The sequence below is a fragment of the Aegilops tauschii genome, chromosome 1 (assembly GCF_002575655.3).
Source record: "Aegilops tauschii subsp. strangulata cultivar AL8/78 chromosome 1, Aet v6.0, whole genome shotgun sequence".
Classification (NCBI taxonomy): Eukaryota; Viridiplantae; Streptophyta; class Magnoliopsida; order Poales; family Poaceae; genus Aegilops; species Aegilops tauschii.
The window spans coordinates 30,789,656-30,850,603 of record NC_053035.3 but is presented as its reverse complement, the minus strand read 5'-3'; the positions used below and the strand labels follow the sequence as shown (position 1 = coordinate 30,850,603).

Genomic DNA, 60,948 nt, shown 5'->3' with positions numbered 1-60,948 from the left:
AGACCTTTGGGATGGCTTACGGTGATAGTTGATTTGATCTTGCTGAAAAACAGAAACTTTTGCACCCAGTCCCACAATTTTTAAAAATTACAGAAGCGGGATAAAATTCTGATTTTTTTACACACGGTTGATATACAAATTGTCTCTGTTGTCCTAATTTAAGAATTTTTGGAGTTACAGAAGTATTTGAAGTATCTAGATTACTACAAACTGTTCTATTTTTAACAGATTCTGTTTTCTATGTGTTGGTTGCTTATTTGGATGAATCTATGGGTAGTATCTGGGGGGGTATGAACCATGAAATAGTTGGAATACAGTAGATATTACACCAATATAAATAAAGAATGATTTCACAACAGTACCAAAAGTGGTGATTTATTTTCTTATACTAACGGAGCTTATGAGATTTTCTGTTGAGTTTTGTGTTGTGAACTTTTCAAGTTTTGGGTAAGGATTTGATGGACTGTGGAATAAGGAGTGGCAAGAGCCTAAGCTTGGGGATGCCCAAGGCACAACAAGGTAATATTCAAGGACAGCCAAGAGCCTAATCTTGGGGATGCCCCGGAAGGCATCCCCTCTTTCATCTTCGTCTATCGGTAACTTTACTTGAGGCTATATTTTTATTCACCACATGATATGTGTTTTGCTTGGAGCGTCTTGTATGATATGAGTCTTTACTTTTTTGTTTGCCACAATCCTCGTTGGTACACACCTTTTGAGAGGGACACGCATGAATCGTGATTTATTAGAATACTCTATGTGCTTCACTTATATCTTTTGAGCTAGGAAATTTGCTCTAGTGCTTCACTTATATCTTTTTAGAGCACGGCGGTGGCTTTATTTTGTAGAAATTAATGAACTCTCAGGCTTCACTTATATTACTTTGAGAGTCTGTAAACAGCATGGTAATTTGCTTTGGTTATGAATTTAGTCCTAATATGATAGGCATCCAGGAGGGACATAATAAAAACTTTCATATAAAGTGCACTGAATACTATGAGATGTTTGATTCCTTATGATTGTTTTGGGATATAGAGATGGTGATATTAGAGTCGTGCTAGTGAGTAATTGTGAATTGGAGAAATACTTGTGTTAAGGTTTGTGATTCCCGTAGCATGCATGTATGGTAAACCGTTATGTAACGAAGTTGGAGCATGAGGTATTTTTTGATTGTCTTCCTTATGAGTGGCGGTCGGAGACGAGATTTTCCTACCAATCTATCCCCTAGGAGCATGCGCGTAGTACTTTGTTTCGATGACAAATAGATTTTTGCAATAAGTATGTGAGTTCTTTATGACTAAGTTGAGTCCATGGATTATACGCACTCTCACCCTTCCACCATTACTAGCCTCTCTAGTGTCGTGCAACTTTCGCCGATACCATACACCCACCATATACCTTCCTCAAAACAGCCACCATACCTACCTATTATCGCATTTCCATAGCCATTCCGAGATATATTGCCATGCAACTTTCCACCGTTCCATTTTATTATGACACGTTCCATCATTGTCATATTGCTTTGCATGATCATGTAGTTGACATCGTATTTGTGGCAAAGCCACCTTTCATAATTATTTCAAACATGTCACTCTTGAGACATTGCACATACACCGCCGGATGCATTCATATAGAGTCATATTTTGTTCTAAGTATCGAGTTGTAATTTTTGAGTTGTAAGCAAATAAAAGTGTGATGATCTTCATTATTACAGCATTGTCCCATGTGAGGAAAAAAATAAAAGGGAGGCCAAAGAAGCCAAACCAAAAAAATGAGAGAGAAAGAGAGAAGGGGAAATGTTACTATCGTTTTTTCCACAGTTGTGCTTCAAAGTAGCACCATGGTCTTCATGATAGAGAGTCTCCTATGTTGTCACTTTCATATACTAGTGGGAATTTTTCATTATAGAACTTGGCTTGTATATTCCAACGATGGGCTTCCTCAAATTACCCTAGGTCTTCATGAGCAAGCAAGTTGGATGCACACCCACTTAGTTTTCTTTTGAGATTTCATAAACTTATAGCTCTAGTGCATCCGTTGCATTGAAATCCATACTCACTCACATTGATATCTGATTCGGCTTGAAGCTACATCGGTATTTCCCCAAAGAGGAAGGGATGATGCAGCATAACTACGGTAGGTATTTCCCTCAGTGATGAGACCAAGGTTATCGAACCAGTAGGAGAACCAAGCAACACTACGTAAACAACACCTGCACACAAATAACAAATACTGGCAACCCGACTTGTTAAAGGGGTTGTCAATCCCTTTCGGGCAATGGCGCCAGAAATTGGCAAACGGACGTGAGATAGTTGTAAATATTGATAGATTGAATGCCAAATAAAATAAATTACAGCAAGGTATTTATGTATTTTTGGTTTAATAGATCTGAAAATAAAAGCAGATAAAAATGTATCGCCAAGGCAAATATAATAAAGATGAGACCTGGGGGCCGTAGATTTCACTAGTGGCTTCTCTCGAGAAAAATAGCAAACGGTGGGTGAACAAATTACTGTTGGGCAATTGATAGAACTTCAAATAGTCATGCCGATATCCAGGCAATGATCATTATATAGGCATCACGTCCAAGATTAGTAGACCGACTCCTGCCTGCATCTACTACTATTACTCCACACATCGACCGCTATCCAACATGCATCTAGTGTATTAAGTTCATGGTGAAACGGAGTAATGCAATAAGAACGATGACATGATGTAGACAAGGTCAATTTATGTAGAAATAGACCCCATCGTTTTATCCTTAGTAGCAACGATACATACGTGTCGGTTCCCCTTCTGTCACTGGAATCAAGCAGCGTAAGATCGAACCCACTACAAAGCGCCTCTTCCCATTGCAAGATAAATAGATCAAGTTGGCCAAACAAAACCCAAATATCGGAGAAGACATACGAGGCTATAAGCAATCATGCATATAAGAGATCAAAGAAGACTCCAATAACTTTCATGGATAAAAAGATAGATCTAATCATAAACTCAAAGTTCATCGGATCCCAACAAACACACCGCAAAAAGAGTTACATCATATGGATCTCCAAGAGACCACTGTATTGAGAATCAAACGAGAGAGAGGAAGCCATCTAGCTACTAACTACGTACCCGTAGGTCTACAAAGAACTACTCAGGCATCATCGAAGAGGCACCAATGGGCATGATGAACCCCTCTGTGATGGTGTCTAGATCAAATCTGGTGGTTCTGGAACTTGCGGCGGCTGGAATTGATTTTCGTCGAATCCCCTAGGGTTTCTGGAATATTGGGGTATTTATATAGCAAAGAGGCAATTCAGGGGGTACCTGAGGTTGGCACAACCCACCTGGGCACGCCTGGGCCTCCAGGCGCGCCCTGGTGGGTTGTGCTCCCCTCGGTGCACCCCCAGGTACTGCTATGGCCCACTAGATGTCTTCTGGTCCAAACCAACCCTAAAAAAGTTTCGCTGCGTTTGGACTCCGTTTGGTATTGTTTTCCTGCGATGTAAAAAACATGCAGAAAACAGCAACTGACACTTGGCACTATGTCAATAGGTTAGTACCAAAAAATGATATAAAAGGACTATAAAATGATTATAAAACATCCAAGAATGATAATATAACAGCATGGAACAATCAAAATTTATAGATACGTTGGAGACGTATTAATATCTATTGATGGGCATCACCATAGCCCGTTAATACGCCTAGTTGATGTGAGACTATCTCCCTCTTTTTTGTCTTCTCCACAACCACCATATTCTATTCCACCTGCAGTGCTATGTCCATGGCTCATGCTCATGTATTGCGTGAAAGTTGAAAAGGTTTGAGAACCCAAAAGTATCAAACAATTGCTTGGCTTGTCATCGAGGTTGTGGATGATTTGAATATTTTGTGTGATTAAGATGGAGCACAGCCAGACTATATGATTTTGTAGGGATAAACTTTCTTTGGCCATGTTATTTTGAGAAGACATAATTGCCTTGTTAGTATCCTTGAAGTATCATTGTTTATGTCAATATTAAAGTTTTGTGTTGAATCTTATGGATCTGAACATTCATGCCACAATAAAGAAAATTGCAGGGATAAATATGTTAGGTAGCATTCCACATCAAAAACTCTGTTTTTATCATTTACCTACTCGAGGACGAGCAGGAATTAAGCTTGGGGATGCTTGATAAGTCTCCAACGTATCTATAATTTTTTATTGTTCCATGCTATTATATTATCTATTTTGGATGTTTTATATGCATTAATATGCTATTTTATGTTATTGTTGGGACTAACTTATTAATCTAGAGCCCGGTGCCAGTTTCTATTTTTTTTCCTTGTTTTTGAGCTTCGTAGAAAAGGAATACCAAACGGAGTCCAAACGGAATAAAACCTTCGCGATGATTTTTCTTCGACTAGAAGACACCCAGGAGACTTGGATTGCAAGTCAGAAGAGCCACAAGGCAGCCACAAGGGTGGACGGCGCGCCCAGGTGGTAGGGCGCACCCCCGTACCTTGTGGGCCCCTCGGTGGCCTCCTGACCTAGATCTTCCTCCTATATATTCACATATATTCCCAAAGCACCAGAAGTATCGACGAAAACACTTTTTTACCACCGCAACCTTCTGTTCTCGTGAGATCCCGTCTTGGGGCCTTTTCCGGCATCCTGCCGGAGGGGGATTTGATCACGGAGGACTTCTACATCAACTCTATTTCCCTTCCGATGAAGCGTGAGTAGTTTACCATAGACCTACGGGTCCATAGCTAGTAGCTAGATGGCTTCTTCTCTCTCTTTGATTCTCAATACCATGTTCTCCTCGATGTTCTTGGAGATCTATCCGATGTAATCTTCTTTTGTGGTGTATTTGTCGAGATCCAATGAATTGTGGATTTATGATAAGCTTATCTATGAATATTATTTGAATCTTCTCTGAATTCTTTTTTCCATGATTTGATATATTTGTAATTTTCTTCGAACTATCGGTTCAGTTTGGCCAACTAGATTGGTTTTTCTTGCAATGGGAAGTGCTTAGCTTTGGGTTCAATCTTTTGGTGTCCTCTCCCAGTGACAGTAGGGGAGCAAGGCACGTATTATATTCTTGTCATCGAGGATAAAAAGATGGGGTTTACATCATATTGCTTGAGGTTATTCCTCTACATCATGTCATCTTACTTAAAGCGTTACTCTGTTCTTCATGAACTTAATACTCTAGATGCAGGAAGGAGTCGATCAATGTGTGGAGTAATAGTAGAAGATGCAGGTAGGGGTCGGTTGACACGGACGTGATGCCTATATTTCATAATCATTGCCTTAGATATCGTCATAACTTTGTGCTTTTCTATCAATTGCTCGACAGTAATTTGTTCACCCACCATATTATTTGCTATCTTGAGAGAAGTCTCTAGTGAAACCTATGGCCCCCGGGTCTATTTTCCATCATATAAGTTTCCGATCTACTATTTTATAATCTTTTACTTTCCGGTCTATAAACCAAAAACCCAAAAATATTTACTTTATCTTTTGTTCAGTTTTATCTATCTCTATCAGATCTCATTTTTTGCAAGTGCGTGAAGGGATTGACAACCCCTTTATCGCGTTGGGTGCAAGAGTTTGATTGTTTGTGCAGGTATTGGTGATTTGTGTGTTGTCTCCTACTGGATTGATACCTTGGTTCTCTAACTGAGGGAAATACTTATCTCTACTTTGCTGCATCACCCTTTCCTCTTCAAGGGAAAAAACCAACGCAAGCTCAAGAAGTAGCACTCATCTGATGCCTCTTCTTCAGCTTCTTCCCGCATTGTTGGCTCAGCTTCTTCCCCCATTGTTGTACCATCATATTCAGGCAACCCATGGCCAAGATAGCTATCGTCATCCTCTTCCTCTTAATTCTCTTCCATTAGGACCCCTCTTTCTCCGTACTTGGTCCAACAATTATAGCCGGACATGAAACCGGACTGAAACAAGTGGATGTGAATGGTTCTTGAGTTAGAGTAATTTCGATCATTCTTACAGACAGCACATGGACAACACATAAAACCATCCGCCCGCTTGTTTGCCTCAGCCGCAATCAGAAAAGTATGCACGCCTTTAATGAACTGGGGAGAGCATCGGTCATTGTACATCCATTGTCGGCTCATCTTCATTACACAGCACCGAAAAGACCAAATTAATACAAGTTCATACACACTTATTCTCATAAAACAACATACAAACTCTCTAGCTAAAGCGTTAAATTCAACAACAAATGCAATCAAGATCGCAACTAAGGTAACAATTGATCCAAAAGCATAATGATACCAAGCCTCACTATCAATGGCATATTTTCTAATCTTTCTAATCTTCAAGCGCATTGCATCCATCTTGATCTTGTGATCATGGACGACATCTGCAACATGCAACTCCAATTCCATCTTCTCCTACTCAATTCTTTTCAATTTTTTCTTCATGTAATTGTTTTCTTTTTCAACTAAATTTAACCTCTCCAAAAGAGGGTTGGTTGGAATTTCCGGTTCACACACCTCCTAGATAAAAAATAGCTATGTCAACTTGATGGGCATAATTTATCATAAACACGAAATGCAACAAATACTTATAAAAGAGAATATACCACATCCGAATCATAAACTGGACGAGGGCCGACGGGGACGGATATCAAAACCATGCCACTATGTATAACAAACAAAGTATGGGTAAGAAAATTATACAAGTAACTATCTATCACACAAACATGATTTTTTTATAAAAAGGCTAAGAACAAGAGGCTCACCAAGGTGGTGCCGGCGATGGGACGGTGCGGGCAATCGATGGTCGTTAGGACAGGGACGGGAAGGCAGTAAGTAAACCACACCTACACATGCAAACTAAGAAATTAATTTGAGCTCAAATTGCATATAAATCAAATAAACTACCACATATAAATACTCCCAAACTAAAACCCACAAATCACTATACTTATAGGGCATTGCAAGAGCTAATCTAGAAATGAGAGATGAAAGGACAAAGTTGCTAACCTTTGTGAACACTTGGATGGGTGGGGTGCCTTCAAATCTTGACATTTTTTTCCAAAAATGGAGGATGAGCTCGAGCAAGAGGGGAAGAACATAGAGGAGACGAAAGGGGAAGAACAGAGAGCTCGGGCTCGACGAAGGGTTTATATAGGAGCATCTTTAGTCCCGGTTAGTTCCACAAACCAGGACTAAAGGTGCATCTCTAGTCTCGGTTTGTGACACAAACCGGGACTAAATGTGCCAGTGGGCCCCCAGCCTGACACAAGCTTGCCACCACACCTTTAGTCCCGGTCATGTCACGAACCGGTACTAGAGGTTCAACACGAACCGGGACTAATGATTCCCGCCCCCTAACCGTTGGAACCGGCACTATTGGTCACATTAGTACCGGTCCATTTAAAAACCAGGACTAATGTGGCTCACGTAAAGTAGTTTTTCTACTAGTGTAAGTGCATACAATTCTGAGTAAGGGATGGCCTTCTAGCATAGGCCTCTCCCACACATAATCTACAATAACGATGATCGGTTTAGTAATTTAGTTGATTACCTGGGGGCAATTCCGCACACCATATCACCACAATTCCACACTCGCTATTTGCATTATTTGTAATATGTTGTATCTTTGCTTAGGCAGCACCTATCTTTTATGTTTATGTTCTTTGTTATCTTGAAAAGCTACCTCTTTATACTTTCAACGTATTTTTTTTCTTGTTTCTAGATAAAGAAAGTAGTCGATATACGTAGGGTTGTATCAGTGGCAGATAGAACCTGAGAGAATAGTAATCTTACCTTTAGCTCCTTGTGGGTTTGACACCCCATACTTACCACCTCCATCATTGGAAAGTGCTACGACAATTCCTCACACATGAGGATTATCACTTGGGTAGGCTGAGGTGCCACCAGCTAGAATACCGTTTTAGGGTATACTGATGGTTTCCCAGCTAAGGAACCTCTGATCATGTCGATTCTCGATTTGGTGGGTCTGGTTGTTAACCCCGTTGTCGGTTATGTCCTGGGCCGTAGTGGGCAGCCCATGATGACTACATGGAAGAGTCTTGAATAGTTGTTGTACAAGACAAGACACCGCATTTGTGGAGGAATCTAGCTTCTCGTACGTAGCCGACTAGGATCCATGTATCCTAGGGTCCTTGGTACACTATATAAACTGGGGTCCAGGCTCGTTGACAGACAATCAATCATAGATAAGATACAATCTCTCGGTACTTTATACTCTCGATACACTCCAATTCAATAAAGCACAAATCATTACATCGGGTTTATCTCCTCGGGAGAATATGAACTTGGATAAACTCTGTGTTCCTTCTACCATCGTTCCAAGACACGTAGCTTAGGATACCCTACCAAGGGATCAGTCGGATTTAGCTCCAACACTCACACGTTCACCTGTCTCTTTTTGTGGGCCTGCTATTGGCACATTATATGTAGGAACTAGCAGAGGCACATAGACACAACACTCCCCTAGCTACATTCAAGTCTAGGAAGCCACTGAATGATCAACACCCGAATCAAAAGTCTGGCAGAATGTTCAAATCGGACCCAAACGTTTACCCCAATTTTTAAGCTTGTTAATGCCCAAATCCTGGGTCAACCCCTAGTAGCTCCATGATTTTTGACCACCTGGGGGATCCCCCACCCCCAATGGACCAACCTGTGACCCCTAGAAAAGTCTTTAGTTTAGGAAAGCATCGCGGAGGGCCCCACATCTGGTTAGCGCGCTCACTCCTGAATGAAGTGCCGAGGAGCTCGAGTCCTAGGTTGGCTCGAGTGTAATAAAACACCGATGCACACACTATGTAGGTCCTCCCATTGTTACCATCCTATTTACTACCACATTGCACAACAATACAACATAGCGTAACCATGATCGCTAGATGCCTAAACATGGTTAGCGGTGAACCCAACAAAAGCATGGTGCAATAAGGTAACATCGTATAAGCAAGAACACGAGCATGCTTACTAAGCAGGGCGGGCTGAAGAAAGCTTCTTAGGACAAACAAGCAGGTCATGCTAGGACAGGTATAACCATGGCAATATACTAGAGTATCAAAATCAGGCTATGCATAAGCATTGGTATCACAACACAACTACAACATCATAATACTACCTCGCTAATTTTCAAAAGATGAAGAGGGAGAGTTATAAGTCTTGCCTGTAATTCCGCTTGGTACATCACAGATTTGGCTCGAATCTCAGGTCATCTCTGAATCCTATCTACAAAGAATCAAAGCAACACTAATAACAATGGATGCAATCTTACTACTACAAAGAAGATTCAGCATGTTCACGAAATGCGAAGATATGGCATGACAACGATGATCCAATGCAACTAGTTAGTAAGTTAAGTGAAGCTTGATTTGCATCTAATTTGCATATCCACTAAACTCCACATTTAGAAATGGTTCAATCTTGTTTATGTACACGATAAGTTTAAATGTTGCTTAACATGGCATGGGATGGTGCGGAAGTAAACTATACTATCTACTGACGTATGTAGTGACTTTGTCAATCTCAAGACCCGCTAGCTCGATCTCTCGTAGATGCTTATATAGAAGTACGGTATAGGGTATGCATGTGTGTTCATAAGGGATAAATGCATGTACATGTATATAAGCGTCTACATTTGTACTGTATTTCCGAAAAACTCAAACACTCTGAAATGCCACTCCAATCTATTTCCAGTACTCATGACGGACGGCTTCTAGGGCAGAACAACAGCTTTGAATGCACGCCGCAGCTAGGGCTCCACCGTCGAGCCTACCTAAGAGCATCTCCACTTGTTCGGCCCCCCAGCACCCCGCCCGGCGCTATTTTGGACCTTCGCCCGACGCTTATTAGGCCCTGGGGCAACCTAGGTCCCAGCCACACGCCCCCGGGGGCCGGCCCCAAGACGTTTATATTCAAACTTGACATTCCCCGCTACCCAAAAAAAAAATCACAAGTCAGGCGATCAGCGCCACAAGTTCGGTTATCACCATGCCACAGTTCGGCGATCAATAACTTGAAAGTTCGGCATTCAAAAGGAGCGTAGGCAATTCATCAAACGGCGGCGCCATCCTCCGGCGTCGGACTAGCGGGAGTCGGCGTGCGCGGGCTGGTCGGCGTCGGTGCGGCTTCTGTGTTGGGCGTCGTGGAGGCATCGCTCGGGCTTGGCAGCGGTGTTGGGGTCGGCGTGGGAGTTGGCGCCGCCGTCGCCGGCATCTGGTTTAGGATGAGGCCACGCTCCGCCAGGTACCATGCCTTGACCGGCTCATCCATCGTCAACATGTCCGCCCCCCATCAGGAAAGCCAGGTCGGTGTTCCTCTTCTTCGCGGCGACGTTGGTCCGGAGCAGGTCGAGCTTGACGGCGCTGTTCGTCATCAACGCCGACCATCGCGCCTCAGTTTTCTCTTTCCTTTTGGTGGCGCTGGTCTTGCCGTCGGCGATGCAATGCTCGATGGACTCTTGCAGACGCGCGGTAGCCGGCGCAGCGTCCTTCGCCGACTTGGCTCATTTGTTGCCGTCAGGGCGCCCATCAGCCGCGCCCGGCGTCGGTGCGCCCGGCGTCGGTGCGTCCGGCTTGTACGTCTCCTTCGCAATGGCGAGGGTGCGCCGGACGTCCACCCACTTCTCGCACTTCTCGATCTGCGAGAACACGTGGAGGTACATGAAATCTTGGTCGGCGCTGCTGTCCTGGCGATACATGGCGAACATCCGGACCATCTACGCTGAGGAACAAGTTTCGGCGCCAGACACGGCGAATAAAGAGTGAGAGACCGGCGTATGTGCATACCTGACCCTCGATGTTGGCGCCTCTCTCCGGGCAAGCGGCGACCTCCTCGACAATCCTATGCCATTTGTTTTACGCCGTCTGGATGAGCGCCCAATGGTTCACCATCACCTTCGAGCCGCGCTACATGTGGACGCCGGCGAAGTAGGGGTCAACCAGTTTGTGCTCATCGAACTCCGACTTGATGCGCTCCCAGTACGTGTCGGCGTTCTGATTCGTTCCGGTGATCGGGTTGAGGCAAACGATCTTCCACGCTTCGGCGAGGCACTCGTCTTCTTTGGATGCCCACTTGACGTGCGGCTCGCCGGTCCTGGCCGCCCGCTTCTTCTTTTTCCCTTTCCTCGCTGGAGCAGGCGCCGGATCCTCCTCCTCTGGCTCCTCCTCGCCGTAGTCGAGCTCGTCGTCCATGTCGCCGTTGAGGTCCATTGTATCTTCTTGGGCATTGAAGACCCGGGGGAGGCGGCGGCGGCGGCCAAGCCGCTCGTGATGATGTCATCCATGTCGGCTTCCGCCGGGTCGGGGTTGCCGACATGCGACGACGAGGCTTGCAAGAAGAGCAGTGCGCCATGGCGCAGAGGCGGCGTCGGGGAGGCTGCGTAAGCCGGCGGCGAGTAGGTGTACGGGGGGTACTGGACGCCGGCGAACGTGGGTGAGGGCGTGCGCTGGGCGGGGTGGCCTTGCGGAAAGGTGATGTTGGGGTTGAACCCGCCGTGCACGTCGCCATCTACGTAGCCAGGCGAGGGCACGCACCCCCAGGGATGTGGCGACGGCGAGAAGCCGTCCGGCGACCCGACGCTCTGCTGGCTCTAGGGAGCGTATGGGTCGTGGCCGCCAGACGGATTCATCATCCCCGCGTGAAACGCCTCTGCTTGTTCCGGCGCGCGATCTACTTGCTCCGCCACGGCCGCAGCCGCAGCCGCCGCCGCCCTGTCCCGGGCCTTCTTGGCGTTGAGCTTGTTCCACCGGTCGCCGATGACAGCCTCCCGGCACTGAACCTCCGCCTTCCATTCGGCGTTTGACATGCCCAGGGGTTTGGACGGCGGCGCCCTCTGCTTCCTCTGCTTCGGTTGGGTGGCGTCGGCATCGGTAGCGGCGCGAGGGGCCGTATACTTCTTCGGCGGCATGGTGGCCGGATGGAGGGGAAAGGGAGGAGAATGGCGGGAGAAGGGAGGAATGGAGGGAAGCAGGGGGTGGGGGGAAGCAGGGGGATCAGCGGGAAAAGGGCTTTCTCTCGCCGGCAGAGCGGACCCACGCGCCTTTTCGCTTCGGCCAGCGCTCCCAGGCGACCCCCGGGGGCTTGGGTTCGGCTCGGGCTCGCCGGTGCTATTTCGGCCGGAACCGACGATAAACAAGATCATGGAGATGTGACTGGGCTAATTTTTGGACGCCGGCGCTAAAAAATGGCCTGGGGGCGTGTTGGGGACGCGGCTGGAGATGTCTAAGGTCCTCAATGTAGACGCCGTCTCGGTGTACAAGTTGATCTTAACCTCCGGATTTGCTGGATAATGTTAGAAGGGAGAAAGGGATTTGGTGAAATATGATGGATGTATTATTGAGCCTCCAGGGCGAGTATATATTGAGTACAAGACATGGAGGGCAAGACACCTCCTAGAGATAAGATGGAAATAACTCTATCTAATCCCGGGCAATCTTTACTATCAAATATATCTCTAACATCCCCCCGCAGTCGTAGCGGTAGCATTGCGAATAACAGGAGCGTCGCGGACGGTCAGACTGGAGAGAATAGCAGCCGACGGGCTGACATCCCCCGCAGTCATAGCGGGAGCGTCGCGGACGGTGTCGCGTTGCGGACGGCGACGCTAGCGATGGGCTGTTGCTGGACGAAGACGAAGGGGGTGGACGGGGGGTAGCGTGTTGCCGCTACCTCCTCACGCAGCGCCGCTTCTTCTTCTACCTCGAGCTGCCTCGCACAACTCTCCTGAGGTTTCTCTCTTCTTCTCTCAAGAACACAAGAACACACACCATGAAAACTCACACGCACACACACTTCACCAACTTGTCTCCTGATGAAAATCACAGTGGCTACATGTTTTCAATGCTCAACCCTCACGGGCTCCTATCTCATTCATCTGGTCACTTAAATAATACTAGATACAATACTCATGCACGCCGGCCATCACACCCGGCCACCACGTCTCCACACTAGTTGCTCCACTAACCAACTAACTACATGCACTAACCCAGGATCTTATCTTCTCCTAGAATCTCTCTAGGGTCAAAAGACTAGTAGGTGCATGCAGCTAACTACTAGATAACTACTCCACGCATGCAGCTAATACCCTCACAAACACACCAATTCTCTTGGCTCCAATGTACTGATCCATCCAGCCGGTCTTGCTTCAACCCGTCCACGCGCTTGCCGTATCACACGACCTTGCCGTGTCATCCGACTCAACCTGAACCAACCCAGCATGCCCCAGCCTCGTCGCGTCTTGCCGACTCTCATGGCATCGCCGTATCACACAGCACAGTCGGCATCTCGTCGCGCTCGCCGCATCGCACGGCACCCGACATCTCGCCTCCTCTGCGCATCTTCGCTGAAACTTTGTCGACTAGCTACTCCCTAATCTATGCTACATGCATTACGAAAACTAACTATGCAGATACACGAATCAAGATTAAGTGTAACATTTTTCTCTCTAATCTTGATTCTCCAATCATCACAATCTTCAACGTGGGTCACCCGCTGCCACTTGACAACGCCATCCTAACGCCGCAGCCACTTGCTGTTGTCGACACTGTCGCAACGCCGGTCACCATGGACCATCTTATCGTGCGGCATCGCACCACAACATTGGCTTCACACCAATTCTCCATGATGACGATGGCATCGCACCACCGTCGTCGGCATCGCACCGATTCGAGTGACGGCATCGCGCCGCCGTACATCTTCTTAGCGGTGGCACACCGCGTCTCCTTGTGACGGCATCGCACCATCGCCGTGGCAGCATCGCAGCGCTGTCTCCTCCTAGCGGCATCACACCGCAACCGGCCACCAGCGGCGTCTCACCGCCGACAGCCTCCACCTCATGCCGACGTCCTCCACCTCACATGGAGTCCGCCGCGTGGCCGTCGCGGTTGCCGCAGTCGTCGCCTCCGCCACCACCACGCCGGCCACCATAGCCGGCGGCACCGCCTTTGCCGCCACGGATCAACAAGGCTCTGATACCAATTGTTGACGCTGCCTCCTCACGCAGCGCCACTTCTTCTTCTACCTCGAACTGCCTCGCACAACTCTCCTGAGGTTTCTCTCTTCTTCTCTCAAGAACACAAGAACACACACCATGGAAACTCACACGCACACATACTTCACCAAGGAGAAAGCTTGCTTTGCCTTGTCTCCCGGTGAAAATCACAGTGGCTACATGTTTTCAATGCTCAGCCCTCACGGCCTCCTATCTCATTATCTGGTCACTTAAATAATACTAGATACAAGACTCATGCACACCGGCCATCACACCCGGCCACCATGTCTCCACACTAGTTGCTCCACTAACCAACTAACTACATGCACTAACCCATCATCTTATCCTCTCCTAGAATCTCTCTAGGGTCAAAAGACTAGTACGTGCATGCAGCTAACTACTAGATAACTACTCCACGCATGCAGCTAAAACCCCAACACAAACACACCAATTCTCTTGGCTCCAACGTACTGATCGATCCAGCCGGTCTTGCTTCAACCCGTCCACGCGCTTGCCGTATCACACGACCTTGCCGTGTCATCCGACTCAACCTGAACCAACCCATCATGCTCCAGCCTCGTCGCGTCTTGCCGACTCTCATGGCATCGCCGTATCACACAGCACAGTCGGCATCTCGTCGCGCTCGCCGCATCGCACGGCACTCGACATCTCGCCTCCTCTGCGCATCTTCGCTGAAACTTTGTCGAGTAGCTACTCCCTAATCTATGCTACATGCATTACGAAAACTAACTATGCAGATACACGAATCAAGATTAAGTCTAACATAGCGGCGGCGGCGGACGAAGAACAGCGGCGGCGGCGGTTAGGTTAGGAGCGCGGCGGCGATGCTCAAAGTAGGCGAAGAACCCTAATAGCGTGACGAAGATCGGCGCGGACAGTGGCGTTCCGGCGCCATGGGAGGCGGCGCGGCGCATACCACGGGAGGTCGGGCGCGGAGACGGCAGGGGACCGCGGGCCGCGGCGCTACGGCCCGAAGGGACGACGCGGCGGCGGCGGGCAGGTCGGGGCGACGGCGGAAGACCTCGGGGCAGTTGCGGGGACCGCGGGCCGCGGCGCGACGACACAAAGGGACGGCGCAGCGGCGGAGGGCGGGTCGGTGCAACTGCGGGGACGGCCTCGGGCGGCGTGGATCATGTGCCACGCTCGCTACGGCCAGACGGGGCGACTTATTGGCGACGCGAGGGTCGGCGCAGCCACGGGGACGGCCTAGAGCGGACGCCTCGAGGTGGCGGTGGACCGCATGCCGCGGCACTACGGCCCGAAGAGGTGACGCAGCGGTGATGCGGGTCGGTGCAGCTGGGAGAAGAACCACGGGGCGGCGGCGCTGCGGCCCGACGTGACGACACAGCGGCAGCCCATTGCTCGATCGGTGTAGATGCGTGCGTGCTCGTATGATGACCTTCACTGGATCCATGCGGAGGCACAAGCAATGTTGATCAGACCAGTCGCGCGTTGATGAAGATGCACAGGATCCCGCGAGAGCGCGACGCGTGATGCAGATCGGTACTGCTTCCGCGTCCAAGCATCCGCGTCCAGGACGGTGCATGTGGCGTGCAGTAAACTGCAGTTGCACATGTGCATGCACGTGAGCAAAGCAAGCCTGGATGGAAACCAGGGACGTGCTTGAGGACGCAACCGGCCGCCACACTTGCAGTGTTGTCGCGCTGCGTGATGTTCGGGACGACGAAGCGGCCGATAGGAGTCGACGCCGATGATGAAGTAGAGGCACGATGTAGATGACGAATCGACGCAAACCAATCTTACATCGGAAAACCAAAAAGAAACACCAATCAAAATGACTGGCGTGAGAGAAAAACCCAGATCAAGGGACTGAGAAAAAGACTCTCTAGGGCAGCCGATCAACACGACCGGCGAACGAACCCTAGGTACGGGCGGCGCGGCCCCCGGCGGCGGTCATGAAGGCCGACCGCTCCGGGGGCGGCGCGCGGGTGCGGAAGCGGCGGCGGCGGCTAAGGTTTAGGATTAAGGTAAGGCTGATACCATGTTAAAAGGAAGAAAGGGATTTGGTCGAATATGATGGATGTATTATTGAGCCTCGAGAGCGAGACACCTTCTACAGATAAGATGGAAATAACTCTATCTAATCCCGGACAATCTCTACTACCAAATATATCTCTAATAGATAATACCACCTCATTTTATATATACCTCTTTTTACAATTTGTTGAAGGGAGCGTGCCTTAATTTGGCGTTATCTATATGTTACTCTGTATCAAATTTACCTTGCGCCTCGTATGCACATGGCTTCACGTTGCCCTCGCAATTTGTCCAACCCCTGTGTTGTGGTAAGAAAATAAGATAAGATATACTAGTACATCAGTTCAGAAATCCTGTCGCGGGCATAAACTTTAGGTCATATCTGCAGATCTCCCCACGAAAAAAGAAATAGTTATATCTGCAGATCAAGATTAAAGTAAAATAGAAAGTAAGAGACAACCTGATGAAGCTTACTAGGTTGCTCAAGTCGTATAACAGGACAAGAGGGTTTATATTGTACGGAAAGTTGGTCTGCCCCAGAATTTAAAATATATGGCAAGTTGCATACCTTAAGGCTTAAGCAATCCGCAGCTCAGTAGTCGAAAGTCTTCGCTATGGTCCTAGCGAGAAATACCAATAATATAATGTATACGTACGGTCGAGTGTGATAAGCTTGCTAAGCAGTTTGCGAAAAAAAACAAAAACAAAAACCAGCTAAGATATATGTTGTTCATTTCCACATGGTCTGTGTTATTAACTTGCTCTGTGTTATTATTAGGTAGCGCAGACAGGCACAGTACACTCGAAATAGCTCATTAGACTCATCTCTATGAGCGTACGCATGCACACCCGGCATAGCATTTTTAGATTTTAAAAAGTCACCACATGCGCCTCGCAGTCGACGGAATATCTCCGTCCACTGAACGAACATCGTCGGAAGGTTGAAATAAATCTAGAAATAATACGAACACCAATGTGAAGTACAGGACTTGAACTTTGGTGGACCGGGGATACCATTGTCATCCTAAACATTCAGACACAAACTGGTTCACTCAAAATGATCTTTTTGGACAGGAGGAAGAGCATCTCCAAGCAAACATACCAAATTGGGTCGCATCTGGACGCCGTCAATCGTCTTTCTTATATCCAAATCCCTAAATCTGTACAACCCCATCCACGGTAGATATCCCAAACGTAGAAAATTTAATACACAACATTCATCTGATAGCAAGTTCAACATAGAACCAGACATATGAAGTTCAATACATAGATAGTTCGATAGTTTGATAAGGTCCATGATTAGATAGGAGTAGAGTTGATAGGCATAAATTTCAGAGTGCACAGTTCCTGAGGATGGGTGCATAGGAGGACTTTATTTCAAATTATTCAAAAATAATTTTTTCAAGTTTTAAAAAAGGCAACAAATCTGAGAAAACTTATACATATTCGCGATGGATCTATAAATTTTTGTTAAAAAATATTATGATTTGCAAGCTGCACAAAACACAAAATGTTGGGCCCACAACAACAAAAAAGGCCCATTTTCATGTACGTATTTTTTTAGGTTTATGCTACGTATGGAAGTATATTGTTATGAAAAATTCCATGAACGTGTGATATATGTATTTGTGTATATAAAAATGATTTTTTGTGATTTACAACTATGTTTTTTTTAAGTCCTCACTAGAGCCCCTCATCCGTTCGCACTTTAAGTTTCGTAAATTTCACCACTTCCTCGCCGAGCCCTTCCCCTTGTAGTTTTCGGAGCGGTGGTAGTGGGCATCAAAGTTGGCAGATGGACAACCGTCACAGTTGTTGTTGGAGCCGAAGAAGTGAGACGAGGAGGGAAGCCCGACAGATGTTAGGTGGAGCTGGTCTGCTCCCGTGTGAGGCCGGCAGCTTTAGCGGCAGCAGCCGCTTTCTCCTTCGTAATCTGCTCTGACTCCTCGATCTTGAGCGACAATGTTTTCGCATTTCCGTGGCTCCGACGGCTGATGGCATGTGTCTCAGCCGTGGTAAAGGACCAGCGGATGACACCACTGACGAGCTCCTCCTATGAGTCAGAGGGTAGGGGAATCGGCGTGTATTAGCAAGAAGATGCAAACGGACCGGCTAGATTCCACCTGGCCCGCCTGCTGCACATGTCTCCCACTCGGGGAGCTGCGGAGCTGCAAGAGCCCTACCGGGTCACTGGGGCGGGTGCAGACCGCAATGAGCTAGCGCTATCTTGTGTGTAGTTGAAGGAGCCATGACGGGCCACTAGTAAGGGCAAGGGGCTAGAGCTTCCGCCCTTGTCCACCCGCTACCGACGGAGGGCAACGCGGAAGGATAGCTCGCCATTCGACTTTGCCGCGAAGGCGTCCCAATCCATGGGGTCGGCTTCGGAGGAGCCGCTACACAATCCAGTCATGGTGGTGATGGACGATGGCAAGGGGAGGGAGTGGACCACAGGGGGAGTGGACTGGAAGCGAAGTAGACAAGAGAATGAGTAGAGGATTGGCTAGGGATTTGCTTGGGTGGGGTTGGGCCAGTGCAGGCTGATCCAACGTAACCACCGCGTCCGGAGCGTCCCATATCCGCCTCACAAATGGGTTGGATATGTGGGGTGCAGGACAGTCGAACTAAGTGAATGGGTTTGTTGATCAAGTTGGATGGCTGCTTTTGGTTCATGTTGTCCGCCCGAACATATAGAGGGGAAGTGCTCTAATCTAGTTCCTCATAGGCCATTGTCTACGTATGTTACTCTTAATTTCATTTCATATTTGTTTCACGTATTAGGGGTTCATTCTTTTTTCTTTAGAATGATATATATTCTTTTCCTTTTTGCGGGAATATATATTTTTAATTTTATTTTCAATAAAATATACTCCCTCCGGTCAAAAATAGGTGTAGCAGTTCTGAACTAAGATTAGTTCAACCTTAGTTTGAAACTGCAACACTTATTATGGATCCAAGGGAGTAGGTAGTTTTTATCATAGACCCAGAAAAAGGGATAGAGAAAAATAGAGAGAAAAGAAGGAACAATAGAAGTTGATGATTCAGCCTGCTGGAAATTAACTCAAGGCGAGATGTCTATTTACAGGGCAGATTCGTGATGTGGTAGTTATATGTCAAAACTAACTTTTGAGAAGACAAGTGATGTGGTAGTTCTACTTTGAAGGATAGTTCCCCTCTCTATTTATTTGAGTTCTGATCAAGGTTCTCCTCATTATTTATTTTCTTTGCAGGTGTCAAAAATTCGTAACAATGCTTGCTTTGAGAACAAGTGGATTCATTCATCCGCTGAACTGTTAACTTCTACTGTTCGGTTATTGTTTTAAAAGTGGAACCCGGCCGGCCGAAAAAATAATGAGGGCGTGTGGAAAAACATATAACGGAAGCGCGTCATGCTGATTCGGTAGCCGATTCTCCTAATTAAAGTGCATTCCAATTTTCTAAGGTTGTGGTTTAGTGCTCAATCAAGCGAACGTGTGATAGACCGAAAAGGCATCACCAAGACGATCATTAAGGGTGTGTTTGGTAGCATGTATGGACCTAGCCTAGTTGTTCTCCTCTCATACATGCTGAGTGTAGACATGCTGAGTCCATGCAGTTGCTGTTGTTTGGCAGCGATATATGCGCTGAGACATGCTGAGCTGAGACTTTGTTTGGCAGCCTGCATGTGTTTAGACATGCTGAACAATTTCAAATTCCAATTTTTTTTTGAATGATGAACAAAATCGGAAAAATATGAACACAAATTTAAACATATTTTGAAAATTTACAATTTTTGGAAATTCTATTTTTATAAAAAAAATAAATTAAAATTTGAAATTCTAAACTTTTTTGAAAATTTGAACTTATTTAAAATTCCGAGCTTTTCTGAAAATTTAAACAAAATTTGAAAATTAAATATTTTATAAAAATTTAAATAAATTTGAAATTCTGGTTTTTTTCAAAATTCAAACAATTTTTTATTTTATTTTGAAATTCCGAACATTGTTGATTTTTTTAAAAATTTTGAAATTATGAACATTTTTTGAAAATTTAAACAATTTTGAAATCCTAAATTTTTTCAAAAATTTAAAGAAATTTCGTAATTCTAAACTTTTCGAAAATTTAAAAAAAATTTAAAATTCTAAACATTTTTTGAAAATATAAACATATCTGGACGTGGTCTGGTGGGTGGGGACGAGTGTCAGGACCAGCATGGCTGCCTCCATGCACCCTGTCTGGGGTGCATGAGATGAGCATAGCTGAGGGCCCTTTTATGCATCAGATGAGCATAGCCCATCTGAGCTCATGCACCCTACCAAACAAGCAAAAGTGGGTCGGATTGGGAACTTTTACCCTCATGCACCCTCCATGCACCCTACCAAACACACCCTAATGTGCTATGGCGATAGAGTCCTCTCTTTCATTTGCTATCCTCTCTCGGCATCTGAAAAGAACCGCTCGAGCGGTTCTTATATTCGTGGCACGGAAACAGATGTACGGAAAATGTGCCATCGCATGTGACCTCCTAACTGCCAAAGCATCAGTTGGTAAATCAATGTACCAAAGCATCTAGCAGATCACGGAGCCTCAACAGGTACACTGTCATGTGCTAGAACCATGTGAGAGGGTCTATCGATCTTCTTTCACTTTTCTTGCGTGCACATTATATTAGCCCTCCTTTCAGCTACCGCCTATTCATGACCAATGAAAAAATAGCATGCTATAACAAAATAGCATGGTCCTTAAAATACGTTATTAGCGTGTTATATCGCACTATAACGTGTTATTAGCTAGACATTGTATATCAATTTATTTAGCGAGTCATTGCTCAGAACGCTAAAACATGCTATTAGCGACGCTATAACGCACTATTTTTTCCACTGTTCATGACACGCAGAAAAATGGCAACATTTGTTGACTTCCTCTCCCTTGTTGCGGGAATGGTTTTCCTTTGAAATGAAAGGGTAATGTGCAGATGCCTGGTATATATGGAGAACCTCCTTTGAGGAATGTGGTACCCCTAATCTCACAGAAGGTTTTGCCTGCAACTGTGAATTCTAACCAGCGTGTTTTTTTATGATACATTATTTTATTTGAATGCAAGTTTGTGCATCCGGGATTCAACACAGCATATTCTTGTTGCTTTGTTAATAACAAGAAAAAAATACATGGAGCCAGTTGCAAATCTCCCAATGGTAGTGTATTTTTACAATGCATTGGTAGACATAGCACATCAATCCTCCCAATGGACACATTAACTTCCACACTTGATTTAGGAACAGAATTGGCACACCAATCCTCGACCATCTGGCCGTCTTGTAGTAGAAACTTGCAGCCTCTTATTTATGAATCCACCAGCAGGTAGTCATAGACTGTTGCATGCATTGCAGGGAGAGGTTGCTCATAATGTCAGCTTATGTGCTTACTTTGGATTAATAATTTCAGAGGCAAAGCAGATTGGAAAAAATATAAACTTTGCCGTACCACAGCGTTGGTGATTCTGGTTGCTCATCCCTTTCTGCATGGTGGGGATGGCTGACTTGCAGACAAACTGGATCAGCTCGAGCAGCAATGTTGTACTGGCTAGAAGAACTTGTAATTGTCTCATTTACTTCCACCTGGCCGTTTAACTGAAAAATGGAATCAATATGACAAATTACACATGCACATATATGCAAGATATGTTTGTGGAATATGGATCGAGTACTCTTTGTAACTCTCTTTCTTTTATTTTATTGTTGCAAGGAGGGACTCTTATGCTCATGCACCTTGTTTTGCAAATCTAAATTCTGTCGACGAATGATGTTCAATTTCTTGTATAGCTCAGTATTTTCCTGGTGCACGAGGCTCTCCTGCAGTTCAAAAATATTAGGCTCTTTAGTCAAAAAACGCACCGCCTTGTAATATGGTGGTAGCTAGTGTCGTAATGGTAAACGCATACCTTCTTGTTTAACTCTTCAATTTCATCAATCATAAGTTGGTCCTGGAAAAGAACAATGCAGTTAGTGGCACTGCTGATGCATGATGTCTAAATGCATATTTTGCATGATCTCTGCAATGTGGTTATGAGCACTAAGCATTACCTTTGTTAGCCTAATGTTATGTATGCTTGTTTCCAGTTGATTCTCTAGATCCTTCAAGCCTTCCAAACCTAAGCCAGGTAGATTTTGTCCCAACAACTGTCTGCAGCGGTTTAGTGAAGGTACACATACATTAGTGCACTTCTCTATAAATAAAAATAGTTGTTGATTTTTTTCTCATTACAGTGCATTGGGGTGTTACCAGTGTAAATTCTGTTATAAGAAATTCTGTATTGGAGCAACCTTTTTCTATCACTATTTTATTGTTGGACAAATAAAAGTTCATTTTTTCTTTTAAAAAGTATACAAGTATATATGTGATATTATACACTGCCCATTATTATACAATGCATATTTTTGTCAATTACGGAGATACAAGCATTCATAAAAAATATGATATATATTTTTGAAAATATGATAGATTAATCCCTTTCCAGCCTTACGTTCAAATTTGAAGTAATACAACTGGAGGAAACATATGTATATCGACATATGCTCTGACACCGCCTGGAATAATTGTAAGCAATTTAGTGCAAATGTGTCCCCCTTGTAATCTGAGTATATATGAATATTACACCTATCAGGGCTATGAATGTACGTAATTTAATATATTTTCAAATGCAAAACCAGTAGCTATTTCTTTCGTAAGTACTATTGATACATACATCATATAATTTTACTTATCATACCTATGATCCTCTTGCAAGTTATGTAGTTGTTGCCTCAGACGGTTTGCCTCCACTTTCCACAACTGTTAATGAGCAATCATGTTATAGCAATAGTTTATGCTTTAGAATTTGAAATAGAACAATAGAACAAAGATAAACTATAATGCAATTGATGTATCGGAATTTGGTGAAACATTGAATTAGCCATTCAATGGAATTGCGAAAACAAAGATAATCAATCAAAAGTATGTACATAAATATTGCTAACCCATCTAGTGACGTTAGTAACATATTGTGATCATTTGTGTGAGATGTTGGGAATGATATCCAGTCACATTTAGAGAAGGAAAGTCTATCATCTTTGTGCCGTGATCCTTGCTACCCGGTGCACTATAAGTCTATAGCACGTATGAGAATCTGTGGCTAAGACGTTGTATGTAGCAATTGATGGGTTTACAACAGTCGGCTTTGTGTAGAGAAACAAGTAAGATGTTGTTTTCTCTGATATACTTTGATGTACATATCATCTTATTTACCTGAGTCAATCTTCTAGCTACGAGAGCATCACGGTTCTTCACTCTACTACATTCACCACACATTGCTACCTCATCAATCTTCATTGTACCAGTTGCCTCATTGCTTGACCGAACCCCATCGTGCATGATGGCTTGTTCCCATTCCCCTGCTCTCATCCAGAGCATCTAGCATGGCCAACCACCATCGCATAAGCTAGCATGGTGATCTCATTTTTTTGGCTTTAATGTGTCGAACCTATGACTTGTTTTGCAAAAGTTGGAACCCATAGTAAGCTTGATTTGACGCACAGAAACACTGTGTTGGATGATTAAAATTTGGCACCATTTTGGTACGAAGTGGAATTTCTAATATTTACAACTTTCTAATTTGTCAAATCAAAAGTTGATTTCTTTTAACTAAAATTTTCAATTCATTCATAATGAGGTTTGGTTCCTATCAATCCAACTTGAAAATTTATTAGCTGGAAGTGTACTTTGGGATACAACATTGTACCCTTATTGGTGCATAAAAACGAAAATATGTTGACTATTGTGAGAAGTTATTGTGTAATAGATTGAATTTATTTTTAGATGCCTTCGGTAGAAGCTCGATAGTGTCACCGCCTAGGAAAGCAAATCATCAACTATTGATGAAATTAAGGTAAGGTAAAGAGGATAAAGTGTTTGGGGTCCCTTCGGACACCAGTGAAAAATAGCAAGGGGGAGCCAAGGCATGCCAGGCGGGATATGGCTTTCTGGAAATGACCTCCCTAATGGTTGGTTGCGCACTAGTGATCATTGTACATCCTTCCTTCATGATTCTTGTTGTTAATTTCCATATTTGTTACCCTATGAGAAGGTATATTGCTATAGTTAAGGTGACTTAGCAATTGATTAAGAAATGCACTCATGGTATCCACATGGCATGAAGGTGGCTATGTACTTTCAACTATAGTAGAATTATCGAAAGAACGAGCTTGATGAACTCAAAAGAAGACGTTAACCACATGACTAGCTAAATTATAGAGAAATACTGATTGAAAGTTATACCTTAGCCTCAGCGCTCGCACTCATGAATTGTTGGCCCTCCTTAACCTTCTGGTATCTTTCAATTATGGAATTAACCCTGCACATAAGGCACAACATATTGTAAACTAAAAAACACTATATTTCTAGCTTACAAACAAGCTGGACATAATTATGACACAATATGTGAATTATTTTGACAGTGAGTGGTACACAGGTGCGAGAGCCTGCAGAGTTGGAGACATGATTCCACAGCCATATAGTTTGTTCCTATTATTCATAAATGTTAGATGGGATGCATGTCGACTGAATGTTTGGTCATATATAGTATTTCTTCTGTAAAAAAAGGATGGGTAACACACACGCACACACCCGCACGCACGCACGCACGCACACGCACACACACACACACACACGCACACGCACACACACACACGCGCGCACGCGCGCATGTGAGCGTGTGTTTGTAAATATCAAATAGAAAGGGAAAACATGCATATATAAAGTACGGAACTTGGCTGGTATCTTGGATGATACCCAAGGAAAATTTTATTTGGCTAATGATCCTCTTCGTATAAAAGGGCGACACATAAAAAGGAGTCATATGTACTTATTATTAGTTTGATATGGCGTTAATAGAGGAAAACTCGGAGCTTAATAGTTTGAGAAATGTAAAATAACCATAGGGGTATTTCACAATGTTAGTAGTGGAAATAAGTTGGATTGAGAAAAAATTGACTCATATTTTTATCTTGTGAAATTGTTCACTCAACAAGTTCCAAATTTTGTAAAAGACGTTGGAATAATAAAAGTTGATCATATGTATGTTGTACTAGAAAATAAACTAACACATACTTTGCAATTTAATTACTTTTTTTCATTCTTCTACACTGTGTATCATAAGTAGGGAAGCCAATATGGTGATGATCCTTGCATAGTCTTGCGATCTAAAGATGCAACAGTTTGTAATATAACTAGGGGGGGAGGGGGGGGGGGTTCAATATATGTTGTTTACCTTTTTGAGATCAAGTTTACAAATATACTTCAATGGAAAGCATACTACTAGAATCGCCCTTAGCCAAAACTCGGCAAAGAAAGACTACCGTTATGGCTCCGTCATTTGCTAAATGTGTGAACAGAAATACAAAAACAAGATTCTTTTAAAAAAATTAAAATATTTTTAGAAAAAAGAAAAAAACATATAGTAACGACAAAACTGAAGAAAAACAGAAAAAAATAAATAACTTATTTAAAATAAATGAAAATTTTAAAATCTCTTTCATTGTAGTAGGGCTACAACGTATATGAACAAGATGAATTTGACGCTCGATGAACATCAGTTGATGAAATGCAATCTAGTTTGAAGCTACGTCATTCACACAATGAGAATTGATGGACCTAATGCAACAACAGAGAAGCTTACCACCTTTCGCCTCCGCCGCTATTTATGCCGGTTGGCGCGCGCCCCGCGTGGTGAGGTGGGACTAAACACAGCCTCTGTACGCGGTGCCCGCCGTATGCGACGCGCGCGACCAGCACAGGCGCATGGTCAGCTAGTCAACTGCACGTGACTCGACAGCTCACCTGTCAGTTTTTGCCGAGTTTTCTACGAACGCAACTCGGTAAAGCCGTGGACCTTAGGATTCCAGTTTAAGAAAATGAAAATTAGGAAATATTTGCTGAGTCTCTTACAGAAGCAACTCGGCAAAGAGATGACCCCTGGAATTCCCATTTAAAAAAATGAAAAAGGTAAAATGGTTGATGAGTCTCCGTTAGCCGAAACTCGGCAAAGAAAGACCGTCGTCACGGCTCTGCCACCAGCTTGACATCGGGCCCAGAATTCAGTCTTAGCCGGGTTTCTCCTAGGAACTCAGCGAAATTATGATACAGCCAAGTTTTTTTTTGCCAAGTCATTTTTCGTTGGAACTAGGCAAAGTATTCAGTCTGCCGAGTTGCTTATCACTGTCGAGCCAAAATTTGAATTAAACTCGCCAGGCAGAAATTTTGCCGAGTGCTCAATAGAAAAAACCCGGCGAAGTTTTGAAACTCGGCACAAAACCATATTCTAGTAGTGGCAATGGGATATAAATTCATTATTTCTGTATTTGTGCATGCTCTCTATGAAGTTTAAGCATGTCCAATTTATTCAATACATGATGGTTTGAGTCCAAAGAACTCTCCCCGCAAAAAGACGGTTGGAACTGACGAATGCATCAACAATTAAGACAAGTTCCCCGCAAAATAAATGAATAAATGCCACTATGTGAAATTACATGCTTATTAAGTGTATCACCAAATACCACCGACCTGCTCATATATATCTCTAATAATCGAGAGTCAAAATACCACATCATCCTTTTCCTATGGTGACATCTCTCGATCGTCAATATAGAGAAAGAAGTAACAAAGTATGGAAAATATCACCAAAAAACAATCAGGTTCAGTAAGGCAGTAATTAAGTTGAGACCAAGAAAATATGTTGATCAACATAAAATAGATCATTAAGTCTCTTTGTTTTGTACTCTTCTTGCAAATTAACATCCATGGGTGGATCAACTAAGAAATGAATTAGCTCGAAACATTTACTGGTGGCATGGACATAAATTAATATGACTCATTAGTATTTTAGTGGGCCTCCATCGTATTTGCTATGTATCTGCCTATCTAGCTAAGGGCTATAGACCAACAAACAATAGTCACACGTATTTAGCTGATCAGCGCCAGCACGATATCAATTGAAGAAATCCACGCAACTGGCAGGAAAAAAGCATAGATACAACAAACAGTACCCGGAGGTGGAGTTGGAGTACTCGTAGAGGCGGCCGGTGTTGGAGAAGAGGAGGATCCCTACCTGGGCGTCGCAGAGGACGCCCAGCTCCCTGGCCTTCTTGAACAGCCCGCCCTTCCTCTTGAAGAAGGTCACCTGCCGGCTCGTTGTGTCCTCGATTCTCTCGATCACCGTCTTCCGCCGCACCATCACGTGTACTAAGTAACTAAGCAGCACACACGCCGCCGGCTAACCGGAGACCCCCGTATCCAGCTGGGAGAGGGAGGGAGGAAGACAGGGGACAGAGGGAGTGTGTGCGCGTTGGGTGAGGGCTGTATCTGGGGAGGGGGGCACCTGAGAGAGGGAGGGAAACAAGTAGCGGCTGCTAGATATGGTAGGCCTTCTTTGGATTGGAGGATTTTCACAGGATTTTCATGGGATATCAATCCTCAGGATTGTTTCCTATGAAACACATTTGGATCAAAGGATTGGGCCATTAAAATTCCTCAGGATTGGGTCTCCAAGGTGCTGATTCCAAAGGAATTTACACATGAGGTCCGACCTCTGGAAAAAATCTATAGGATTGGCTATGTCATGGCAATCAAATCCTCCATTTTTCCTGTTCCTTTGTTTTGCAAATCCCGTGATCCAAAGAAGCCCGTAGTAGTTGCTCCCCGCTCCGCCTCACGTCTCGCCATTTCCAACGTATCGGGAAGTGACACGTACGCTCATGCAGTCATGCACGGACCGGGTAGTGCCGCCGGAGATGGTGCATGTGCTCATGGAATATTATACACGGAGCCAAAGTTCGGTACGGAGCAACTTGGACGCTGATGATTCTTTCTTTTCCTGTTTTGGGGCCTTGGCTTAGAGCACCTATCGCTTGCACTTAGAGTATAATGAAGCGTCCACTTCTGTACGGCTGCGTATCACCCACTAGTTTAATATTTGTTTCTCCCTCCGTACTTGGATAAACGGCAGCCATGCTCCGTACATGGACACACTTGGAGTAGTAAGTAACAACTGGCCACCTAGTGATGGTCGATATAGTTCTAGTTCGGCATATGACCGTCGATGCCGTTCCATGGTGGCCAAAGGGGCAAAGAGTGACCTTGCTTGTAACGTGGCACCTTGTGGGTGACGTTGCCGTTACAAGATCAAACTGTGACATGACCGCACGTGGTTCAAGGTTCGTTGGTCCAATCTGCTCTGCTGAGAACATAAGATACTCCCTCTGTCTCCAAATGTAAGAGATGGTGCCGAAAAACGTCTTACGTTTTAGGACCGAGGGAGTATTTGTAGGTACTGCTCCATGCTCAGAGGTCTTGTCTCAAGCCATACACCAGGTTGTATCTTCGTACCGAAGTAAAACATAGGGATAGGTTACAGCATTCAGAAGGCCACCAACTTTTCATTATACGGTGCTCATTGCTTAAGTTGTGTAACAAGAGTACAAGACATGAAAGATTGTACATATTATTATTGTACCGAAAGTGGATCTATCCTCAAATTTAAATATATATGAAAGATTGGCAACTTGAGCGGTACACATCTTGATAGAAAGTTTTCGCTGTGATCCCGGTGGAAAACGACAATTTGTGATCATCTCTACGTGTACACGCGCGCGCGCCCACACAGGAAGAGAGAGAGAGAGAGAGAGAGAGGGGTGGGGGTTAGTGAGGTGGTTTAAAATATATCTTGTGATGCACACATATACACACATAACTGGAACAAACAGGACAATTTGGTGTGGATTATGCTCTTGTCATTAATCACTGGTTTCTCAATAAACATCTTCTTTTTTTCTCTCTCGCTGCAAACTGAGTCTAGAAATGAATTTTTTAAGGACAAAATAAAATTATAACTTTTTAATGTTATGAGGAAAAACTTCACTCCTTTGTAATCAGCACTACTTTACAGTATCAGTTTCACTTAAGGCTTGGTATGGGTAAGTATTTCCTCATGAATACTCCTATCAAAAGAGGAGCATGAGCCAACCTAAATTGTATGTCCTTTTAGCAATTTTACCCGCCAAATATCTCAAAGTTTGACAACCTCTAACGAAAGACGTCAATCGATTATGTGAGGGAAAAAATACTTGCACAAAATGTGATGTTGAAAGTGCCATATAGAAGAACTTTGTCAGTGACCTTAAGCATCAAGTACTATATTTTAGATAGGAGGAAATGGCATTATACTAGTGGAAGTTATTCTACTTCCCCTCGTCAGCCATCGGTTCTGCCTATACCAGTATATAGGAATGCACTCTTTTTCAAATTCGTCTACTATGCCTTTAATTTGCGTTACTACAGATGAGAAAGCGAAGCAAGGCACGCACCACTCTTGATGATCGGTGTAGGTGTAGCCCGTACTCTGGTGCTCCGGTGAACGTGCCATCGAACAATGAGGCACTGCACTTGGGCGTCTCCGTGTATGTCAGTGGTGACAGATCGATTCCTCTCTTTTAACTGGTTCGTTCTCCTCTCTTGGACATTGGTATCTCAATCACAACCGCTCGCCCCGTTTTTTTATTCCCAACTGCCAAAGCATCTAGCAGCAGATCGAAAAGGAACCTGGGTATACCGTACCCAGGCGCATGTGCACTTTCACGTGCTTTTTCTCCCTTTTGTGAAACCATGTGAGGGGATCAACCGATCTGCTTAATTTCACTTTTCTCTTAACACTAGTAGAAAACAGGATTTTGGTCCAAGCTCAATATACACATTAGTCCCGGTTCGAGTGGTTAGGACGTCAGGAAGGCATTACTCCCGGTTCAAATGGAACCTTTAGTCCCGGTTTAAGACACACTAGTAGAAAAAGGGCCTAATGTGAAGCACATTAGTTCCGGTTTGTAACTGAACCGGCACTAATGTGACCATTAGTGCCGGTTCCAACGGCTAGGCCGGCGGCCCTCATTACTACCGGTTCGTGGAGAATCTTTAGTACCGGTTCGTGCCACGAACCGGTACTAATGAGGTAGTGACAGACTTGTGTCAAGCTGGGGCCCGGCCAGAACCTTTAGTATCGGTTCATGCCATCAACGGGGACTAGAGATGAACCTTTAGTGCCGGTCCATATAACCAACCGGTACTAAAGGTCACACTATATATAGTGTGCTTCGTCCAGCCCGAGCCGAAGCGCTGTGTTTTCCCCCTCTCCTCTATTTTCTTCCTCTTCCTCTTGAGCTCACACTCCATTTTTGCCAAAATTTGTGAAGATTTAAAGGCACCCCATCCATCCAAGTGATCACAAAGGTTAGCAACTTTGTCCTTTCATCTCTCATTGCTAGATTAGCTCTTGCAATGCTCTATAAGTATAGTGATTTGTGGGTTTTATTTTGGGAGGAATTGTATGTGGTACTATTTTATTTATATGCAATTTGAGGTCAAAATAACACTTAGTTTGCATAGGTAGGTGTGGTTTACTTAGTGCCTTCCCGTCTCCGTCCTAACCGGTTATGAAAAGTTTAATGAAATTGCTCCATTCAGAGTGAATATTGACCCGAGCATCCAGTTAAATGATGAAGATTGTCCATGGTTACGGCGCAAAGGGACACACGTGAAGAAAAAGTTTCACACCCAAAGATCCCACTCTGGGCTGTGATCAGCTTCACTGTCATCACTTTCTTCTCTAGTGAGTCTCCGGACTTGTATATCTGGAAAGTCCCACTTTGGAAAAACCATAGGGAATCTTTATAATAGTTAGGGTGCTGATGTGTTTTGGCATTTGAAACGTGTACTTTTGTGCTTCGGACAAACGTGTACCTTTCTGACATCATTTGCTATTTTTCAGCTCATTTATTGATTTTTTAGAGCTAAATGACCCTGAAATTGAAAAGCAGTACAAATGAACTCTGAAAAGGTTGAAAGTTGGCATGGTATCATCGTTTCACCCACATAGCATGTGCAAAGTAGTTGAGAGGGTTACGGCAAAAACTGGATGCACTTCGTGCACAAAATGGACAATCTCTTTCGAAGTATCAGGGTTTCGGACAAAAACTCATCTGTTACAAAAGGCATTTCATTTTTTAAACCCATTACAACTCCAGACTTTTTGTGCGTTCAGTATGCACCATTCAAAGCCACGTCATCAACTTTCAACCCTTTCTGACATCATTTGCTATTTTTAATGCATTTATTGATATTTTTTGAGCTAAATGACCCTGAAATTGAAAAGCAGTACAAATGAACTCTGAAAACGTTGAAAGTTGGCATGGTATTATCATTTCACTTACATAGCATGTGAAAAAAAGTTGAGAGGGTTACGGCAAAAACTAGATGCACTTCGTGTACAAAATGGACAATCTCTTTCGAAGTATCAAGGTTTCAGACGAAAACTCATCTGTTACAAAGACATTTTATTTTTTAAATAACCGAAGTATTACCAAATTGAATACAATGATAAAACACACTAATATTAAACATAAGAAAAAGAGAATAAATAAAGTTTGTAATTTGAAAACTATTCAAAGAATTCACAAACTAGTGATTCACACAAATTTCAAATAATTCAAATTTAAACTATTGGAATTTGAAAACTACTGGCACTAGCAGAAAGTTTGTAATTTTTTGTACCTAAAGCTCTGGAGTAAAAGGATTCGAACCTTTGCATGACGGTACCAAAAACCGATGCCTTACCACTTGGCTATATTCCAAACGGGGGGAAGGCTCGATGAAAACGAGCTGGGATATAGATTTTTTAGAAGGAAGAGTTAGTTACCCTCGGTCTTCCTTCTTTCCCGGGAATCAAGGAAGTAGTAGCGGGACAGTCATTTATTTCCCCCTTTAGACCAACTACAACAAGCTCGCTCCTTAGGTTAGCTCTCTGCTCTACCTATTTGTTTGCAATGCCTTGCTTATCAAAATAGGCCTTTCTGTAACCTGACCTTATGTTGAAAAACTGCACTTGTTGGCTCTGCGTCCACTGAAACTTATGAAAAAAATGTTATTCTATCGATATCTTCAAGAGTTCCCTAACCCCCTGACTGAGAGTGCTATGATGGGCTATTGAAGTTTGTCCCTGCGGCACGGTGGGTGTTGGGGATATTACTACTGGGCGTAAACCGGCTAGGAGAGGCCGGGTTAACCCCATAATTGTTCACTGTATCTGAAGCCCATGAAGACAAAGACGGTGACGCTTGAGAAGGCCCAGGGCCCAAGGCCAGTTTAAAGCCTATAGACATAAACTGGTATTGATATGTAAACTTGTGTTGCAAGATAGAAAGAGCAGAGACCGAGCCGGACACGTTTATGAGCCGGCCTCGGGATTCTGTAAACCGACGGGCGTCAACCCATGTATATAAGGGGACGACCCGGCGGCGATTTAGAGAACAGATAACAACTCGAGACTCAGGAAAGCGTATTCTCTCCCTGATCATCAAAACCCTAGCAATACCACAACAACTGGATTAGGCTTTTACCTTCACCGCAAGGGGCCGAACCAGTATAAACTCTCTGCGTCCTTTGTCCGCTTTAACCCCTTTAAGCTAACCCGCGCGATGGCTCCACGACTAAGTCCTTTCCTTAGGACATCTGCCGTGACAAAACCACGACAGTTGGCGCCCACCGTGGGGCTATCGCACGATGGTTTCGAGTTCTTAGAGGGCAGCTTCGAAGGACTCAAGGGCTACGCTGTGGGTCGGACGACCAAGAGTCGTCGCGGCAAGCTCTACATCGACGATGCAGGCTGGGGCCCCGAGGCCGGCTCAATGGAGTACGGGTACCGGGTCCACTTCAGTGGCATACACGTTTTCATTGGCAAAATCGGCGAACCGGGCCCTGAGCCGGACATCTGCACCGACCTCGTTGAAACGGCTTAGCGTGCGAGATCTGCCCGGGTTAAGCCTGTCATGAAGCGTGCCTTCGTGGGAGTCATCCACGGAGGGGAATCTGAGGATAGATCAGAATCTGGTGAGGAAACCGACGTTTATTCCGGCGACGAGTCATCGACCGGAGAGACCGAGTCGTTGTATCAGTTGCAAGATGGCCGAATTGGGGGTTGTTCCGATGGCGACAATATTCCGGACCCCTTTGATCTGCCAAACCGGGTTGCGATCTTCATGGCCGGTACACAACCAGCGCTCCACTCTTCGACCGCAGCGGCGATGATTTTCGGATCAACAGCAGCCGGGGCAGGAGGCCCTGTGCGACCGCCGGCTCAGGTTCTATCTGATTTATTTGACGCTTTGGCAACGCTGATGGCGAAGGTTAACCCGGCGGATCAAGATGCACATAATGCAGAAATCGCGAAGGTGAAGGATCAGATCACCCAGGCCAAAGCCGATTTGGCAGCTGAGGATACCAGGATGGCTGCGGAACGGGCCGCATTGGATGCATAGGCTTACCGGCTTATGCTGGATCAGAGTGCGTCGAACGATGTCCTGAAGAGGAGGTACCGATCTCGCCTGCCGCCGGTTTATGAAGCTAGGAACCTCTTTAATACCCCAGGAGCTGGGACCAATAATCCGCCGGTGGTAAACCGGGCGGAGGCACCTGGAGCGGGGGCGCCGGTTCAGCCACGTTTGGTAGATCCACCTCATGGGGACAACATTGTGACACAGCATGTCCCAACACCACCGGGTCACTACTCTAACCCGATGGACAACATTGTCGCTGCCGCTCCACGGCTGGCGGCGATCCCGATCGAAGGCGAGTCTCCGATGGCAGTCGAGACGCGACGGGTTAGGGAGCTTCTTCAGACAGCTTTGGTTCAGTAGGAGGCTTGTTCATATAGTCGCGAGAGGATCCATTCTACTCCCCGCCCAAGCCGGAGCTACAGCAGGCGTATGGATGAACCGGCCGTGTCAAGCAATGCCCGAAACCGTGATCCGCCCCGTGGCCATAACCCGGCGGGTGGTGGAGGTGATGCTCAGAATGTGGTGGATCGTGCTCGAGCTCGTCGAGAGGCCGAATTAGCAGCACAACATGAGGCCCGCCAACTTACCCCAGTCTGTCCAACCACATCGGTGGAACCAGGAGTTACTTCCAGCTCTTTGGGAGTACCATGTCTCGTCCCTGCGCTACGCAACGTGCGCCTGCCCAAGGATTTCAATGGCCTGCGCAAGGTGCCGAATTACACCGCCGATTTATCCCCCGAGATATGGGTCGAAAGCTATGAGATGGCAATGGAGATGCTGGATGTGGACGATGCGGCGTGTGCAAAATACTTTACCATGATGTTGGCAGGAACGGCTCGCACTTGGTTGAAAAACTTGCCAGCCAACTCCATTCGGTCATGGGCCGAGCTAAGAGCCCGGTTTATTCAAAATTTCAAAGACACATGTAAGCAGCCTATGTCGATTGTAGATTTGGCTGCCTATGTACAGGAGGAAGGAGAATCAACAACCCATTGGGTGCGTCGGGTTTCACAAATCTTGCATTCATCAGACCGCATCAACGCTGATACAACAATTTTGACGTTGGAAGGCAATTTCCGGTTTACACCACTGAAGTTGAAATTGGGACGGGTCAAGCGTCACTATAATGACATGGGGACTCTCATGGCTGCTCTGGTGAAGTATGCCGACTCTGATAGTACCAAGGATCCCGAGTCCGACGATGACAAGACAGGGAAGGGAAAGAAGAGCGGCAATACCAAGGGGCGGCAGCATAACCCGGCGGGTCATGGAAATAATGGTAAGCATAAAGCGGATGCCAGCCTAGATTTTGTGGCTAATACCAACGCGCAGGACAAGGGTCAGCGGCGTAAGGGTAAACCGCCCCAGCGTGGTGGAGGGCCAAGTCCTAACCCGGACCGCCTGTCTTATCTGTTGAACCAGCCTTGCCCAAAACATGGAACGAAGGAGACACCGTCCACGCACCTCTGGAAGGATTGTTATATCATGCAGGAGTTCAAAAATTCAGATCTCTTCCGATATGATCATGGACCGGGTGGCGGTTCAGGCCCGGATCTCATGGTCCGGGTTATGGTGGAGGCAATTCCGGTTCAGGCTTCCATGGTAATCAGGGTGGACATAACAATCAAGGCAATCAGGGCAACCAAGGTGGTTATAATCATCAGGGCAATCAGCAGCAACAGCAGCAGTCGGGTTATCAGAGCAACCCGAAGCAGTTGAACAGTGGGCAGTATCATGTCTTCACCACTAGCTTGTGCAAGCGCGATGAGAAGCTTCATAAGAGGGCAGTGAACTCCGTTGAACCGGCAGTGCCCCGCTACTTGTGCTGGTCTGAGCAGCCGATCGTGTGGAGTAGAGAGGATCATCGACCCCGGGTTGACAATCCGGGTCATCTGGAATTGGTGGTGGCGCCTCAGGTGGGAGGTTATAAGTTCACTAAGGTACTCATGGATGGGGGGAGTAGTATCAATATCCTTTATTACGAAACTTTCCGTCCCATGGGGTTAACAGATAAAAATCTTAAACCGTCCAAGACGGTGTTCCATGGTGTGGTGCCTGGTAAATCGGCATATCCTGTTGGTAAAATAGCTCTAGAGGTGGCTTTTGGAGATGAGCATGACTCGAGATCAGAAACATTGACCTTTGAAGTGGTGAAAATCAAAAGCCCGTATCATGCCCTGTTTGGACGGCCAGCTTATGCCAAGTTTATGGCATGGCCTTGTTATGTCTATCTGCAGCTCAAGATGCCGGGTCACAAGGGAACTATAACAGTGCATGAGAGCCGCAAGATCGCTTTGGAGTGTGAAGAAGGTGATGCGGCTTATGCTGAGTCGGTTTGTGCAACAGAAGAGTTGAAGTTTTACAAAGACAATGTTGATCCGACATATATGACTTCATTGAAGAAACCAACTACAGAGTATGATCCGGCCCTGAAGTTTAAATTGGCTGATGAGACTAAGCTTGTTGACTTCGTGCCTGGCGATTCATCCAAGCAGTTTAGCATCAGCGCTAACTTGGATCCGAAATAGGAAAGCGCGCTCATCGAGTTCATCCGTGAGAATCGGGACATCTTTGCATGGAAGCCTTCTGACATGCCAGGTGTACCGAGAGAACTCGTTGAGCACACTCTCAATGTTGATCCCAAGTATAAACTGGTCAAGAAATTTTTCCGCCGGTTCAATGAAGAAGGACGCAAGGCTATCGGAGAAGAAGTTGCCCGGCTCTTGGCGGCTGGGTTTATCATCGAAGTGTTTCATCCTGAGTGGTTGGCTAATCCGGTGCTGGTGCTCAAGAAAAACGGAACTTGGCGTATGTGTGTGGACTACACAGATCTCAACAAAGCTTGTCCAGCAGATCCTTTTGCCCTCCCTCGTATTGATCAAATCATTGATGCTACGGCGGGTTGCGAGCGTTTGAGCTTTCTAGATGCGTATTCTAGTTACCATCACATCAAAATGGCAGTTAAGGACCAGGAGAAGATAGCCTTCATAACTCCCTTTGGAGCCTTCTGCTATGTGTCTATGCCCTTTGGGCTCAAGAGTGCCCAGGCGACTTATCAGCGGTGCTTGCAGAATTGCCTTCATGATCAAATCGGCCGCAATGTTCATGCTTATGTGGATGATATCGTGGTAAAATCCAGAAAGGAGGAGACGTTGATTGGTGACTTGAAGGAGACCTTTGATAACCTCCGGGTTTATAAAATGATGCTTAATCCGGCCAAGTGTGTTTTTGGTGTACCGGCCGGCAAGCTCTTGGGGTTTTTGGTGTCTAACAGGGGCATTGAAGCTAATCCGGAGAAGATCAAAGCCATCACTTCTTTGGCCAAACCGAAGTATATCAATGATGTTCAACGCCTGGCAGGCCGGATTGCCGCGTTGAGCCGGTTTATAAGTCGCCTTGGCGAGAAGGCCATCCCTTTGTATCAGATGCTGAAGAAAATGGATAAATTCGTCTGGAGTAACGCCGCTAATGAAGCATTTGAGGACTTAAAGCGGCAGCTGGCTAATCCGCCGGTTCTCGCTGCTCCGGTTGACAAAGAGCCGTTGTTGCTGTATGTGGCAGCTAACGCCCGGGCTGTTAGCGTGGCTATTGTGGTGGAGCGCAAGGAGGCCAGAAAGGAATATCCGGTTCAACGGCCGGTTTACTATATCAGTGAGGTACTTATTGAGTCCAAGCAGAGGGACCTGCATTGGCAGAAATTGGTGTATTGAGTTTTCATGGCAAGCCGGAAGCTTAAACAATATTTCCAAGGTCATCCCATCACGGTGGTCAGCTCTGCTCCTTTGGGGGATATAATCCAGAACAGGGAAGCAACTGGCCGGATTGCTAAGTGGGCTATCGAGCTTGGGCCTCACGGGTTGAAATACATACCCCGAACGGCGACCAAATCTCAGGCACTTGTGGATTTCATCAATGACTGGACAGAACTACAAGCGCCAGAAGAGAAGCCGGATCATACTTATTGGACTATTCATTTTGATGGGTCCAAGCAATTGGAGGGCTCGGGGGCTGGAGTCGTATTAACTTCCCCACGAGGTGATAAGTTTTGTTATGTTCTCCGTTTAATGTTCCCTTGCACTAACAATGTAGCTAAATATGAGGCCTTACTCCATGGTCTTCGGATGGCTAAGGAGTTGAACCTAAGCCGAGTTAAATGCTTCGGTGACTCAGACCTAGTGGCTCAACAAGTGTCTGGCACTTGGGATTCTAAGGACCCACTCATGGCGGCATATCGTCGAGAGGTGGATATTGTTGCAGGTCACTACAAAGGTTATCAGGTGGATCATGTGGACCGGCGGAAGAATGAAGCAGCGGACGCTTTAAGCCGCTTGGGTTCCCAACATAAAACGGTTCCACCTAATGTCTTCCTGGATGTGCTGCATAATCCGTCCATCAAGCTCCCTGGTGAAGAGGATTTGGCTATTCCTGATCCGGAGGCTCAGTTGGTGGCAGCTCTTCATGTTATTCTGGATTGGACGGTTCCATATTTGGCGTATATGAACCGGGGCGATTTACCAGAAGACGAAACTTCGGCCAGGCAGATCATCCGACGGTCCAAGTCTATGACAATCATCAATGGAGAGTTACATCATTGCAGTGTGACAGGGGCGTTTCAATGCTGTGTATCCCCTGAAGAAGGCCGTGAAATTTTGCGTGAGATCCACGAAGGAGACTGTGGTCACCATGCCGGTTCAAAGTCTTTGGTGGCCAAAGCGTTTCGTCACGGGTTTTATTGGTTAACAGCTCATGCTGATGCCGAGGACTTGGTCAAAAGGTGTGATGGATGTCAAAAATTCTCACGACGTACTCATATACCGGCTCAAGAATTGAGGATGATTCCAATCACTTGGCCGTTTGCAACTTGGGGGCTGGATATGGTTGGGCCCTTCAAGAGATCCAAGGACAAGAAGACCCACCTTTTGGTGGCGGTTGATAAGTTCGCAAAGTGGGTGGAGGCAGAGCCAGTCAGTAAGTGTGATGCAACTACGGCGGTTCAATTCATCAAAAAGGTGATCTTCCGGTTTGGCTTTCCACACAACATTATAACAGACAATGGTACTAATCTGTCAAAGGGTGCCATGAAGGAGTTCTCTCAACGTGAGCATATCCGGCTTGACGTCTCATCAGTGGCTCACCCCCAGTCCAATGGTCAAGCGGAGAGGGCCAATCAAGAGATCTTGAGAGGTATCAAACCCCGGCTTATGGTTCCTTTGCAACGGACGCCGGGTTGTTGGGTTGATGAGTTACCTTCTGTGTTATGGAGCATCAATACCACACCCAACAGATCGACGGGATACACGCCTTTTTTCATGGTTTATGGTGCGGAGGCGGTTCTTCCTAGTGACATCCGTCATGACTCACCCCGTGTAGCAGCATATGTCGAAGCTGACAATGAGAAGGCACGGCAGGAAGCTCTTGACCTGTTAGATGAGGAGTGTGACATGGCAGCAGCACGTTCAGTGATTTATCAGCAAGATCTGCGTCGTTATCATAGCCGCCGGGTTAGAACCAGAACCTTTCAAGAAGGCGATTTGGTGCTCCGACTCATCCAGGATCAGACGGACATGCACAAGTTATCCCCCCCTTGGGAAGGACCCTTTGTGGTCAGCAAGAATCCGCACAACGGGTCATACTACCTAATCGATGTTCGAGAGCACAAAGACTCACGTAAATCGTAGGAGGAGACCCACCGGCCGTGGAATATAGCTCATCTTCGGCCCTACTATACTTGAGCCATAGGCTCTGCTTATGTACATAGCTATGACAATGTATATATTATGATCAATATAATAAACCGGAACCTCAGCTAAAGGGTATCTGTTGTTTTTCTAACATCATGTGTGGTTACATGGAGCTTCTGTTTATAAAACGGCGTCCGGTTTACCCCTTGATTCAGCTTATCAAAGCTTTATACAATATCACTTGGGGGCTTGGTCGTATCCGAACCATAGCTACACCTCTTGATCGGCGCAATGCCACAACATCACTTGGGTGCTTGGTCGTATCCGAACCATAGTCACACCTCTTGATCGGCTCAAAGCCAAATCAATCCGGGGCCAAAGAGAGTGTTGTAAAACAACAACTCAAACATAGGCACCCAATGAGCACAGCTCAAAATATTACTTGGGGATTCTTCGCTGTCGAAATGAACTAAGAATCTACACTTGTAATAGGCTATCAAGCCATGGCTTGGAAGCCTGGTGTATACACCTAAAACCCCGGGTTAGCCAGCCTCTTTAAGTAAGTTACTCCGCCCAGGTAAACCTGGTATGACCCGTCGAACTTTGACAAGTTACTCTAATAAGACCCTGAACCTGTCAAGTTAAAATGATGTTTGGTTAATGATTGAGGACCATCTTAAAAGGCTTTGCAAAAATGGTTTAACTCAGTGGCCTGGCAGCCCATGAAAAGCCTCGAATTTGGGGCCTGGCAGCCCGTGAAAAGCCTCGACTACAAGGGTTTTTATTTGCTTTTTGCTAAGTTTTTCTCTCTTTTGACAAGATTTGTGATGTTTTTTAAACCGGTGTTCATCAACCCGGTTAGGCTGTCAACTCCAAGTTGTCAGTACATGATCAGTTATAATCCGGAGACTATCAGCCCGGTCTGGTTTCGACTCAAAGTCACCAGTATTGAATAAACCGGTGTTATCACAACCCGAAACGGTTTTATTGTAAGCCGGCATCATATAACAGGAGTTACTGATACTCCAGATTAGGGTTGTTACCCTCACTACAAGGTTGGTGAGCCAACATTATGACTCAAGGTCACAGGTATCACGTATTTCCATATTTGGTTATTTTTTTATAACTTTGGTTATAAACCTTGGTTATATATATATATATTTGGGCATTATGACCCGCCCGGTGGTAAACCGCCAGGGCGCTTTCAGCTTCTTATCTGCAGGGATAGCTAGAATAAATTGCTATGGATTATGAACATCATGTCTTAAGCATGGCGGATTAGCAAGCATCAGTTGCACATAAATATGCATGAAGGCATAACAGACGAAGTGTTTTAACTAGCCTATTACAAGGCGTTTCAGTGCCCAAAAGGATAATTGTTTCTCAAATAAGTGTTGCAGCACATGGAAGACTAAACCGGCCTACGGATTATGATTGGTCACCAGCTTGACCTGACGGCTGCGGATCATCTCGCACCGGTTCATCCTCTTCGTCTCTACCCAGTGGCTGGAAGTCAATAGTTGTCCAGTCGATCCCAGTTAACGCTTGGAACACAACTTCGTCGCTTATAAGGGTGGACGGTTCAATATCAGGGGCATAAGTGTGCTTACGGATTGGAGGGATCAGGTTTTGAGCCTCAGGAGTCGGTGCAGCAACCCGTTTGTTATTGGTGTCATAACTCGCTTGGTAAAATGACAGATCAACTTCTTCAGGAAGTTGGCAAGCCAGTGGACGAACTTCCCGGTTTATGGCATGGAGATCATCAGTGCAAAACTCTGATCCGTCTTCTTTTAAGCTTGGGTAGCCTTTAATGACATCTGCCGGATCAAGATCAGGCACCCATGCTTTTGCCAGGGTTAGTGCAGTTAAAGCTCCAGCCCTTGCAGCAGATCTCTTTAGCTCTTCTACCCGGGCAGGCAACATAGATAGCCTGACTAAGGTATCCTTGATTAATGTCGGGGGCGGCTTATTGTGAGAAGCGGTGCAGATGATTCATTGCGCGCCGGTATACAATTGCTCTATCAGCGTGTAGGCAGCTTTCAGCTTCGTCTGTACATCAGAGCCTAGATGACTAATGCGAGTTCCTACATCGTTACAAACATCAGTAAACCGGCAACGCATGGAAATATATGTTGAAAGTATAAGGCACGGGTGCTTACCGAACACAGCAGCAGTCATGGCATGTATCTGCCGCTTTACGCCAGTCAGCTCATCTACCACCGGTTTAAGAGCTGCTTCTGGGTCTTCGGCTCTTTTCTGCAAAGCGGATTATTCCGTGTTCCAATCTGCACGCTCTTTGTTGAAACTCTCCTTTAGCTTTTCCATAGCGGCTAAAGCGCTAGTCAGCTCATCCTTTGCCTTGGCGGTTTCAGCTTGCTGGGATTTGATGTTCTCTTGTAGATCAGCGGTTTGAGCTTCTTTTTTGCTCAGTTCAGCCTAGAACAAGACAGAAGTATAATGAGTTGGTGTTACATGTTTGAAGTACCAACCACATAGCAAGTTATGTACTTGATACTTGGGGGCTAATGCATATTTGCTGGTTCTCGAAATTTTTACAAGTCCCAAGCACAATACAAGTATTACTCTTGGCACTTGGGGGCTAATGTATGTTTGCTCAAAGTACTAATTTGGGAAGTCTTTTAAAAGTCCCGGTTCATCTTTACAAAGTTAAACCGGACCTTGGGGGCTACATCAGTGAAAGGTACAATATTGTGCTTTTACAAATACCGGTTCATCTTAAAGTGATAACTCGGTCCCTGGAGGCTAAGCATGATAGGTTATTGCTAAGTCCCGGTTCAGATTGATATCATAAACCGTCACTTGGGGGCTACTGGAGTTGATATTTGGAATTTACAAGAGAGACAGTTAAGCAGAGTTGAGCATTAGTTACCTCATATCGCTCTTTCATTAAATTTACCAAACCGGCTTCATAGTCACGGCTGGTGTACAGACGGTTCAAGAAGCCAGAGTGAAGGTCTTGAGCATTGAGATGGGCAAAGCTTGACAAATCGGCGTACCATTTGCCTTTTCCGATAGCAGAGAGCTCGTCCTTGGCAGCATGCTTTGATAAAGCAACATGATTGCCAGGAGTGGTATGGCCAATGCCAGTAATCATGACATCGTCCTCTTTATCATCAGCAGCTTTCACGGGAGTTGGCGGTTTGTCGGTAGCCTTAGCTGGACTGGCCGATTTGTCATCAGGACGGACCGGGCTGGTCGGTTTGTCAGCGTGGCTTGTAGTGTCAATGTCGACTTGTTCAGTAAACAAGTCATGGTCTTGAGGTGGTGGATCATTAAGCATGGCGTCAGCATCGGTCTCTTCAAGATCTGGAGTCTTTTCCGGTTCAACAGCCACGTTATCATCAGCCGGTTTATTCAACCGAGCCTTCTTGCTAGGTCTGGGCTTAGCACTGAGAAAAATAAACATGAGGATCAGTACAGTATATAAAAATAACACATCAAGGATAAAAACAAGTGTATAGCTCACCCAAGAACTGTTTTGAGGGGTGGAAGCTTTGTGGCTGATGACTCGCCGGAAGATGAGTGGGAAGTACCCTGATAATTTGAATCAGACGGGTTAAGAGGCTGACGGAAACAACCCATTTCGGGGCATGAAGTGTCAAGGGTATAAGAGACCTCTGATCGGCGTTCCGAACCGGAGTGTTCGGTAAACCGGCGAAGGGAACTACCTGGCCGTTGTGCCGGGTTGTGCGGCGAGCCTCGTGCTGCTGTGTCTTCAAAAGAAAGTTTGGGTCCAAGTAAGCAAGGGGGTGAGAAAATTTTACTTTCCGGTTTGCTCGACGGATTTTCGATGTTGGCAGAGGATCTGAATCGGAGGAAAGAATGATTACCTCTACGTCATCAGCTTGACTGCCTTCAGCGTCGTCCTGATAATAATCATTGTCAATGAGGTGTATGAAAAATGAACCAAGAGAGTCAAGTTCTACCTCTGAGTCCGGATTGGCTACATCGGCATCAGCATTTGCGTCGGAAGAAGCAGTGGTCCTTTTCTTGGCAGGTTTTTTAACAACCTTGGTCTTTGGACCAAGTGGCTTTGCCGGTTTGTCTTGCGGTTTTGTCGGTTTATCTCGGGGTTTCTTATTCCAGAACGGATCATCACCCTGTCAGAAATAGTCAAATTTTCAGAGAATAGTTTGAAAGAAGAAATTTATGACAAGAAAGTTATATAATTCTTACAGATGGCGGTTTGTTGAAGGTGCAGAAGGGACTTAATCCGGTCTGGCTGCAGACGGCCTCCGGTTCATTCAACATTTTCTTGACAGCCTCAGTGATTTCAGCCTCTGTCAGTTGAATATTGATGTGCCGTTGAGGGTCGGTCAAACTCCCTGTGTATTCACACATCAAGCCGGGGCGCCGGCTTAATGGTAGAACGCTCCAGCCGATCCAGCAACGAGCAAAATAATCACCTGTTAAACTGTTTGCCATAAAGGCTCTAAGCTTCGACAGCTGTGGGGCATAGATGGCCCTTCCTTTTGCTGTTAACCTCTGAGGGAAAGGATGCGTAATGCTAAGGCGGTGAGGGCGATAACCCGGCAGGGGGTTTTCATCAGTTGGAGATGTATCCTTGCAATAAAACCAGGTCTGGTTCCACTCTTTGGGGTGACTGTGGAGCTTGGGATGAGGGAAGGTGACTTCCTTCCTTTTCTGAACTGCCATTCCGCCCAATTCAGTATTGGGTCCATCCGTGAACTCTGTGCGCCGGTTTAAGTGAAAGAAATCCCTAAACAGTTCAACTGTAGGTTCCCCTTGCAGATAAGCCTCATAGAAGACTTGGAAGTGGCAGATGTTGGTCACAGAATTTGGACCGATGTCCTGAGGGTGAAGTTGAAAACTAGCCAGTACATCTCGGAAGAATTTCGAACCGGGAGGGCTAAAGCCTCGGCCCAGATGGTCAGTGAAGACGACTACCTCTCCATCCTTGGGTGTAGGAGGATTTTCCGGGCCAGGGGCCCTCGAGTGGATGACATCTTTTTTGGCTAAAGCGCCCGTTGCGACGCATCTGTTTAAGTGATCTTACGTGACCCGGGAAGGAGCCCAGTTGCATTCATAGACTTTCTTGGCCATTACAATGAGAAGCTGAAATATGATTATTGCCGGTTTAAGATTCACAGTGGACAACTATAAAGCGGTACAAGGATGTATGCATATTGTTAAACCGGGGGTTTGTTATTTATAAACCGGAGTCTGACAATGGAGATAGTACAATGACAAAGGCACTGGCGGTTCAACAGGGGACTAATGGTATCTATTGGGTCATCATTTTTTCTATGAGGTTAAACCGCCTATTGGTATTAAAGATATATGTCTAAAGGAGCATAAGTGAAGGAAAAACAAGTTTCACGGCTTGACATGGTAATTTTAGATCTACCGTGCGTTGGAAAATCAAAATATATTCTGACCTAGTTTCAAGTGTTGGAAGAGTTTAGCAAGTTCAGATGAGTTTTATGCTCTAACAAAGAAAAATGGAGTTTAAACTACAAGGGTGCTGGAGAAATCAGATCTAAGTAGCCATTGGTATTACTGAAGAGGAACAAGGAAGAACAACTTCAAGAACTTTGAAGAACTATGAAGAACACCGAACCCTAATGGTGGATCTGGAGTGAGGAGAAGAAGAACTCACTGGTGCTGAGGAAGCAGCAGAAGACCGTCGCACTTCTCTGGTGCGGTCAGGTTGACACAGCAGCCGTTGTTGAGGCAGAGGCGAAGACCGACGGCGGTGGTAGAGCTCGAAGGGTTGGTCGGTGCGAGGAAGAAGACGACGCAGAGAGACACGAGGGGAAAAGTGAAAGGGACCCTCGATCTACTTATAAGGGGAATGGATAAAAGGTAGGCGCGAGAATCGAGGAGCCCGAAAAATGGGATATGTGACAGCTCTGTTGCCTCGATTGTCGGAGGCCCATTAATGAAGATGGGTTATGCGCAGTTTTTTGTAACAGATGACGTCATGGAGATTTATCATGGTCCTCGAAGGTGACGTCACGGCGGTTTACAAAATTTCTGTGAAGATGATGATGCATTGAGGATTGACATGAACCGGTTCAAATCAATCTAGGGCCTAATGTTGGGGGTATTACTACTGGGTGTAAACCGGCTAGGAGAGGCCGGGTTAACCCCATAATGGTTCACTGTATCTGAAGCCCGTGGAGACAAAGACGGTGACGCTTGAGAAGGCCCAGGGCCCAAGGCCGGTTTAAAGCCTATAGACATAAACCGGTATTGATATGTAAACTTGTGTTGTAAGATAGAAAGAGCAGAGACCGAGCCGGACATGTTTATGAGCCGGCCTCGGGATTCTGTAAACCGAGGGGCGTCAACCCATGTATATAAGGGGACGACCCGGCAGAGGTTTAGAGGACACACAACAACTCGAGACTCAGGCAAAGCGTATTCGCTCCCTGATCATCGAAACCCTAGCAATCCCACAACAACTGGATTAGGCTTTTACCTTCACCGCAAGGGGCCGAACCAGTATAAACTCTCTGCGTCCCTTATCCGCTTTAACCCCTTTAAGCTAACCCGCACGATGGCTCCACGACTAAGTCCTTCCCTTAGGACATCTGCCGTGACAAAACCACGATAGTGGGGCAGTGAAAATCCTTTCATTAATGAAGTTCCACCCTGACACTCCCATTATTGGCTTCCTTCCCTGGGGACCGCTCGGGAGAAGGCAGAGCATGGAATGATCGTAGGGGCATCCTTCTAGTTGGAAAAGACGTGTGTGACTAAAACCAGGAGGGGAAATCCATTTTCAAATGGCGACACTGTATAGGATCATTCAATGGGATGGGATAAGTGATTGTTTTATAGGATTCCCATAGGATCGTAGAATAAACTAAGGATGGAATAGGTATTTGTGATCGATCAACTTCAAGTATGACCGAAGACTTTCTATCTGCATTCAGAATAACCACACAATCAGGTTGTTGGTTCAACCCAAAATTGATCTTCTTCTTTCTTGAACAGAATTTTTTTATTTGCAAAAGAATTGGTCAAAAACGCCCCGATCTTCCATTGAGAATCATCGAAACAATGAGAATTCACATTTCTTAAATAGCTCTATTTTTTAGATGTTTCAAAAAAAGTGATTTTACACTTTTGTCCTTCCTGTCTTTCCCCGATAGAGGAGTGTCTGACCCTTCCCCTTTGCCTTTTCCCTTTGTACTTCTTCCCGCAATTGAGATCCCTGTTAAGGATATGCCCTTATTCAGCTCTTGAAAGAAAGAGAGATAGAAAGAGAGAATGATCAAACTCAACTAGACGGCAGTTCCTCTTGTTCAAACCACTCTTGCCGAGTCTTCTCCTCATAGTGAGTTTCGCTCTCGCTTCGCGTGTCCTAAACATAACAAAGAAACTCTAAATACAGCAAAAAACCTCAGAAAGAAATAAAAGAAAATAAATAAAGAAGAAAAGAAAAAAACTAAATAAAACAAGCCGGCTGCTGTGCCAAAGCGGCCTGCATACGACTAGAAACCCAACCTGTAGTTGGGCCAGGATGCAGGCCCACAGGGCAGCGCGGCAGAGTTAGGCCCAGAAGCCTGCTATAGAGAGGAGTTCGAGACAGCAGCCACGCCGGGGCTTTTAAACTGGTGCGGGCGCCCCTCGGCTAGCGAGGTGGGATTAAACTTGCCCGCACCGCACCTGCGCCAGCGCACCCCTTTAGTACCGGGTCGTGGCTCCAACCGGTACTAAAGGGGCCGTCTGTAGTACCAGTTGCAGCCACGACCCGGTACTAAAGGGGGTCGCTTCCCGCCGCTTGGCCTGGCAAAATTTGACCTTTAGTACCGGTTGGTGGCTCCAACCGGTACAAAAGGTGCCTTCTACATAAGCAGCACTTACGAATTTCGTCAGTTTTCTTCTCTTCTTCCTCTGCTTGTTCTCCTCTGCCCCATCACCGCCGGCCCCCGTAGCCGCCCCCGTCGCTGCCCCCATCGACGCCCCCGTCTCCACCCCCGTCCCCGTCACCGTCCCCGTCGTCGCCCCCGTCGCTGCCCCCGTCGACGCCCCCATCTCCGCCCCCGTCCCCGTCGCCGTACCCGTCGCCATCCCCGTCGTCGCCGCCCGCCATCGCCCCCGTCACCTCGCCTCGCCGCTGTGAGCTCCTGCCCCGCTGAAAGGATCGATATAGTGGACTAGAGGGGTGTGAATAGGCAACTAACAATTTTTAGCTTTTCTTTACCAATCTAAACTTTGCATCAAAGTAGGTTGTCTGGATATGCAACTAGGTGAGCAACCTATATGATGCAACAACAACAAGCACACAACCAAGCAAGGGATATAACATAAATAAGCTTGCACAAGTAAAGGCACGAGATAACCAAGAGTGGAGCCGGTGAAGAAGAGGATGTGTTACCGAAGTTCCTTCCTTTTGAGGGGAAGTACGTCTACGTTGGAGCGCTGTGGAGGCACAATTCTCCCCAAGAAGCCACTAGGGCCACCGTATTCTCCTCACGCCCTCACACAATGCGAGATGCCATGATTCCACTATTGATGCCCTTTGAGGCGGTGACGGGACCTTTACAAACAAGGTTGGGGCAATCTCCACAACTTAATTGGAGGCTCCCAACGACACCACGAAGCTTCACCACAATGGAATATGGCTCCGCGGTGACCTCAACCGTCTAGGTTGCCCAAACACCCAAGAGTAGCAAGATCCGCAAGGGATTAGTGAGGGGAATCAAATTTCTCTTGGTGGAAGTGTAGATCGGGGCCTTCTCAACCAATCCCTAAAGAATGAACAAGTTTGATTGGCTAGGCAGAGAGATCGGGTGAAAAAGGAGCTTAGAGCAACAATGGAGCTTAGGGATGGAAGAGGTGGTCAACTCGGTGAAGAAGACTCCCCTTTTATAGTAAGAGAACAAATCCAAACGTTATCCGCCAAGTCAACCTGCGACGCACGATACTACCGTATAGCAGACGCGGTACTACCGCTAGGGCACACGGTACTACCACAGCGCACTGCGGTACTACCACCCATGCAGTAGCATCCAAAGCAGCCCTGATGCGATGAAGCAGAGGCGGTAGAACCGCTGGCGCGGTACTACCGCTCCCCCTTGCGGTACTACCGCAAGGTAGGGATAGTCCAGATATGGGAAGGCATGGACATATAAAAATACATCCGTGGCAACTTCCGCCGAGTTGGGATCTATGCAAAAATCCGACACAGTAGTACTGCACCTGGCAAGCAGTACTACCATGTAGGGCGCGGATGTAAAAAATTACATCCGCCCCTACTTCCGCTCATGTCACTGTGCTAGGCCAGGGCTCACGGTTCTACCGCACCCATGGGGCGGTACTACCGCGTAGGGCGCGGATGTAAAAAATTACATCCGCCCCTACAACCGCTCGAGCGGCTGAGCCTGGCTAGAGGCCACGGTACTACCGCTCCCAAGGAGCGGTACTACCATGAGTACCTGCGGTACTACCGTGAGTACCTGCGGTACTACCGAGCCTACGGCCGGTACTACAACAAGGCCCTGCGGTACTACCGCTCCGAAGAGCAGTACTACCGCAAGCCCCAGATCAGCAACATTAGGAGTCCTTCATTTTGCAAAGACACGGAGAGACGGAGGATGCTCCAAAGAGCCAAAGGAATGGTGGTGCAAAAGGAGCAAACGTGTACGTGTTGATTCCACCCAAACCTTTCGAACGCGGACCCCCTCTTAATAGTACGGCTTTCCTACGACTCAAATCCACCGAAAAGAAACGTAGAGAAACACCGTCTTCAATAAGCTCCGAGGGGCACCAAATCGTCTTGTGCTTAGACATGGTATATCTAAAATGCTCACTGCACACGATTAGTCCGCAAAAGCATTGTCATCAATCACCAAAACTACTGATGGATAAATATGCCCTTACAATCTCCCCATTTTTGGTGGATTTATGACAATATGGGATTTGCACAAAGGGATATAAACTAAAACAACGACAATCCCACCATCTATAAAATATAGACGGGCTCCCCCTAGATGTGTGCACACTAGGGAAGTGCTTTGGACTGCACGGCGCAAGTACTAGGATCAACACTCCCCCTATGTTTTATAGACAAGGCATATCTTGCAATAATGAACCTAACACTAAGCAATCAGGCAAGATAATAACTATGAGCATAAAGAAACAGGCACAAGATAGCATACGCTCACGGGATACTAAGCATGAGAGACAATAAGATATGCTAGAGTGCATATGTCTTACACCATATGATAGGGAACTAGGTCTTACGAGCACAAAACAAACCAAAGCAAACGAGGTCCAACTGAACACAAAAGCAAAGTGACAAAGCAAGACAACACGACACATGAAACGCAAATCCTACACTGTCTCCCCCTTTGGCATCGAGACACCAAAAAGATAGAGAGGACACCTATGACACAAGTGGTGGCTCAAGCTGAAGCGATCACTCGTCACGTTCCTCGTCGGACTTGGCAGCGGGGATGGTCTCCTCCTTGTCCTCCTCAGAATCAGTCCACTTGTAGCGCTGCTTCGCCATCCATTCTGCCTCTGGCGTGATGTGCTTCTCAGACCCGCTGGATATCTCCTCGCCAAACGTCCTCACAATCCGCTTGTCGCGGCGGCGACTCTCCTTCTGAGCAACATGAGACATGTACTGCCCCTTGGCCTGCATGCAGAACAGAGCCTTCATCTTGTTCTTCAACTTCTTAGCCCAATAAGGCTCGGAAGATGAAGGGAGTAACCAGCAGAGTTGTCCTCATCAGCGTCCTCCTCCGCGATCTCATCCTCATCCACATCCATCTGAGCTGCCGCTGCCTCAGCACGGGTAGTGGTGTTGGCCCATTGGGTCTTGATGCGGATCTTGATGGGCTCATGACGAGTCCAGTCAGGGGCAAGAAACTCATCATCGGGATAGAGCATCTCCCAAGTCTTCGTGATCAAAAGAAATAGGTAAGGTCCATAGATGGGTACCTTACGGTTGAACACCGCAAACCGAAGCTCACACCACATGATATGTGAGACATCAAGTGGTAGCGTCTGAGCATGATGCGCCTCCTCACAAATGAGCATCATATCCACGAGATAGGCATGCACCTTGTCCTTGTCACCAATGCGCGGGAAGAGGGTGTTGCGGAAGATGCGATGCATGATGTCAAGGAATGAGTTCAGCACCCACGCCTTCTTGCCACTGGGAAGCGTCTTCTCAACATAGTAAGGCTGAAGCTTGTCCTTGTTGGCTGACTCGGGATTGGCATGAGGGCGTACACCAACAGGCGTGTTGAGCCCTTCATTAGGAACGTGAAGCAAGTCCATGAAGTCCTTCCACGTAGCAGTCATCCGCTGTCCATTGGTCATCCAGGTCATGGTCTGTTCCTCAACAGGATGGAAGTGGACCGAAGCAAAGAACTGAGCCACAATCTCAGGGTCAATGTACAGATGGAAAGTGATCAAGTCGTCAATGCCAAACTGCTCTACCAGGTTCAAAGCCTCACCAAAATAGCCACGGTGCTTATCCTGCCTCATATGATTCATATCAATCCAGTGCACATCCACGTAGATGTTCTGCTTGGCCTTGATGACATCCAGATAGATAAGATTCTGCTGCTTGGTCCAGAACAAATCATTCCCTCTGAAGTTTGCATGGGGATTCACATAGGCATTGATCTTCCTTCGAGTAACAAACTCAGCCAGTGGTATCTCATCCATGCCCATTGAGGGCTCCTTGTTCTTGTTGGCGGTGGTCTTGGTTCTGCGTTGGGGGGCATTGGAGCCCTCTGGAGCTTCATCTTGGTTGCGCAGGCGCTTCAAGCCCGTGTCGCGAGTTGGGTTCGACCGACGGACATTGGAACCGGAGCCACCACCTATGACACGCAACACAATAACACGCAAAAGAAGCAAGAAGGATCAATGCAAAGGTCACAACAAAACAAGTGAAACAAGTAGAAATAACATTGGGTAGTTGCCACGTGGAAGATTTGACAACAACGGTAGTACTGCATGGATGCGCGGAACTAAAAGTTCAGTGCTGCTCCTACTCATGGTAGTACCACGCTAGGAGGGCACGGTAGTACCACGCCTTGGAGCGGAAGTAAAATTTTAGTGCCGCGCCTCGCGCGATAGTACCGCTCCTGAGGAGCGGTAGTACCGTACGAGCGGTAGTACCGCACGGGAGGTGCGGTAGTACCGCACGGTATCAGATCCGAACCACAAACGGATCTGAGCACAACCGTGACAACAGAGCGGTACTACGGTTGATCAAATCTACCATGGGGCGACATTCCAAGTACCATCTCTACGCATTACTACTCTCCTACACCCTACTCTTGCAAAGATTTGGCCTAAAATCTCAAGAACAACATGCATCTTCCCAAAAACCTAGAAATGAAAGAACGAACCAACGAGAGAGGGACTTGGGGAGAAACCTTGTTCCATGGCAAGAGGAAGTGGTGGGGAACGATCCCAACAGACGGAATGTGAGGAGAGCGGCCGGAGACGGAGATCCGTCGAGGTTCTCCAGCGCCGTTCTTGGGCAGGAGAGAGAGAGAGAGAGAGAGAGAGACGGCGTGGGGAAAAGAGTTGAATGGGTATGGGGGATTTGGAACTCCCCCTGCCCGCTCTTAACCCCCCACGCGCTCGCGTCAGCGCGGTAGTACCGCGCGTCATCGTGGTAGTACCGCCCGGGCGGAAGTACCGCATCGTGGGCGGTAGTACCGCTCCTCCAGCGGCAGTAAAAATTTACTGCCGTGCTGGGTGCGGTAGTACCGTGCGCAGCTCCTGCGGTATTACCTTGGCGAACCATGGTAGTACCGTGGACCCAAGAAAATGCAAGTTTTGAAAACAGAGAAGAAAGTGGCCTTTGCAATGCAAACTTCAAGCAAACGGACACACTAAAGAGCTAACCCACGAGACAACACATGCAAGCTCGGCACGAAGATAGAAAGGGAAGAGACAACAAGGACTAAACACGCAATACAACCTCTCCAAAGAGAGGGTGGTGCCCGGAGCCACGTATGTTTGAGTCCATTGGTATGGCACCGCGAAAAATTATCCTTGGGCCCGTGACCAAAACTCGTCTTTGAAGCACAAGTACCATCAACAATGTCTAATGTGAAAGAGTTGATCAACCTATGCATAATGGGGGGAGGGAGAGTTCATTGAGAGAAAAACACTCCCCCTATGTCCATGCCTACACCTAAACAGGATAACAAGTTGAGTATGGTGGGGTGTGCAAGGGTTCAAGCAACATTGCTCGAATCAATGATATTTAGCTCATGCCTTAACTAGCGAAATCTTGCTTCATCCAAGGGCTTCATGAAAATATCTGCAAGGTTATCATGAGTGTTGACATAGTTGAGCTCGATCTCCCCTCGCCTAATGTGATCCCGGATGAAGTGATACCGAATCTCAATATGCTTCGTCTTGAAGTGTTGAACCGGGTTGAGAGAAATCTTGATGGCACTTTCATTATCACACCAAAGAGGCACTTTGTCACAAATGACACCGTAATACTTTAAAGTTTGCCTCATCCATAGAAGTTGTGCACAAGAACTACCGGCGGCCACATACTCCGCTTCGTGGACGAGAGACACACACAACTTTGCTTCTTGGAAGACCAACTCACCAAACACCAACCAAGAAATTGGCACCCTACGGAAGTGGACTTCCTATCCACTTTGTCTCCGGCCCAATCGGAGTCCGAATAGCCCACAAGGTTGAAGTTAGATCCTCTTGGATACCGTAAGACAAATTTTGGGGTATGAGCCAAATATCGAAAGATTCGCTTGACCGCCACAAAGTGGCTTTCCTTAGGTGCGGCTTGAAACCGTACACAAATTCCCACACTCAACATGATATCCGGTCTAGATGCACAAAGGTAAAGCAAGGAGCCAATCATGGAGCGATATACCTTTTGATCCACCGCTTTACCATTGGGATCTATGTCAAGTTGGCATTTGACGGGCATTGGAGTGGAAGCCGGCTTGACATCACTTAGCTTGAATCTCTTGAGCATGTCTTGAGTGTATTTGGCTTGGTTAATGAAGGTTCCTTCTCTTTGTTGCTTGACTTCGAACCCGAGAAAGAACTTCAACTCTCCCATCATGGACATCTTGAACTCGGAGGTCATGAGTGCGACAAATTCCTCATTGAAAGCTTTGTTAGGGGAACCAAAGATAATATCATCAACATATAGTTGGCACATAAACAACTCCCCTTTGACCTTCTTAGTAAAAAGAGTGGGGTCAATTTTCCCAATTTCAAAACCGCGATCTTGCAACAACTCGGTAAGGTGGTCATACCATGCACGTGGGGCTTGCTTAAGGCCATAGAGTGCCTTATCGAGTTGGTACACATGATCGGGAAAATAGGGATCCTCGAACCCGGGGGGTTGCTTGACATATACCAACTCATTAATAGTACCATTAAGAAAAGCACTCTTCACATCCATTTGTTGCAACTTAAAGTTATCATGAGAAGCATAAGCAATCAACATGCGAATGGATTCAAGGCGAGCAACGGGAGCAAAGGTTTCACTGTAGTTAATACCCTCGACTTGGGAGTAGCCTTGTGCTACTAAACGAGCCTTGTTGCGAATGATAATTCCATGAGAATCTTGCTTGTTCTTGAATATCCACTTGGTTCCAATGACATTATGGTTCCCCGTTGGCCTTGGCACCAATCTCCACACCTTGTTGTGCGAAGTTGTTGAGTTCTTCATGCATGGCATTAAGCCAATCCGGATCCTCGAGCGCCTCATAGACCTTTTGGGGTTCAACACAAGAGACAAATGCGTGATGTTCACAATAGTTTGCTAATTGTCTATGAGTGCTTACCCCCTTTCTTAAGCTTCCAAGCACATTTGTCATGAGATGATCTTTGGTGGATAGCTTGGATCCAATCTTAGCGGCGCGACGCTCCAATTCCTCCTCAGAAGTGAGTTGAGGAGCGGAAACTTGATCATCTTGAGCGTCGTCTTGAGCTTGTTCTTGATCTAGCTCGGAGGAGAGAACTTGATCTTGAGCATCACTTGGTGATTCATCACCATCTTGAGGTTGATCTTGCCCTTGATCTTGTTCATTTGGTTGAGGGCCTTCACTTTGTTCTTCAGAAGCGTGTGGGTCTTGAGTTGGTGATGGTTCCACTTGAGTGGAACATTGTCCTTCTCCTTCGGCCACAAGGGGTTCCTCAATGGGTAGGATAAAGCCAACACCCATTCTTATTATGGCTTGAGGAGGAATTTCATCACCTACATCACAACTACCACTTTGCTTCACTTGGGAGCCGTTATTCTCATCAAACTCCATGTTACATGTCTCCTCAATAAGTCCCGTGGACTTATTGAGGACACGGTAAGCATGAGAGTTTGTAGCATAACCAACAAATATGCCCTCTTGAGCTCTAGCCTCAAATTTAGACAAACGAACACCTTTCTTGAGAATGAAACACTTACACCCGAACACCCGGAAGTACTTGAGGTTGGGCTTGTTACCGGTGAGTATCTCATACGGAGTCTTGTTCAAGCCCTTGCGGAGGTAGAGCCGATTGGATGCACGAAAAGCAGTGTTGATGGCTTCGGCCCAAAAGTTGTAAGGAGACTTGAACTCCGCCATCATGGTCCTTGCCGCATCCATCAACGTCCGGTTCTTCCTCTCCGCTACACCATTTTGTTGAGGGGTGTATGGTGTGGAATATTGATGCTTGATCCCCTCATCACTAAGAAACTCATCCAAGGTGTAGTTCTTGAACTCGGTGCTGTTGTCACTTCTTATTGTCAAGATCTTTGCATTGTGTTGACGTTGGGCTTCATTTGCAAAGTTAATGACAGTTTGTTGGGTCTCGCTCTTCCTCTTGAAGAAATATACCCAAGTGTATCTTGAATAATCATCCACAATCACCAAGCAATACTTTCTACCCCCAAGACTATCAAAGGATGGAGGCCCAAAGAGATCCAAGTGAACGAGCTCCAAAGGCCTCTTCGAGTAAATGATAGTTGTGGAAGGGTGAGCCTTTTCATGTAGCTTTCCTTCGATACAAGCACATCAAGCACGATCTTTAGCAAAACTAACATTTGTTAGTCCACGGACATGGTCCCCCTTGAGAAGACTTTGCAAAGATCTCATATTGACATGGGCTAAATGGCGATGCCAAAGCCATCCCACGTCAACTTTAGCCATTAGGCATGTCGGGGTCTTAGTGGGTCGCTCCGAAAAGTTAATCACATAGAGACCGTTCTCGACATGCCCAACAAAGGCTACTTTAAGAGTCTTGCTCCACAAGAGGGCCACGGTATAAATATCAAAGACAGTGGCAAAGCCCATGAGTGCAAGTTGACGAACGAAAAGTAAATTGTATGCAAGGGACTCAACAAGCATGACCTTCTCGATCGTGAGATCATGAGAAATGACAACCTTGCTGAGTCCCAATACCTTAGAAGACGAGGCATCACCCCGCTCGACATTGGTGGGCATAGATGAAATCTTGTGCACGTCCACCACCAAGTCCTTGCTCCCGGTCATATGATTTGTGGCTCCACTATCGAGCAACCATGATCCTCCACCGGAAGCAAACCCCTACAAGAGATCAATGCTTGGTTTTAGGTACCCATTTTGTAATGGGTCCTTTGATGTTAGCAACAAGGGTCTTAGGAACCCAAATAGACCATTCAATGTACTCATAAGGAGAACCAACAAATTTGGCATAAACATGTCCATCACTAGCACTGCATAACACATAACAAGGGTTAAATTCGCCGGCTTTGTTGGGAGCGGTAGCATTGCCCTTCTTGGCATCACCACCCTTCACACTTTTCTTCTTCTTCTCCTTATAATCACCCTCTCCCTCCTTCACAAAGGTTTTCTTGAGAGGAGGAGGTCGTTTGGCCTTGTGATTCTTCTTCTTGTTCTCGGATTTGGGTGTGAACCCAATCCCTTCCTTGGCCACAACTTCCTTTTGATTTCTCAAAAGGTCGTTGAGGTTCTTCTCACCTTGTATGCACGATACAAGGCCTTTCTCAAGTTGCTCCTTCAACTTTGCATTCTCCTCAACAAGATGTGCATGCTCACTACACAAGTTAGTAGCATTTGCATTATCAATTAAGACCATATGAGGAAAAGTGGCTTTCTCCTTGGTTAGCTTTACTTGGAGTTGATCATGAGACTCTTTGAGGCTAGCATGAGCACCCTTCAAGGCCTTGTAAGCCTTGTCAAGTAAATCAAACTCCTCTTTGATTCTAGTAAGATCAACCCCAAGCTTGGCTTTCTCGGAGTTTAGCACACGAGATACAACAAGACCATGATCAAGATCTTTCTTTAATTTAGCGTGGTCATCGTTGTATGACTCCTCAAGAGCCAAACGAAGACCTCGCTCTTCCTCAAGAGCATTGGAAAGATCCGAAATCTCATCGGCATAGTCACGACTATGCCCCTCCATCTTAGAGATGGTATCTTCATGAGCCTCGATCATGTCATTGGCTTCACCAAGTTGTTCCAAGAGTGCAATGAAGTGCTTCTTGCATTTACCCTTGAGTTTACTCATGAAAGACTCAAATTCATTCTCCTCCACATTAGACCCCTCATGTTCATCAATGCAATCCGTCAAAGAAGGATTAATAATGATGGTAGTTTTGATGTTGGGGGTTACCTTGTTGGTGGCTTTAGCCATGAGGCACTTGGCGGTGATGTTCTCATTGGGTGAGTCGAAGAGAGACACCCGTGGAGTTGTCGCAATGGCAGCGGAGGCCATGGCAACTGACTCACCGTCTTCATCATCATCCTCATCCTCATTGTACTCTTCTTGTGCCGCCAACCCCTTGGGAGGAGTCTTCTTGGTGAAGTTGCTCTTGTTGGGAAAGGACTTGGCCTTGTCTTTTCGGATGAGCTTGCCACCATTGTCTTCCCTCTTCTCATAAGGGCATTCCGCAACAAAGTGGCTCACATTGCCACAATTATAGCAAGTTCTCACTCGTTGCTTGCCCTTCGCGCCACTTGAGTTGTTCTTGTTGAAGTTGGGCCTTGTGTTCTACTTGCTCCAAAATTTCCTTGAAGCAAGAGCCATGTGTTCATGATAAGCATACTTTGTATCTTCGGGATTGCTCTCCTCTTCTTCCTCTTCGTCCTCTTCTTCCACACTAACCTAGCTTGGCCTTCAATGCAAGATTGGGCTTCTTTGCTCTTTGAGAAAGTAACACCGCATTGTCGGTGGTCTTGTCCAAGATACTCATAGCCACAAACTCATCCAACACTTCACTTGATGACAAGGTGTGGAAATCCGGCCTTTGACGAATGATGGAGGACATGGCCTTGTGGTAAGGCATCATGGCCTTGAGGAATTTGCGCTTGATCCAATTGTCATTCATATCCTTGCTCCCATGATCTCGGAGTGAGACCGCGAGAGTAGTTAATCTCCGATAAAGCTCACGAGGTTCTTCATCTTCTTTCATTGCAAACTCATCGGCTTCATCTTGCACCACTTCATAGTTGGAGCGTTGAATGCTTGCGCTTCCCCTATAGAGGGAAACAACATGGCGCCATGCATCCTTGGCCATGGTGAAGGGCCGGAGATGAGCAAGATCTTCGGGTGGAATTGCATCTTGGATGATGAAGAGAGCATTCTCATTGAATTGATTATCCGCGACTTCTCTAGGGGTGAAGTTGCTTCGGTCATGCGGATAAAAACCTTCTTCAATGATTCTCCAAAGATTAGTATTAACATGGTTTAAATGACGCTTAAAGCGATAAACCCAAGAAACAAAGTCCTCATTTTTCACAATCTTAGGGGGAGGACCGACATGATTCAGATGAGTGAAGGAATCGGTCCACCATAAGTAAGCGGAGGTTCCACATGGGCAAAGATGTCTTTGCCTTTTTTACCACTAGATGAAGGAGCCTTTTCACTAGTAGCTTCCCCCTTGTCGGAGTTAGCATCCGTCACCTTGTTAGTGGGATCACCCACTTTCACCGGTGCGGTGGATAATTTAATCCCTTCTAAGAATTTGTTAAACATGCTTTCAACCTCGGTCGTCATGGAGGTTTTCAATGTGTCCAAAGCCACATTGAATTCCTCATGAGAGACCACGGTTCCCCCATTGGCCGTAGATGAGAACGGATTCACACCGGAGTGCTCCTCCCCACCGTCTACGGTGTCAACCATACTCTTCGGACGGCAAAGTCCTTAATAAAAAGACGAGGCTCTGATACCAATTGAAAGGATCGATATAGTTGACTAGAGGGGGGGTGAATAGGCAACTAACAATTTTTAGCTTTTCTTTACCAATTTAAACTTTGCATCAAAGTAGGTTCTCTAGATATGCAAATAGGTGAGCAACCTATATGATGCAACAACAACAAGCACACAAGCAAGCAAGGGATATAACACAAATAAGCTTGCACAAGTAAAGGCATGGGATAACCAAGAGTGGAGCCGGTGAAGACGAGGATGTGTTACCAAAGTTCCTTCCTTTTGAGGGAAAGTACGTCTCCGTTGGAGCCGTGTGGAGGCACAATGCTCCCCAAGAAGCCACTAGGGCCACCGTATTCTCCTCACGCCCTCACACAATGCGAGATGCCGTGATTCCACTATTGGTGCCCTTGGAGGCGGCGACCAGATCTTTACAAACAAGGTTGGGGCAATCTCCACAACTTAATTGGAGGCTCCCAACGACACCACGAAGCTTCACCACAATGGAATATGGCTCCGCGGTGACCTCAACCGTCTAGGGTGCCCAAACACCCAAGAGTAACAAAATCCGCAAGGGATTAGTGGGGGGAATCAAATTTCTCTTGGTGGAAGGGTTGATCGGGGCCTTCTCAACCAATCCCTAAAGAATCAACAAGTTTGATTGGCTAGGGAGAGAGATCGGGCGAAAAAGGAGCTTAGAGCAACAATGGAGCTTAGGGATGGAAGAGGTGGTCAACTCAGAGAAGAAGACTCCCCTTTTATTGTAAGAGAACAAATCCAACCGTTATCTACCAACTCAGCCTGCGACGCACAGTACTACCGCACAGGAGACGTGGTACTACCGCTAGGGCACACGGTACTACCGCAGTGCACTGCGGTTCTACCGCCCATGCAACAGTATACAAAGCAGCCCTGATGTGATGAAGCAGAGGGCGGTAGAACCGCTGGCGCGGTACTACCGCTCCCCTTGTGGTACTACCGCAACGCAGGGATAGTCCAGATATGGGAAGGCACGGACATATAAAAATGCATCCGTGGCAACTTCCGCTGAGTTGGGATCTGTGCAAAAATCCGACACGGTAGTACCGCACCTGGCAAGCGGTACTACCGCGAAGGGCGCGGATGTAAAAAAATTACATCCGCCCCTACTTCCGCTCATGTCGCTGTGCTAGGCCAGGGCTCGCGGTACTACCGCGCCCATGGGGCGGTTCTACCGCGTAGGGCGCAGATGTAAATAATTACATCCGCCCCTACAACCGCTCGAGCGAGCGGCTGAGCCTGGCCAGCGGCCACGGTACTACCGCTCCGAAGGAGCGGTACTACCGTGAGTACCTGCGGTCCTACCGCGCCTACAGCCAGTACTACCGCAAGGCCCTGCGGTACTACCACTCCGAAGAGCCGTACTACCGCAAGCCCCAGATCAGCAACATTAGGAGTCCTTCATTTTGCGAAGAGACGGAGAGACGGAGGATGCTCCAAAGAGCCAAAGGAAAGGTGGTGCAAAAGGAGCAAATGTGTACGTGTTGATTCCACCCAAACCTTTCCAACACGGACCCCCTCTTAATAGTACGGCTTTCCTACGACTCAAATCCACCGAACAGAAACGTAGAGAAACGCCGTCTTCAATAAGCTCCATGGGGCACCAAATCGTCTTGTGCTTAGACATGGTATATCTGAAATGCTCACTGCACACGATTAGTCCGCAAAAGCATTGTCATCAATCACCAAAACTACAGAGGGATAAGTATGCCCGTACACCCACCATCACACACACACACACACACATTGTGTTAATTAGTTATAGAAATGTTAGAAATATTTCTGTTTTTAGTTATAGAAATGTTAGTAATTTTTATGTTTTTTAGTTATTGAAATGTTTATAGAAATGTTAGAAATTTTCATGTTTTTTAGTTATAGAAATGTTAGTTATATAGAAATGGCAGAAATTTTAGAAATGTTAGTTTTAGTTAGATGAATTAGCTAAATCACAACCCAAACATTTAAAATGTTACATTTGCATATAGTATTTGTTCTCGACGTCAACGATGCCCAGCCCGCATCCTCGCCGTCGACCCGTTCGCGACGACATCCTGCTTCAGAGGAGCCATGTCCGGGACTGGGCTCCGCCGGGCTGGCACTGGGAGGTGTTACCTTCAGGGGCGCGCCGCTTGGTGAGGAACCCGGCCCCGGGTCCTGTCGTCGACCCGGAGCTCCTTTGGTGGTGTTCGCGTGGGCCACTTTCAGTGCGGAGGCAGCCGGCCCCACCGGAGGTGGTACATCGCCATGTCAGGGAGGAAGACGAGCACGTCCGTCCCTACATGGCTGCTATGGACGTCAGGTTCTCCAATACCTGGCAGGTTCTTCGGGGATCTCACCCGAGCTACGATCCTGTGATGGTTCCTTCTCTTTGGGTGTCCACCGCCCGCGCCTCAGGAACCGCGAGTGAACTATATTATTCTATAGTATTTGATCTATATTAGCTAGTTCGCTAGTGATGCATTTACTGATTTTTGAGCTAAATGACCCTGAAATTGAAAAGTAGTACAAATGAACTCTGAAAAGGTTGAAAGTTGGCATGGTATTATCATTTCACCTACATAGCATGTGCAAAACAGTGGAGAGGGTTACTGCAAAAACTGGATGCACTTCGTGTACAAAATGAACAATCTCGTTCGAAGTATCAGGGTTTCGGACGAAAACTCATCTGTTACAAAGACATTTTATTTTTTAAATAACCTAA

The 60,948-nt window shown here is 46.2% G+C and overlaps 1 protein-coding gene and 1 pseudogene across 2 annotated transcripts; both read right to left on the bottom strand.

The window, feature by feature from the left end:
* Window positions 1-10,041: 10,041 nt before the first annotated feature.
* Window positions 10,042-11,896, bottom strand: LOC141027158 (uncharacterized; annotated as a pseudogene).
* A 9,130-nt stretch (window positions 11,897-21,026) lies between these two features.
* On the bottom strand, window positions 21,027-27,385 carry LOC109750517 (MADS-box transcription factor 23). 2 transcript variants are annotated; one of them, XM_020309480.4, is made up of 8 exons: window positions 27,052-27,385; window positions 24,287-24,362; window positions 22,743-22,804; window positions 22,057-22,156; window positions 21,915-21,956; window positions 21,742-21,825; window positions 21,458-21,603; window positions 21,027-21,345 (listed from the first exon to the last, which is right to left on the bottom strand). In XM_020309480.4, the coding sequence occupies exons 1-8, from the start codon at window positions 27,237-27,239 to the stop codon at window positions 21,339-21,341; spliced, it is 705 nt and encodes a 234-aa protein (XP_020165069.1). In that variant the 5' UTR covers window positions 27,240-27,385; the 3' UTR covers window positions 21,027-21,338. The 2 variants fall into 2 exon arrangements, with proteins under 2 accessions (XP_020165069.1, XP_073362739.1); XM_073506638.1 differs by lacking the exon at window positions 21,027-21,345 and having other exon boundaries at window positions 21,415-21,603.
* Window positions 27,386-60,948: the final 33,563 nt, after the last annotated feature.

Excerpts from the sequence above, each read along its gene's own strand:
- LOC109750517 (XM_073506638.1), bottom strand. The coding sequence starts at position 27,239 with ATGGTGCGGCGGAAGACGGTGATCGAGAGAATCGAGGACACAACGAGC. Across the intron at positions 21,957-22,056 it reads ATAACATTAGGCTAACAAAG|GACCAACTTATGATTGATGA; the intron begins GTAATGCTTAGT and ends GTTCTTTTCCAG. Across the intron at positions 21,604-21,741 it reads ATTTAGATTTGCAAAACAAG|TTAAACGGCCAGGTGGAAGT; the intron begins GTGCATGAGCAT and ends TCCATTTTTCAG.